The sequence below is a fragment of the Carcharodon carcharias genome, chromosome 10 (genome assembly GCF_017639515.1).
Source record: "Carcharodon carcharias isolate sCarCar2 chromosome 10, sCarCar2.pri, whole genome shotgun sequence".
Classification (NCBI taxonomy): domain Eukaryota; kingdom Metazoa; phylum Chordata; class Chondrichthyes; order Lamniformes; family Lamnidae; genus Carcharodon; species Carcharodon carcharias.
Window position 1 is genome coordinate 158,069,553 of NC_054476.1, and position 72,089 is coordinate 158,141,641.

Below are 72,089 nucleotides of genomic sequence, written 5' to 3' on the forward strand. Positions count from 1 at the left end.
TCTGCCCTCCACACCTTGAATGAGAAGTATCTACATCAGTCCAGGACTTCACCAGGATATAAAAAGAGGTCTCTATCTTGCTGGAGACATGAGTCCAGGATTAAAGACTTAATCTAATTCTGTTTTACCTCCCGGTGTTGCCATTCACAGCTCTCACATCCTCAAAGCTGTAACCCTTGAGGGATTGGAAACGAAATGTCACCGTTGTCATCATCCACTCCTACGATTACTATTCTGTGCATGCAAAGCATTATAACAGCAGTCTGCCATTATACTGCCAAGAGCTTTATATGCTTACAATAGGCTCGGAGCTTAATTGCCAATTCGATCTGCAAACAAAGATAGGGGAGGACAAGTGGGATCTCTCACTGCCTGGGCAATATGGACTTTATTTGTGCTGTTGGAAATGTACCAATTTTACCATAAGAACCAACAATATGAAGAAAACGGTTATTCATTTCTATGTCGCCTAAATCACACTTTTATAATTCAAATCAGCAGAGCAAAACCAAAAGGTTTAGTAAGCTGAGCTATTGGCATTGTAAGAGCTGGACGCGCTGTTCCATATAACTGTCAAAAGAGGAAAAGGTCACTGAAACCAGCCTGACACAACTGGATTAGTCATGAGCCAATCCAATCTCTCGAATCTGCACGTACTTGACCTACTATGCAAATTGGTGCATTCAGGCTAGTCAGGAAATCAGAGAATTGTGACTGTTAGAATTAGATGTGCTCAAACACAAAACCGATTTAAATGAATACATCGGGCTGTGAATCCAATTGTTGTTCCTTTCTTAAAACTAGCTAATTAAATAACTGATCTTCTCTGGGATTATGACATGAAGTTATCAGACTCCTTCAAAAAAACATGATGTTAGGGTGCACACAGATGGACACACACACACATACACACACACAAAAACCAACAATTTAAACATCAACTCACCAAAATTTTGAATTCTTTTTATTCATTCACGGGATGTGGGGGTCGCTGGCCGGGCCCAGCATTTATTGCCCATCCCTAATTGCCCCTTGAGAAGGTGGTGATGAGCTGCCTCCTTGAACCGCAGCGGTCCCTGTGGTGTAGGTACACCCACAGTGCTGTTAGGGAGGGAGTTCCAGGATTTTGACCCAGCGACACTGAAGGAATTAATTTAATTCCACACAGTTTGTCAGTTTCTGAATGGGAGGTTCTTCCTGAAGAACATTCCACTCTTTTCTTCCCACTCCCTTTCTAGCTTATGCTCTCCTTCCCCCTACCTTAGCAATTTTTTTTCCCTTTGTAAAGTGCCTCTAGTTTTCACTGTTAAAGGCACTATATAAATTTGAGAGGTCTGTTGAAACAGTAGTTCAGGGATGCATTTTCTAGTTTTTTCACACAAGAAAAGTAGCAAACTAAATATACTATTTACATGAACATATTTTAACGTTTTATTATCCGGTTATTCATGAATATGCTGAGTGACTGTCTATAAAACAGACCATAAAATGGCTTCCAGCCATACAATACAACAATGGTACTTTCTTGGAATTATACCTAATGGATTTACTGTTGTGCCAATAAATGGAACTCAGTGTACATATAAACATAAGCAATATTTAACAAGAGTGCTGATTCTTAGTTCTTTGTGAATATCTCTTAGGGAGGCGGGGGTTGGGGGGTGGTTGTGGGGTGGGGAGGTAGGGGTTGGGGGGGCGGTTGTGGGGGTGGGGAGGTGGGGCTTGGGAGGGGCAGTTGTGGGGGGCTGGTTGTGGGGGTGGGAAGGTGGGGGTTGGCGGGGATGTGCAGTGGAACTAACATCCTTCCCTTGTTTCATGAGCTTTTTTATGGGCCAAATATACCACAGTGGATTGGTAGCCCACTAAAGTCTGCTCCCGACTGGAATCACAGTTTGTAAAAATGATCATGTTCAGCCATACTACCTCACCCTTCGCCTGAGGTGCACTGACCCTTAGGTTAAGGTCGCTACCGGTCATCTGTTTCTAAGGAGAGAGCAGCTGATGGACCTCTGGGGCTAAAGCAACTTTCATCTTCTTCTTAGGATGTTGAAGCAAGGGACAGAAAGGCTGCAAAATCATGTAACTATCCACCTTTTAACAAAAGGGGTGGATATGGGACCATTTCTAGAATTATTTTTTTATTCACTCACAGGATGTGGGCTTCGCTGGCTAGGTCAGAATTTATTGCCCATCCCTAGTTGCCCTTGAGAAGGTGATGATGAGCTACTTTCTTGAACCGCTGGAGTCCATGTGGTGTAGGTACACCCACAGTGCTGTTAGGGAGGGAGTTCCAGGATTTTGGCCCAATGACAGTGAAGGAACGGCGATATATTTCCAAGTCAGGATGGTGAGTGACTTGGAGGGGAACTTGCAGAGGTGGTGGTGTTCCCATCGATCTGCTGCCCTTGCCCTTCTCGATGGTAGTGGTCACGTGTTTGGAAGGTGCTGTCAAAGGAGCCTTGGGTCAGAAGTTTACACCCTGTGGGCAGGTGCGCGCCCAACCCAATCGGGCATAAAATAGCACACGATGACATCAGGTGAGCATCCTGACATCATTGCGCACTTGCACGATATTTCAGTCCGCGGGCACCATTAATTAAGAGACCACTTAAGGCCATTAAGAAGCCAAATGACACCGATTTTTCATTCCCCGTGCTCTTCACCTGGGCAAAACAGGCAGGCAGCCTGTACTCATTGGAGTTTAGAAGAATGAGAGTGCGGCCTTATTGAAACACAAGATTCTTTGGGGGCTGGACAGGGTAGATGCTGAGATGGCGCTTCCCCTTGTTGCTGAGTCTAGGGTCAGAGGGCATAATCTCAGTGTAAGGGGTCACCCATTTAAGACAGAGATGAGGAGGAATTTCTTCTCTCAGAGGGTTGTTAATCTGTGGAATTCTTTATCGCAATAATCAGTAAGGGAATCAAGGGTTATGGGGAAAAGGCAGGAAAGTGGAGCTGAGTATTATCAGATCAGCCATGATCTCAGTAAATGGAGGAGCAGACTCGATGGGCCAAATGGACTACTTCTGCTCCTATTTCTTATGGTCTTATGGCCAGCCGACATTTTCAAAAACCTCATCCACGGGTGGAATAAAAGTATTGCCAGTGGCAGTAGCGGGGAGTTTGGTACTTAGTTTGCTATTGGTGACTTATTGGTACTTGACAGCTTCATTTCTTTTCGGGTCTTCATTCTTAGCATTCCCAGGCTTCATTTCAGGTCTCCTTGGTGTCTCCAAGGCCCCCTGAGGATTCAGACCGTGTGGACCCTTCCAGGTACCGGACAATCTTCCGTTACACTGGTAATGGGGATTGTGGTTCTCTGCTGGTGGTACCTCCTCTGAGGAGGAAGAGAGGGGCTGAAAGGAGAGGAGACCAGGTGTCCCAATGCAGATTCCCGGGGAGTGACCTGTGGGAGGAGAGATGCAGGCACAAGGCCAGCAAGAAGTCCAAGGTGGAAGGGGCAGCAGAAGACGCCACTATCCTGCTGCCAGGGTTTACAGGTGGTGATGCAGCTACCTCAATATGTCTGAGGTGCAGTGCCGAAAGAGGCTCCGCCTCTCAATGGGAGACAATGACCTCCATTTGTCAGATGATCGGGCCTGAGATCAGCTCTTGACTGTGTGGGTGGACATCCCATGCCAGTGGCTCTGAATGTCACAGTGACCCTCAACTTCTAAGCATTCCAGATCTTTCCAGGGCTCAGTGGGGGATCTGTGTGGAGTCTCCCAATCAGCTGTCCACAGTTGTGTCAGAGAAGCTCTGTTCAGGAGGGTACTGACCTTTATTCTTTACCATACCGATGAGTCCAGCCAGGCTGAGCGAGCCAGAGGCTTTGCGGCCATTGCTGGCTTCCCCCGTGTCCAGGGTGCTATAGACTGTACACATGTGGCCATCAAGGCACCAGCAGGTGAGCCCGGTGCCTTCGTCAACAGGAAGGGCTTCCACTCCATGAACGTGCAGATAGTGTGTGATCACAGGATGCTGATTCTACAAGTCTGTGCAAGGTACCCAGGCAGCTTCCACGATGTCTACATCCTTAGGCACTCCCAGGTGCCGGGGCTCTTCAGTACTCCAGCACGGCTGAATGGATGGCTGCTGGGTGACAAGGACTATCCATTGAAGAGGTGGCTCATGACGCCTCCCTGCCACCCAAGAACAGAGGCAGAGAAGAGTTACAATACGGGCCAAGCCTCCACAAGGGCAATGATAGAGAGAACCATAGGTCTTCTCAAGATGCGCTTCCAATGCCTGGACCATTCAGCGGATGCACTACAATACCTCCCGGAGTGGGTGTCACTGATTGTGGTTGCAGGGGGGACCCACTGGAGGAAGAGGATCTTGACACAGCTCCACTGGCCACAGAGGATGAGTCCAGCAATGAGTCCAAAGATGAGCACGATGAGAAGAGCGCTGAGGGCATGAAGCCAGACCTTGGTAATCTCTAGAGAGGCAAGGACACCAGGGATACCTTGATCCAACGCTCCTTCAGCAAGGTTACCAAAGCTCAGCGTCGACCACACACCTGGGCTGCTGCCTCCATACTGGTTGTCTGAAATGACCACATCATTTGAACCCAAAGCCCACTCAATGCCTGTGTAACAAAGTTCAGAGCCACTTAAGTCCAGCATTACATTCTGTGTACCCTGCACCAACAAAATAAAAAGGTGGAACATACTCAGGCCTTTAGGCCAAAAACAACATTTTTCTCATTTTTGGCAATCCAAAATATCTACATAAACTTCTCTGGTCTCCATTCCCAGACCAGTAAAGATAAACCAAACATAAATGAACAGACAATCACCTGTGAACTGACTCTCATGCTCATGCTGCCTTTAACTTATGTCTCCAAGTTCTACATCTTGGTTCCTCTCCCCATCGCTGGCACCGGTATTGGAGACAGCCTGCTCACTCTGCTGTCCTGTTGGCCTTGATGACCTTGTCAGTTGCCCTCTGGCCCATGAAGCCTGTGCTGGCCCTGCCTGGGAGGGAGTGGCCAGTTTCCCAGCTGGTATCTCCCCAGTCATCACAGACTCATCGGATGCCATGGTCACTGGCAGAGGGGTGGAGGAGCTGCTGCCGTCAACCAGAGAGCCCTGAGAGGAACCCGCAGAGATGACAGGCAGCTCATGTGCCAATGTGAGGCCACTCTGGACCAAGCTGCTCACCATTGATGGATGGGCACCTAGCTGGGATACTGGGTGCCTCATCCATCTCCCACACTGGCACTGACCACCTGAAGTCATTGCCTGTGTGAGGACTTGCAGGTCTGAGCACAACCCCAGGAACCCCTCATTCTGTCCCTGGACCTGCCTCTCCATGAGAGTCGCCACTCTCTCAATGGAGGAGGCAGCACACTCGGCCAGGGCGGTCAACACAGTTCTCATGCTCCGCATGGACTCCTTCACAATGGAGACCATGGCTCACAGATCCACATGGATCTCTGCCAGATCCTCCCACACATCCCACTGGGCATCCAGCATCTGCTGCCTAATGGACGACTCCAAAGGCTCATCATCAGCCTTGAACTGAGCATCGTCCTGGTCTCCAGCAGCCCTCTGACTGCCAGCGCCCTGGGCACTCTCTGCCTCTGCCTGCTCCTCAAGCAAGTGCAAAGTGTCATCACCAATGTGCACCAACTTTCTAGCCACTGATCTAATGCCCGTAGAGGTGCTGGTATCTGTGCTGGTGCCTGGTTCAGAGAGTGGATGTGACGCAGGTGCAAATGAAGCCCGGTGGTCCTCCAGCGTCAGGGGTGGCCCCTCGGGCAAATCTAAAAGGGAGAACAAGGACATGTCATTAATTTAACTCACCACACTGTCACTGTGCATGCCGGGCACCCTGGTGAGACAATGGAGATCTGCATCATGGTGCCATCGTCTTCCAATGATCAATAGGTTCGGGGCTCCCTTCAATGCAGGGACTACACTAGAAAGGTTGCACCGTCCGAAACTCTCCCCTCTCTGCTCTGTGCTCTTACCTTTACCTGGCACCCCCGGTTGCATGGGGACTGTGCCGGCTCTCAAACTCGAGGTGTCCTGCTTGAACCTGCTGAGGAGCAGGAGGTTGGGCAGGGCCTCCACCAGTACCTGCCCTCTCTGCCTGGTTATAGCTTGCCTTTTCCTGAAAGGACAGAAGAGCATTGATTAGCCCACTCTCTACCTGCAGCGCCATTACAGCCTGACTAACCCCAGCTGAGGGACACCTTTCAGGGCACATCTGAGTTGTGGCCCTCAAGCCACAAGGCACTCAGCCCAAGTAGCCAGGACTCACTCCCTTGGCCAGCTCCGGTGTGATTGACAGTTGGCGCTCAGACTCTAACACCCCTGAGGTCTACAGGGGAACGGCCACACCTTAACAATTCTGCACACTGACCCACGCCAACACGGGACTCATCCTTTCTGAGCGTAACAGGTCATTGACGCACTTCCGGCACCGCACCCAGGAACACCGCACCACATCATGGCTGCTGACCATTGCTGCCACCTCCTCCCATGCCCCCTTGGTGAGGTGCGGTGACCTCCTCCTCCCATCTCTGGGGACAAGGGTGTCCCTCCTGACAGCCGCCTCCTCCAGGAGGACAGCGAGGCACTCATCCAATAAGCGGGGGGGCTGAGTGCCCACCCAACCTGCCCTCCCGCCTGGGGTCTCCTGCTACACTCGACTCCATCACTTTGCTAACGCAGAACAGACTTTCTTGCATGGCTGCCTTTCTGGGGCTGCCTGGGCTGTTTTTAACCCAGCCGCTGGGTCACCATTGGACCTGGTGGCCGACAGGCACCCACTCCCACTCTGCCCTTCCCAACCAGCGTTCAGCTGCATTTCACACTGCGCGGCTATTAATGGACCCACCAGCGTGAAATCGCAGTCAGGACCGTTTCTCAGCTGCTCCCGGGCCCAACAACTTCAAAATCTTGCCCTTGGTGAGTACCTGCAGTGCATCTTGTAGATGGTACACACTGCTAACTCCATGCGTCGGTGGTGGAGGGAGTGAGTGTTTATGGATGGGGTGCCAATCAAGTGGGCTGCTTTGTCCTGGATGGTGTCAAACTTCTTGAGTGTTGTGGGACCTGCACTTATCCAGCCAAGTGGGGAGTATTCCATCACACCCCTGACTTGTGCCTTGTAGATGGTGGATATCTGGGGAGTCAGGTGGTGAGTTACTCGCCACAGGATTCCTAGCCTCTGACCTGCTCTTGTAGCCACAGTATTTATATGGCTAGTTCAGTTCAGTTTCTGGTCAATGGTAACCCCCAGGATGTTGATAGTGGGGATTTACTGATGGTGGTGCCATTGAATGTCATGGGGTGATGGTTAGATTCTCCCCTTGTTGGAGATGGTCATTGCCTGGCGCATGTGTGGCATGAATGTTATTTCCCACTTGTCAGCCTTATGCTGTTTGGCATGCAAGTAGTCCTGTGTTAAAGCTCATTTTTAGGTATGCCTGGTGTTGCTCCTGACATGCCTCCTGCACTCTTCATTGAACCAGGGTTGATCCCCTGGTTTGATGGTAGTGGTAGAGTGGGGGATATGCTGGGCCATGAGGTTACAGATTGTGTTCAAGTACAGTTCTGCTACTGCCAATGGCCCACAGTGCCTCATGGATGCCCATTCTCGAGTTGCTAGAGCTGTTCAGAATCTATCCCATTTAGCATGGTGGTAGTGCTGCACAACATGATGGAGGGTATCCTCAATGTGCAGGCAGGACTTTGTCTCCACAACGTCTGTGTGGTGGTCACTCCTACCGATACTGTCATGGACAGATGCACCTGTGGCAGGCAGGTTGGTGAGGATGAGGTCAAGTATGTTTTTCCCGCTTGGTTCCCTCACCACCTGCCGCAGACCCAGTCTAGCAGCTATGTCCTTTAGGACTCAGCCAGCTTGGTCAGAAGTGGTGCTACCGAGCCACTCTTGGTCATGGACATTGAAGTCCCCCACCCAGAGTACATTCTGCACCCTTCCCAGCCAGGGCTGATGCCCTGGCATGAATGGTGGGGATAGGTACCATTGCTCCCTCCCCGGAGACGAGAATCTCCCCCACACCACCCCCCACCCCCACCCCTCCCACCAGCAGCCTGGATCTAATTGCGGTAAGATCACTCTGCACCGCATCTTCTCTGTGTCTCTGCTGCAAATTAAGATTCTGTGAAAGATTCTGAATTGCCCCAGTTTTATCTCGCTCCCCTTTTACCTGCTGCCTATTGGCGCTTGTGCAGTTTCTCATAACGTGAAACCAATGCCCTCGTGCAACTTTCCAAACCAAACCAGTGACAAGTCAAAACCCCTATTTGGAAGGAAGGGGCAGATGTATTCGTGTGTTCTCTAATTTGTTGCTGAATCACTGGAGTGACTGAGATTTTCACATCAAATCCTTGATCACAGAAGTGTAAGGAAATTGCCCGGCCCCCAGGAAGGTTACATTCAGGGGATTAGAAGCTCTGAGCAGCAAGATCATTTAGGGAAAAACGGATTGCTCGGTTTGGATAATTATTATTGGAGGGACATCCGCAAGCTTTCATTTGAACCAACTTTCTCATTATCTCATAAACTGGGCGCCTCTTTAAAAAAATCAGTCTTTTACCGCTGGCCACTTCCTGCCACATTAATTATGGGAAACACGCCGGATCACTGACAGGTGAGCGAGCGGCCTCAGATTCATCCGCCCTGTCGTGAACTCACCACTTCCTTACTCCGGGCTCCATATTTAAGTGGCACCCGTGCACAGTTTTCGTGTTGGAAAACGTGAGTCTCAAAGGGAAGAAGCACGTTGCTCCAAAATTCAGTGACACCTCACTGGGACGCCTGCTGGGCGTAGTCCAAACCTGCTGCAATGTCCTCTACCACCGCTAACACCCCCCCCCCGCCCCCACCCCGCCCCCACCCCTCTGGTGGGCAGAGGACGTCCACCAACCTCACCACTCCAGCTTGGCAAACAGTGTCAGGGGTGGTCAGTGCCAATGTCGCACACAAGAGGTCAGCCATCCCAGTGCAGAAAGAGGGTCGATAATTCAATGATCTCATCGGTGCTGCCAGGGTAAGGCAACCATTTCATCAATCTCAACTCACACAGCAGCCCATCACACCCATTCACTGGCATCTCACTCACTGCCAGCTCAAGGGACATCACCACCCATTTGCACACACACCCTCACATCTCCATCTGGCCTCATCTCCTCTGGAGCTCGCCTCCTCATCCCATCCATAGCTCCACTCGGCACTCACACATGCCTGGCATCCTTATCATCTGTCCTGGCATGTGTCCTGCTCACACTTTCCATCTGTCTTTATGCAGGATAAGCTCGCACACAATTGCAGGGAAAGGTCCCACACCAGGGGTGGAATGCTGGAATTCAAGGGCCTCACTGCTTTCGAGGAGAGAGCCATCGAGCTAATTGGAGTAGACTTTGACCATGCCTTCCTCGATGGTGAGGTCAGTGGTGCACACCTACATGAGGATCTTGCACCACCTGATCCCTCAGACAACCATATTGCTTTAGAGTCGCCTGCTATGCACTAAATATCTCTACTTTCTTTCATAGGCTCCTCTGCCAAGTGCCCGAGACCCTCAACCAGCCAAGCCCTTAGCTTGAGACTTGATGACACCCTGGATGAGAAAGCTGAGGATTGTACCTTTGAAGACTCATCACAGCGCTCACCCACACCCTCCACCAGCGTAGAGACACACTTTGGTGAGACCTGCTTCTAGACCAGCCTCGGTGAGCGCAGCGCACAACCTGGTCCACAGCAGGTGGAGGCAGGGACATCCGAGGTCACCGACGCTTGGACACTTACTGGAGGCCGGGAATCTGTGGTAGCCTGAGTCTGATGACAGGTCTCCGGACTCGGCCTTAAATCAGCTGTAGGAGCCACAGCGACAGTCACGGGAGCATCAGGAAGGGATGTCAGCTGCATTCCTGAGATTGCAACGGGATGATGGAGGAGCCCGTCTGCCTTCAGTCTGAGGTGAGAGCGCGGCATGCCAACGCACCGAGGTCAACACTGGTAAGATGGCGGCTGCCATGGAGACCTTATCCAGGAGATCGCTCCTGCACTGGTGCGGGAGCAGCACTCCATCACTCCATTGGTGGCATCCATCAGTGGCTATGCGAAGGGGGGGCGGTGGGGCACCTTGATCTCACTCTAGCTCTCCCTTCTCCTCAAGGAGTCAACCAGGGGCCCTCGGTCACCCATAAGGAGGAGAACCAACAGCTGGACACCCTGGGGCCATCCATCCAAGAGACTCCGGGACTGTCTGGCTGATCCCAATCCCCTCTTCCTGTGACCCTGTCACCTCCAGCTCCACAGGCTGAGGAGGGTGCACTTGCCCCACGGCAGGACATCCAAAGCAGGCTGGGACCCTCCAGGTCTCGGCCTTCTAGAAGACGTCTGCCAAGGTCATCACAGACAAGAGGGCGTAGCAGTCTGCAGGCTGCCTCCACCTCTGCTGTGGATGTTGGGGATACACCCAGATGTGGAAGTGGGGTTAGGAAAGTTAATAAAAATTTAGGAGCACAGCAGTGGCATGGGTACTCACAACATGTATATATGTTCACAAATGTAAATAAAATCGCAAACATTTCACATCTCCTCTTGTGTGTGCTTACTTTTTCTGATGAGCTATGTGTTGCTGTCAATCAGGTGTGATCCTATGGCCCCGCCCCCCCACAGCGCAGATGTTGCTATCATGAGCCTCTCACCTGTGTTGTGAGCTTCCATATCACAATATTGTGTGGCCCTTTTCAAATCATTCTCGACATCAGCGATGCCTTGACCTTAATGCTAAGTGAGTTTGTGGAAGGAACCTCGTTCTCGTGCTTTGCAGGGGTCGTGTCATGTTTATTCTTGACCGTGTAAGATTGAGGCAGAGGGGATCTCCTATTCCGTTCGCGTTCTTGAAAGGTGAAGGTGTAGTGTACAAGGAGGGATGTCTTAACATGGAGACGGGTCATAAATTGTGCAACTCCACGTGCTGTCTGTCTTCAGGCAGAGTCTCCGTGCGATGAGCCCATACTCGGAGTTCATGTGCACTCCTGTCGTCCGACTGTGTTTCTGACTCTCCGAGGGTACCTCTGCTAAGCTCACCAATAAGCGGGAGATCATTGAAACCTCCAGGTGCCAAAGCTCTGCCCCTCTCAGCCACATTGTTGCCCTAGCGCTCAAATCTACAACGGTGAGCGTTTCTCAACCTGTAACTAGCTGTGTTGCGGCCACAAGGTTCTGGTCACCATGTTGGGACACAGCGCTGTGCGTCCCATCACCTGAACACTCGCCAAGATGTGTGATGCTAATGGCAAATGGTGATTTCAGGCAGTCAGGAGAGCCGTTGAACAGGCTCTGGAAGCGCACGTTATAACTTTAGACAATGTTGAGGGGAGCATTGAGTTAGGAATGAGGATGTACTGAAGCTGTAGACTGCTCTTAATTAGCGACGACTCGTCACCTTGAGGGCCTTCTGCTGTCTGAGCATTTTGGAGTTCACAAGGGACGGGGCTGGTCATGAGGACGTCATGTGTGCCTTAAAGAGGAGGCATTTTAAGAGGTTGACATGTAAGTGGTTGAACGTCATCATCTTCAGGTGTTCCAATTCAGGTGAATTGTAAGGTGAGGGTAAAAGCGGGCCAGCAACCCTAAGTGAGAGTGCCGAATGTTAATGTGGTAGAGAGGAAGGTGACACGGAGGGTTGAGCCATCTCAGAATAGGTGCACACCTGCAGAACATCCTCAGCTGCTTTGGTCCAAGTGTCACCTATCAGGTTCACCATCGAGGTTACACAGAATGCGTTGTCCCGTTGATGGAGGTGGGTCTCCTTGAGGAGTTTTGTCAGATTGAAGGCAAACAGCCACAAGCCCACTGAAGATAGTGGGACAGCTCCTGGCTCTTGTAGGCTGCCACTGCGACTGGAATGCTGGAGAGACGCTTGAAGAAGCAGCACTTTCTGATGCCTGATCCCAGAACTCCCTCCTCCAGTTGGCATCTCACCTCAGCAAAGACACACACTCCCGAGGCTTTATCATTCTTCAAAGGATCGGGACAGTGTGAACCTGAGGTGTAACTATTCACTCTTAGATTGAAGTGTGTGATTGAAATGAGAGGAATAGCAACGCTGGTGTAAATGTGGGCCCACGATGGAGGGCACTTGTCCAAGAGGGTACTGACTACAACTCATTATCCTCCTCATGGGGCCTCTTCCCCCGCAGCTTTGGCTTCCTCGAACTCAATGCCTTTATCCCCTTCAATGCCCTCTGGCAAGTCCTCCCTCTTCACAGCGCCAGGTTGTGCAGCGCCACAATGCCACAATGCCACAATGATCCACGAGACCCCAGGGGAGTGTACTGGAGAGCTCCGCAAGATCTGTCCAGGCATCGGAATTGCGTCTTTAAGATCCCTATGGTGTGCTCCACCAGTGCTCGGGCAGAGGCATGAGCTTTGTTGTACCTTCTCTCTGCAGGACTCTGTGGCCACCGCACAGACGTCATAAGCCACATTCTTTGTGGGTTCCCTTTGTCACCAAAGAGCCAGACCTGGACCCTGGGTGGTCCCTCAAAGATGTCTGGGATCTGCCAGCGACTTGATGTATGAGTCGTGGATTCTCCCTGGATACCTGGCACAAACCTACATGTTAACTTTCTCGTGGCCACGGACCAGCCTGTACATTGAGCGAGTGGTAGCCTTCCCTGTTTATGTATTGGAGTGCTAGCAGCCACACCAATGCAGTGGATGGCACCCTGCACCTGTGGGGATCCTGAAATCTCCAAAAAGCCCAGTGCTCTGGTTCACTTGATCTCTGTCAAAGTTGACGTAATTCTGGGCCCAGTAAAAAAGGCGTCTGTGACCTCATGTACTCATTTGTGCGTGGATGCTTCAGAGATCCGGCAGAGGTCCCTGGTGGAGCCCCGGGGGGGTAGAAGTTGAGCACGGGCCATTACTTTGAGAACCACCGGCAAGGGATGTCCTCCTAGTGCCCACGGCGCCAATCCCTGCAGAATGTGGCAAATGTGAGCCACCAGATCCCTGGACATGTGGAGGCGCCGGCCACACTGTCTGTCATTCATCTGCAGAGAAGACATGCGGGTTCTGTACACCTTCTGTCTTGCGAGCCGCCTACACATGACATTTTTGTGAGCCTCATCCTCTGCATCCAGAGGGGGGACCTGCTGGGCCCTTAGTCTTGAGGGTTTTGCTCCTCCCTTTGCTGAGCCAGGCACCCCTGCTGGCATCTTCCTCTTCTTCTCTCCTGCCTGTGTGTGATTATGTCGGCAGCAGTGAATCCACCTTCCATCTTCCTGCTGGTCCTCCTCTCTGCAGTGTCAGTGAGAGACAGGCAGGAGTCAGCATGGGTCTCCAATGGTCCTCCTTCTGTCAAGAGCCCGTCAGTGAACATGGGTTCAAGGGCTTTGTTCCAGTGCCGGCAAATACTCGCCCCTGAAATGCTGGCCAGCGTTGGGGTGTGATTCAAGGTGCTTCTCCACCCACCTTTACATGACCGACTGCTATGACCTTGCTTCAGCCAGGCACGTGGGTGTGTGCTACTCTCAGCCCAGGGGCTAGGCTCCTCATTCACTCTTTGGAACAAACATGAGGGTAAATGTTTAGTCAGGAAATTAGATTATTTGAGGGACGGCTTCTCTTCTGTGAACCTACCAGCGCCACAATTCTAACACGCATCTGGAGCTTGCCCAATTGCTCGAGAGTTCGCTATTGCTCTGGGGAATTTCCACACTGTGAACAAGGGAGATCGATTATGCAGCCTGGTAGGATTAGCCTCACATGAATGTGCAACATTGCTTTACTTTCCTGATCCCCTGCATTGTCATTGAAAAGCTCCTAACATGTCTCAGCTGTGCCTCTCTCCCCTTTTGGGAATGCACAGTTCATCTGGGTGCCCCTTCAATCAGCTCTCCCCCCGCCCAGTGCATGCAGCTGCCCTCCGATCTGCTCTCAGAGCCCTCACCAGCAGAGTTTCTCCTCGTTTAAATTTAGCACTGCGCCATCGCTGCAGGTCGGAAGATGGTGGCGCTGACCTCTCACTGCCCGATCAGCTTGGACCCTCCCTGTGTGGGTGCAGAAACTCATCCCATTGTCCTGGAGGTGCTCAACGTTCGGGTTTCCCTCCATCCAAGACCTCTCAACCCTCCCCCCTGGATTCCTTGATCCCACCGTGATTGTGGTGGATATCTATTTGTTAGCCCCCGGAAATTTTGAGGTGGCCGTGCTCATGGTCCATGGGGATCTCGCCCCTCCCCATCTTGAGGCCGCCTGCACAGTTAAGCAGGTGCCCCTCCCCCCATACCTTCGGATAACCCCCCCACAATGCCTTTTCCCCTCCAAATGTAGGCTGCAGATGCCCCCGCGGACTGAGTGTGCCACCTGCGGCCTAGTGTGATGCCAGAAACCACTTGGGCCGAGGTGGGCGATGCTACGACACTGCCCTGTGTGTGCACAACGTGCTGAGCACGACTGAGACTGGCCTGACGTGCCCTCCCCCTCCCTGGACTCAGCAATGTAAACTGAAGTGCTTCTTCACCCAGCGCTCCTCCCATCATGGCCCCAAGTGGCTCATGTCGTTCTGTAATATACTCTCTGCCCATCCAGGACACTGATCCCCTGCACACCCTTCCCCCGGTCATGTGGCTGAGTGCAGCCTCTCCACTCTTGCGCCCTCTGTGGAGACCCTACCTGCAGCCCCTTCCCATCAGGCCAGTTGCCCCCCCCACCGCCTTCACACAACCCCCGCCTCTCCTCCCCACCCCGGCTTCCCTAGTGCAACCCTAGCCCTGCGGCCCATTAGAAGCGCCCCCCTCCCCACCTTACCGCTGCTCTGGTAGGTAGAGACTTGCCTCTGACCCCCCAAACCCCCCTCTGAAAGCGATGTGGTGCTGCCTGTGAAGTCAGGCGCTGTTGACTGTGAGGACAGGGTGACGCAGGGTAGGCAAATGGTCCTCGAAGTCGTGGGCAAAGTGCAGCTCGCCAGGCGCATGTCGCTTATGTGCCATCGTCAAACTCGTCATTCTAATTGTTCGCTCTCATGATCCAGCGTGGGGGGGATGATTCCAGCGCCTCGAGGAGTCCGTGTTCCACGACTATGTAGAACGTGCGAGGTTTTTTAACTATTTAAAGGGGCTGCTCCTCAGGTTTTGGCTGCACCTCAGCCCCCCCCGCCCACCCCGTGCTCCTGACCTATGGTCAGCCGATGTGCAGCGGGGCGGGTAGGGAGGCCTGTAGACCTGTTCCTGGGTCTGGCGGCGTTGGTCATCAAGAGATCAGGCTGAGGGGTCATCTGGCCTGACCGCCTGCCCCTTTTCTGCATCTATGTCCACGCCTGGATGTCCCTAGAGAGGGAGCTCAGAGCGTCCACTGGTGTGTTTGAGGCCTCCCACGGCCAGTGGGTACTGCAGGGTTCAGGGTGCTTCATCAGTCCCAATAATGCCATTTTGATTGAGGTAGATAAGTTCCCTTTAATGTTTTGTCCTTTTATTGCAGTGCCCCTTTAAAGGGCTATCACTTTAATTTAATCTGTTAATTGTTTCTTCCTTTAATTAATTTGTGTAAATCAAAAGAGTATATGATGCTACCTAAAAAGACGTGACTGGATACTGTTCACGCCCAACAATTAGAGTCTGTGCACAGCAAGAACCCATATAGGCCTCTTGGTATTTGAGAAAAGAATGATAACAGATTTCAAATGATTTACCAGGCAGAGTTAAATACCTTACTCACATTTACAAAGGTGTTGGATACTAGGCTGGGTGAATTAAGATAGCTAGAGAAATGAACTTTAATGATGTTTCCTAACCTTGTTGGTGCCTGTATTAAAACAGTGCAGAGAGGAATTTGTGTGTTCCCCGGAGCAGAGTGCAGATTGTAATTTATGCTCCAGAAGAAGACAAGTACTGAGATTGAGCACAGGCAGAGGAGGACAAATAAGAAAGACTTGCGGCACATTATCAGTGCACTTCAAATAGAATGACTGTGTGCAGGGTAAGATCCCACAGAATGTATTGAAATGAACAAAAAAGATTAATCATCTTTTAGCAGTAGCGCTGAGGGGTGAATGTTGACTAGGATACCTTTCTGCTCTTCTTCAGATGGTGCGATAGGTTCTCTAACATTCACCAACAGAAAGACTCAGATAGACATAAGCTTAGCTCCTCTGACAAAACAGCACCCCCTCAGCGCTGGACAGGGACATCAACCCAGAGTATGTAATCCTGCAGTGAGGTTTGAACCTTAAACACAAGCAAAAGGGTTAGCAGCTGAGCCAAACTGTTTCTTGAAATCCCCCCTGCCACCCTTTATACACCAGTATGGCATTTTCATGTCTGGCAACAGCCTTATTATGTGCACAGTTTAGTAGCGAGAACGTGCAACCAAATGAAATTGTGCAATGGCCTAAGCGTGTTTTCTCTTGGAGCATTTGCTGTTGGGCTGCAAATAAACCCAGGTCAACACCTGAACAATGGGAATTAGTCCAATCTTTTACCTGGTCTGTTGGCGAATCACTGCCAACAGGCAGTTTTCAAGCTTCAAGAACAGTCCATTTGTTAATGGGTTGTTGAATATAACCTAGCTACTCCCTTTACAAGTCTCAGCATCACACACCGCTTGCAGGTAACCTGCGTATAGGGGGGTTCTCCTAGATTGCTCTGGGTCAGAGCAGCCAGTTGGCGATGTGCCGATGAGGCCTAGTTTTGGATGAGCCTCCAGCATCCCCACTGCTGGCTCCACCTACTCCCAGCACACCCACTTATTCCAGGCCCAAAAATGGGCCGAAATGAATTTCCACCCCCATAACTTTCTGTGGGGGGGGGTGGGAATCATCAGATTTCCATTTGCCTCGTGAGATATTCACCTCAATTAACGAGGTTACTGTGTTAAGCTTTCATCAGCGAGAAAGTGAGCCTCAGAATTCCAGCTACGATTCTCTGATCGGCCTAGTTTTGACCATCGGGAAAATGGCAATCCTGCCTTCATTCTAAAAAGGCCACAGGCAATCCAGGGGGAAAAGTAACATCTTTTCCTCAACAACATTTTTCCCCCAACCAACATTAGTGTTAACAAAAGCAAATTATCTGTTGTCGTCCAAGTGGGTTTTTTTTTTTGCTGTGGGGCCTTGCTGGGTGCAAATTGGCTACCGCAGTTTTGTTTTGCACTGTAATACTAACTGTCCTTCAAAGTAAGTACTCGCTTGTTCTTTGGTTGTCCTGAGCTTGTGAATGGCACGATATAAGTTCCAAGTTATTTTACCGTTGGGCTTTGACAGGACAGTTTTCCATGGCGAGGTTCACTCCGCACAGTGTTTGCAGGTCCTTCGGTGACCAATTTATCACTTTTCACATTTCCTGTTAATCCCCCAGCCTAGTGTCCGGGCAGATTTTGGCCCATGCTGTTGTCAGACTAAGGAGCAGCCTTGCAGATGGGAAATGTGCTCTTCATTTAAATAAACTGTGACATTGTGCAAATTGCTTTCTTATCCCCAATGTCCAGGGCCGTTACCCTCAGGGCAGTCTCCTACCATCGTGGTTTTATGCAGGCACATTCAAGACCTGTCTAGCAAGGAATATTAATACAGCAGGCGATGAGTTTCACAGTAAAAATGAATGGCAGATATTAGATTAACGCTGTCCACATTTCTCCCCCTGCAGTACTTCCTTCACATTGCCATAAATATTCCTTAAACACGGTTAATGGGTTAAAGGTTTAAATGGTCAACTCCCTACTAATTTGCCAAAATTTCCATTGTATTAATCAGTACAAGTGCAGTGGAAGTGAGAACAGACCCTGGCTTTCACCAACGGTGGGATAAGGTTGGTATGATCTCGGAACAAGGCTGAATGTGAACGAATGTTTCACTGTCTATGATAAAAACAAAATACTGCAGATGCCTGGAAATCTGAAACAAAAACAGAAAATGCTGAAAAAACTCAGCAGGCCTGACAGCATCTGTGGAGAGAGAGACAGAGTTAACGTTTCCAGTCCAATATGGCTCTTCTTCAGAGCTAAAGAAGCTTTAGAAGAAAACTCACACAGACTCGAAACGTTAACTCTGTTTCTCTCTCCACAGATGCTGTCAGGCCTGCTGAGTTTTTCCAGCATTTTCTGTTTTTATTTCATTGTCCATTACTGGATCAGTAATTTATTTCCACTCTTCCTGTACACTTCCTGAAGCAGTGTGGCATTTTGAAACAATCTTCATGTGATCTTTGAAGCCCCTGAGTTACATGGCTTAGGGCTATTTTTACTTTATGCTCCCCACCCCCAGGCATCATTTCATAGCTTCTCCTTGCTGTTTCAGTGTTGCTCTCTCTCTCTCTCTCTTTCTGTGTCTGTGCTCAATCTCAGTACATATCTTCTTCCAGACCATAAATTACAATCTGCACTCTGCTCCGGGGAACAGTCAAATTCCTCTCTCCGCTGTTTTAATAGAGGCGCCAACTGATGGACTAGAACAAGTTTAGGAAAGGCCATTAAAGTTCATTTCTCTGGTATCTTAATTCACCCAGTCTGGTATCCAACGACTTTGTGAAAGTGAACAAGGTACTTAACCCTGCCTGGTAAGTTTAGATGGTTTCAGTTCCCACTGAATCTACACTACAGTCCACATCAAGACAACTTTCTTAATTAGCTCTAAACTCATGGTAACCCATTCATAGCCGGGTATGTTAGTGGTGATGCCGTGTTCAGTGTGGAGGATATCCTTCCTTCAGTGGTGGTCAGTGAAGCAGCCTATCTGCTGTGCTAACATGTTAGCCTAAGAATAAATCAGCTCTCAGATTTAAACTCTGACTTCATGGGAGAGTCAACAAGCAAAGGCTGCGTTTCCCGTTCGGGTCATTCACAGTCGACACCCATCCACAGCTGCACTTGAGCCCCGGCGGGATTGGCTTGCCGGCCCAGTTGGGTGTGCCCGCTGCCACGAGGTGCCCAATAATCGCAGCTCTCTGCCACGCTTGTGACGGAGGTGCCCAGCAGCCTTCTGCCCGGTGGGAAGGGAAAGTTTGGGGGAGGTACTTGCCAAGCCTCTGTTCGAGGTGCTGGCTTTTCCGCCCTTTGGCAGGCACATGGAGGAGGGGTCTGGATGATGCTAGCCTGCTCTGTTCTCCAGCAGCTCCTGGAGTTTGGGCAGCCGTTCGCTTGCCCTGCCTTACTAGCCTGGAGAGCGGCCAATGGTGGAGGAGGTGACCATCCCAGGGTAAGACATCTCAATCAGCGGCAGCTCCTGTGCTGTTGCAAACTGCCTTTCAGCCTTAATACCGGACAGAGTCTCTATTGGGCGAATAGAAGCTAAAAAAATCAAGTCTTCTATACTAACAGTGTGCCACAGCTTGTAGTGTGGTGTCACATACACTGCATTTCAGGTTCAGGAACCTGCAGACTCCACATTATGGGACACATTTAGTCTCTCCATTTTTCTTAGGGAAAATGACCAGTTATTGATTTTATAATTTCATATTAATGTGCTGTGACCGATAACCAGATGCAAACTTTCCTGGCATTTTTCTCTTGCAACTGGCCGAACTATAATTATTGAGCAAATAATGAATCTACTGCTCTGTAGGTCCCCTGATCAAGTGAATGGTGATGTTGTGATGAAGGGAGATCTGAGAAGGTATTATTTACAGTTTGAGGCCTTCAGTCTCAGCAGGTTTGAGGAAGCACTTATTGCAGCCTTTCCAATAAACCCTTTCCTCCTCTGTAGTACTCCTTTGTTTAAATAATGGTCATCACACTTATGGATGGGCCTTGTCTCTTCCATGATCTGTACGTTGTGATAGCATTCTTGTGTCTAGCCAGCATCTCACACCTCAAAGTGCCACAAATGTACGATCAGCTCAAATGTCATATTCATTAAATAGCAATAAACCGCCACTGTGTAACACCCAGCGAAGGGGGAAGAGCCAGAGAAATGCAGTCACTGGGTTTTCCGACCTTTGATCAGAACCAGTTGGCGATTTTCAAATTGCTGCCAACCTAGATATATCTTCACTCAGCAACAGCAAGTCGCCTTTAACTTGATCTCAGGATGTGCCTGTTTAGTGATAATTTTACTGTCAGGCCGTAACGGTACAGGTTGCTTTGTACCGAGTTCCCCCTTAACGGTCGACCACTTTCCCCTTTAAGACTTTTAAGAAAAGTCATAATCATAAGGTACTGCCTGTTGTTACTAACTAAATACATTGTGCATTGTGTGAGGTGTCATTCACTATTATAAAACATGCTTCTGATTGGTCAGAAGTATATCTTGCTGAATGTTATTGGAATCCTCATTCTATGAAGATTTATGAGACTGTGACTTTCAGTTGGTTACTGCTGACCTGACTGATGTGTTGGGTGAGAGTCCACATCGGATATTATGGATTTTTTCATGCATCTCAGCCACCAGATCAGAACATTGGTGGGAGTCCAAAACGAAATGTTGTAATCCAGTAGAATCTGCTGTATCCATCTTTCTGCTGTTGTGTTTTATTTTTACTTCGAATAAAGCGCATTGTCTGTTCCCCGAAGACTATGGGGAGATACAAGGAGGCACGGTATCATTTCTACAGTTCACTGTGTTCTCTGTCTGATCCCTGGGCACTGCCACACTACCAGATATTCCAGTGGAAAGGTCAAACTCACTGAAGTCAGTGAGGCTGTGAAATAAAAACAGAAAGTTCTTGAAACGCTCGGCAGGTCAGACAAAATCTGTGGAAGGAGGAAACAAACATTAACATTTCAGGTCTTACATAACATCCTTCACCAGAAAAGATGGGATTTTCAAGTCCACTAAGAAGGTTTTCGTTTATTTTTGTGAAAAAAAACAATGTCCTGGAAGTTCCCAACGTAGTTTACGCTCTGCTTCTTGGGCTGGATCTTACTGTGCACAAGGGAGCTGACACAGTTCACAGCACATAACAGTGACCGCATTTTAAAGGGTTCCAGTTTCTTTGGATGTTTTTGGGGGATGATTCTGAGAGATGTCATACAAAGAAAGACTTGCATTTATATAGCTCCTTTCACAACCTCAGCACCTCGCAAAGAGATTCATAGACAACGGAGTACTTTTAAAGAGTATTCACCAGTAACGTAGGAAGGGTGATGGCCAATTTGTGCACAGCAAGCTCCCACAAACATCAACTTGATAATGAACAATCTGTTTGTGTGGCGAAGCTGGAGGAGTAAATATTGGTCAGGGCACTGGGTAAGTCCCATTGGGATCTTTCACATCAACTGGAGAAAACTTTCAGGTTGAGATTTTACTTTTAATTTTACTTTCCCCAGAAAGTACTGAAGATCAGAGGGACCTTGGTAGCATATCCACAGATCCCTGACGGTAGCAGGACAGTTAGATAAGGTGGTTAAGAAGGCATATGGGATACTTGCCTTTATTAGCTGAGGCATAGAATACAAGAACGGGGAAGTTATGCTGGATCTATATAAAACGCTGGTTAGGTCACAACTGGAGTACTGCGTGCAGTTCTGGTCACCACATTTTGGAAGGCTGAGATTGCACTGGAGAGGGTGCAGAGGAGATTTACCAGGATGACGCCTGGACTGGAGGGTCTGAGCTAGGAGGAAAGATTGGATAGGCTGGGGCTGTTTTCCTTGGAGCAGCGAAGGTTGAGAGGGGACCTGACAAAGGTGTATAAGATCATGAGGGGCATAGATAGGGTGGATAGGAAGTACTTTTTCCATTAGTAGAGGGGTCAATAGCCAGGGGGCATCAATTTAAGATAAGAGGTAGAAGGCTATGAGGGGAGTGGAGGAGAATTTTTTCACCCAGATGGTGTTGGGAGTTTGGAACTCACTGCCTGAAAGGGTGGTTGAGTCAGGAACTCACATAACATTTAGGACGTATTTAGATATTCACTTGCATTGCCATAGCCTCCAGGGCTATGGGCCAAGTGCTGGAAAATGGGATTAGTGTAGTCAGATCTTTGTTGACTGGCGTACACACAATGGGCTGAATGGCCTCTATGCTGTAAACATCTACGAGTCTATGAGAACAGACCAAGTCATAGTTTAACATGTCAGCCAAAGACAGCACCCCCAACAGTGCAGCACTCCCTCATACTGCACTGGAGTGCCTGTTAATTTTTGTGCTCAAGTCACGGACAAGGCTAGTCAGAAATTCTTCTTTCAAACACCATGCTGGTATCCGTAGGTCCCAGTGGTGTATTTCCCAGCATTAGAAAAAAAGTTAGCTTCAAACTGAGGGAGCAGCAGGAGTTAGACCCGAGGTAAATATTGTGCCACATGTTGTTGATTCTGAAAGGTATCATCACATGACCAGCCCACCTACAACCACCTCACCCACACTCCCATTGGTCACCCAATGCCTCCCCTCCCCACACTAATTAAAATGCAAACAAACTGCTCATTATCTGATGGACAGTCAAGAGTCTTCCAAACTATTTGTTTCCTCACCTCCAATATTTTTATCATGTGAAAATGTTTAACATGAAAAAAATAAAAGACCCCAATAATTATTCTCTGGAAGCAACGTCTCAGAGACTCCAAGTCAATCCTGGTGGGAGTAACTTGGCAACCCTACTTCTGACCGAGTGCTAAATTGGCCTGGATCAGCAATAAGGTGGAACACTAGATTTAAATGTTGGTCTTTCCTTTCTCTTTAAGATACTTTGCAATCTTCAGGGCATTCCCTGAATTTTCCATTTTATTTTACGGGTTGGCTAGTACCCAGCTGCAGAGGGCTTAAACCTTGGCAGAGTCCCAGAAAGACAGGTCTTGCATACTCTGCCAAGACATCGATAGAAATGATCATATTTCTGTGCATATACTCAAGTGGTGACTATGTACATAATGCATGCATGTTCTTACTTTCAATAATAAACATCATACATTGTTGCTTCGCATCTATTCTATTTTCTATATTCTATTCAAAAGTTGGAAGAATGAGGTATCAATAGCCTCAGCCTGGAGCTGCAGGAGACAGGATTGGTTTATTGTTGATGTAGAGTTGAGCTACAGCACAGAGTGCAGCATCAATGGATCCAGTGCAAAAAGACAAATCAAAGTAGACAAATGGACAATAGTTTATACAAAAAAACACTTTTATTGATTTTTTTAAAGTTGTATGCTGTTGATAGAGCTCTTCCTACATTGCAATTCTCATTAAAGAAAACAAATAAGCAGTTCTTCAGATAAATTTGATTTCATTTACAGTGTTCTGGCACTGCCTGGATTACTTTTGCTCAGCTTTGCAGACACGCTCAAGCTTAGACCTTTCGATACATCATTTAGACAATGTGCTCAAAAAAAAAGACAAACATTTCTACAAGTCCCAAATTGGTCTGAATGATCTACAGCTGCCCAGAAATACAGTTCAAAGTTCCTCACAGGTCAAAATGGAGGAGAAAGTGCACATTATAATATGATGAGACCTGGCCCACCAACATAAACTGTGCTGGCACGAGGGAGAGTACAGATCTGGAATCTGTAAACCCCTATGATAAACATACACCACTGAAAATATCTAAGCACTCATTGGGGGTAAGCCGAAGACAAATAGTCTTTCGTAACTGCAACAGACCCACAAATTAAACCGGTCTTTCATGAGTCCCTGTTGCTACAGAACGAGGGTTCAATTCTCTCAGAATCACAGCATGTAAAAGTAGCAGTGCCGTTTTATATTTCACTGACTGTACTGAAGATCTTACGTCATACCGCTGAACAGATAAGCATATCTCTGCTGGTTTTAAACTCACCTCTCAGGTAGGTCTCATAAAAGGTAGTAACACAACGATGCAACAGTAATGCAGCAGTGCAAATAGGATCATTACATCTACAATTTACTTCTTGTTCAAAGTGAACTTCAGCTATAATCTTGCCAAGTTCATAGCAGCAGCTTACAGATGGGAGGAGGAGAGATTCTGAGGCTATGTTTTGAAGTCTGTACAATTGTTCACAATTCAAGCAAGAACTCGCCATTCTATAGTCTAACATCTCATCCACTTCAATATCAGACGTCTTAATATCTGCCTGCATGTCCACTGAAAGGACTGTGATAAAAACATTAAGAGATAAAATAAGTAGAATTAAATTTTAGAAATACATCTATGTTTAAAAATAAATACAAAGAAATCAATTCCACTATTAAAGCTGTATAAAGCCCAGCAACTTTTAATGAATTTACAGTATTCTGAATCACTGGTTTATCTGAGGGCCTTGAAGGGAAACGGAACAACTGATGTTCAATCCATTTATGATGGATTTAGCAGTGTCTACGTGTTAATATTTTCCATCAGATTTATGATCCTCTGGGAGACTTTAAATCCTTTTTTTTTACAAGAGTAGTAGCAGATTAGTCCCTCAAATTGTGTTAAATGCCCCAAAAAGGAGTGAGGTTCCTGGTTTCCTTTTCATAAATGTCAGGGATGACTCCAATGGGAGATTGCACCATTTTAACACTGTTCTTGCCAAACAGTTTCCGCTCATATTCTATCAGTTGCCTCCAGAAGCCCACGTTGGGCCGGATGATGGGGCGGTGAGATTTGACCCAATTGTGAGCTTCCAGGAGCGAGATCTTGTGGAACTTCATCAGGTAGGCAATGCAGAGGGAGGCTGACCTGCTCACACCGGCAACGCAATGCACCAAAGCCGAGCCGTGCTTTTTACTGACGCTGTGGATTTTGTCGGCAATGCTGTCAAAATACAGAGAGATGGGGGCGTGCGGCAGGTCTGCGACAGGCACTTTGACGTACTCAACCTCAGGCCAGTTGGCATTGGGGATCTCCATGGTCGCATTGATGATGCAGGTGATGCCCTTGGACAGGACCAGGTTGCGGTTGGTGGCTGCGTTGCCACTGCTGAGGTAGAGGCACGGGGTGATTTGAGCGATCCCACCCAGGACTCCCCCAGTTACCAGCCGGGGTTTGGAAGAGGGGCCGGGTGGGGTCCGGTGGAAGAAACTTTGGCTCCGGGAACTCATCGAAATGTTTCCTCAACGAGGGGGTGTAACAGAATATTACAGGAGGGCCCAAAACTTCTCCACAGGAATTAAGCTCTCAGCCCCACGGCTGTCCTTCTGCTCATGTTATTGATCCTGAAAAACAGTTTGCCAGAACGTTATTACATTAAATCATTTGTACAGCCCAGCATCCCCAACACACCCAAAACCAAGCAAACAATGGTTGTTTCTATTCACCAATATAACATTTCCCTTTAGAAACAGCTGAAGAGCTAACATTCTCTAGGCACAGTTGTTAGACAGGTTCAAGAATCCTTCTAGAAACCACTTTCCTTCCCCCACCAACCCTCCCCAAACCCTCAAAACAATCCTAATGAGAGAGCAAGCTGTCCAAGCGCCAAGGCTTTGGGAAGAACTGCCCTAGGATCAAGAGGTGAAGGCTGAATTTGACCAAATAAAACAACCGAGATTTCCTTTTCATTCAAGGCTGCCTTATAAGTAATGACTTTGATTATACTTATTAAAACAAGTGCAAATTTAAGTGCAACAGAGTCAAAAAGTAATACATTTCCTTCTATTGACAGTACCACAGGCTCGGGGTCAGCTGAGTTAATCTTACATGCTTAAGTATGGTGAAGGTCAGAGTCGTGGGGGAAGCACCTCATTCCTTGGTTATTATGGTCAAGTAGAAAAAGGGAAAGGAACAGCAGCACAGTGCAAACCTCAGTGCTGTTCCACTCAGATAGGATAGGAATAAGGGCACTGAAGGGCAGACAAGTATTAAGGCCTTGCCATCTTCTCCCTCACAGACTAAAAAGGGGTCAATGAACAAAACGCTCAATTCCCTCCAAAATCGATTACCTTTGTCCCCCGAGGTCTAGGCAGCCTTAGCATGCCCTGCCAGTTCTCATTTGTAACAGCTCAGCAGACTCCTAGTGAGGAATTCACCCCAGAATAGGCCAGGGTCTAAATCAGTCTTGCCCCCCTGACCTGCCCTCTCCCTGCAGGAATTCCACACACGGATCAAAAATCCCAGGCAAAATATTCCATATTCCAACCTCCATCCCAGTTCCACTGGAGAATGTATATCTGGGAATTACAGATGAGAAGGGGGTCTATAAGGGTTCCTAGGAGTTCCTCAGATCTCTGGGGCTGATTAGTGGTCTTGAAAGTTGCACGCTCTTTTTCCCTGCAGTTATTGTCTTCACAAAGCATCACATTAAAATGATTTGTGCTCCAAACATCAGTAGTATTATTTGTGGTTGTTTACCAAGCTGCTAAAAATCTGTAAACTGAAACAAAAGTCCTTAGTCTATAGTGATAGAGACGCACAAATAAAGAGGCTGGCATGAGATAGAGTAGGTATGTACAAAACAGAAGAAGTGGCAGTGAGGAGAGAGAGAGAGAGAGAGAGAGAGAGAGAGAGACACAGACAGACAGACAGAAAGTAGGGATAGTGATGAAGAGAGAAAGGAAGAGAAAGACAAGGAGTCAGAAATAATAAAAAGGAGAGAGAAATAAAAAGAAAAATGATAAAAAAAAGAGAAACCTCGCAGCAGAGTCCATAAAATTTTATCCACATTCCTTACTCACCCACGTATTTTTTTTTTTAAATTCTTTCATGGGATGTGGGCGTCGCTGGCTAGGCCAGCATTTATTGCCCGTCCCTAATTATCTTGGAGAAGGTGGTGGTGAGCCGCCATCTCGAACCGCTGATGCCGTGTGGTGTAGACACGTAAACGCTAAGGAAATAATTCTGCAATAATCCGTCCATTAATTTAACTCGCTTATTAAAAAGAAATTCCATCAACAAGGCTGAAGTCTAATCACGATGCTAATTCAAAAAGAAGGCTTTCATAACATTAGCTACAGGTCAGAAAACAGACTAACACGACAGGCGCTTAGCAACAGGCCACACTGGACTCTGGCCTAGTTCATTATTCAAAATCAAATTGGATTTTGATTATTTGGAACTGTGTGTACTCTTGATCAGAACAATTTTTATTAAGATAACGGACCTACAAGGGGCATGCAGAAGAGAACAGTGTACATCAAGGTTGGTCTCATCTATTTTTAGGGTGACACAGTGGGGTAGAAATTAAGTGTGCATTGTGCCTGCTTTACAGGTGTAAAACTGTCACAATGTACATCAAATGAGCAGCAGGACATCCTGTGCCAAATTTGTGTAGGCGTTGGTCACACTGCTGAATTTGTAGGACTCCTAAACATGTAAGTTAGGAGCCTACCGCCTGCTGAAGGACCTCGTAAGTAAATCTATTGGCGATATGAAGGGGCAGGCTTCAAGCCTGTACTATGTCAGCCACCCCATAACCGTTAATGTAAGGCAAGTGAAAATTTTAAAAAAATAATCTGTTCCTGTAGAGACAGGAGGAATGCGACATGCTTCACTGACTCCACAGGAATCAACCCTCTTCTTGCCAAACCACCCCCCCCCCATCAAACCCTGCACCAACCTCCAAACCCCCATCCCTCCATTACTAAGACTTACCTGAGGGCCTCTGTTGGCAAGTGCCCCAACATCGCTCTTTTTCACTCGGACAATCTGCCACAGTGGAGTTGGAGCCAGTGCCAGGAGCGCATGTTAAATACGGTGACTGTAGGCCCAAGGATCCATCAATCCTCAGGCCTCTTGGTTCAGGCACATGAGCCAAGACCAGAAAACAGGCCCAAGCCAAAACCTACTCACTGCATTTAATAAATGGCACTCTTTTCTCTCAGTCCCATCACTAAGGGAAGCGACAAAGTATTACAAATATTATAAAGTATTTATAGCACGGGAGTAGTCCATTTGGTACAACAGGTCCACTTGGTGTTAATGCTCCACACCAGCCTCCTTCACCTTTCTTCATCTAAATCCATCAATATATCATTCTATGGCTTTCTCCCTCATTTCCTAACCAGTATATCTTTAAATTCGACCATAGTTGCTAGTTGCTTTCTGCGGTAGCGGTTTCCCACTTTCTAACCACCCAAGCTGTTAAGAGTTAGGCCCCTGAAGCATCATTTGGGGCTTGTACCTTCTACAGAACAGAAGAAATTACTGACAATGAGGAGCATCAGCTCAGTGATCTGTACAAGAAATCTCACTAGGATGGCTGCTGATTGCTTCAGTTAATGCTGAGAGTGGGAGGAAGTATTCAAAGATATTGGCTACCCACAAAGCAGTGCAGAAACGGGGAGATTGTACAGAAACAGCTCGTGTGGTTACCATAGTGACAGCACCTTTGCAAAGCCAATTCTGAGCAATGAAGTTGACCCACTAGCTCAGCAGAATCAGAGAACCTTTGGCACAGAAAGAGCCCATTCAACCCATTGTTCTTAATTCATGCTGAGCTATCTACTCTATTTCCTTTTCCTTTACTCTGTATATTTCTTCAATTATATAATTGTTTCCATCTTAATTGTATTTCAGGGGAAATTAGATAAATCATTGAGGAAGAAAGGAATAGGTCGTGTTGATAGGGTGAGATGAAGTAAGGTGAGTCATATGGAAAATAATCTCCAACGTACATCAGATGGGCTATGATCGATTAGCTTTTTAAAAAAATCATTCTTGGGATGTGGACATCGTTGGCTAGGCCAGCATTAATTATCCATCCCTAATTGCCCACGAGAAGATACTGGTGAGCTGCCTTCTTGAACCACTGCAGTCCATCTGGTGTAGGTACACCCACAGTGCTGTGAGGGAAGCAGTTCCAAGATTTTGACCCAGCGACAATAAAGACGATATATTTGCAAGTCAGGATGGTGAGTGGCTTAAGGAGGGGAACTTCCAGTTGGTGGTGTTCCCATGAGTCTGCTGCCCTTGTCCTTCTAAATGATAGTGCACGTAAGTTTGGAAGGTGCTGTCTAAGGAGGCTTGGTGAGCTCCTGCAGTGCTTCTTGTAGATGGTACACACTGCTGCTACTGTGTATTGGTGGTGGAGGGAGTGAATGTTTGTGGATGGGGAATCAATCAAGCAGGTTGATTGTCTTGGATGATGTCGAGCTTCTCAAGTGTTGTTGGAGCTGCACTCATCCAGGCAAGTGGGGAGTATTCCATCACAGTCCTGACTTGTGCCTTGTAGATGATGCACAGGCTTTGGGATGTCAGGAGGTGAGTTACTCATCGCAAGATTCCTAGCCTCTGACCTGCTCTTGATACTATAGTATTTATATGGCCAGTCCAGTTCAGTTTCTGATCAATGGTAACCCCCAGAATGTTGATAGTGGGGGATTCAGCAATGGTAATGCCATTGAATGTCAAGGATTGATGGTTAGGTTATTTGTTAGTGATGGTCATTGTCTGGCACTTGTAAGGTGTGACTGTTACTTGCCACTTGGCAGCCCAAGCCTGGATATTGTCCAGGTCTTGCTGCATTTGTACATGGACTGCTTCAGTGACTCTAAGGAGTCGTGAATGGTGAACATTGTGCAATCATCAGCGAACATTCCCACTTCTGACATTATGACGGAAGGAAAGTCATTGATGAAGCAACTAAAGATGGTTGGGCCTAGGACACTACCCTGAAGAACTCCTGTAGTGATGTCCTGGAACTGAGATGACTGACCTCCAACAACCACAACATTTGTACTAGGTATGACTCCGACCAGTGGAGGGTTCCCCCCTGATTCCAATTGACTCAAGTTTTGCTAGGGGTCCTTGAAGCCACACTCAGTCACATGCTGCCTTGATGTCAAAGGCAGTCATTCTCACCTCACCTCGGGTGTTCAGCTCTTTGTCCATGTTTGAACTGAGGCTGTAATGAGGTCAGGAGCTGAGTGGTCCTGGCGGAACCCAAACAGGGAGTCAGTGAGCAGGTTATTTCTAAGCAAGTGTCCCTTGATAGCACTGTTGATGATCCCTTCCATTACTTTACTGATGACCGAAAGTAGACTGATGGAGGCGGCAATTGGCTGGGTTGGATTTGTCCTGCTTTTTGCACATAGGACATACTTGGGCAATTTTCTACCTTGCTGGGTAGATGCCAGTGTTGTAGCTGTACTGGAACAGCTTGGCTGAGGGTGCAGCAAGTTCTGGAGCACAAGTCTTCAGTACAATTGCCGGAACATTGTCAGAGCCCATAGCCTTTGCAGTCTCCAGTGCCTTCAGCCATTTCTTGATATCATGTGGAGTGATTCTAATTGGCTGAAGACTGGCATCTGTGATGCTGGGGACCTCCGGGGGAGGCCGAGATGGATCATCCACTCGGCACTTCTGGCTGAAGATTGTTGCGAATGCTTCAGCTTTATCTTTTGCATTGATGTGCTGGGCTCCTCCATCATTGAGGATGGGGATATTTGTGGAACTGCCTCCTCCAGTGAGTTGTTTAGTTGTCCACCACCATTCATGACTGGATGTGGCAGGACTGCAGAGTTTAGATCTGATCCGTTGGTTGTGGAATTGCAAAGCTCTGACTATCACTTGCTGCTTAGCACCACTTGTGTGACAAACAGCTTGGGTTGTAGCTTCACCAGGTTGACACCTCATTTTTAGATTATGCCTTCCTCAGCTCATGGCATGTCCCATGCCCTCCTGCACTCTTCACTGAACCAGGGTTGACCCCCTGGCTTGATGGTAATGGTAGAGTGGGGGATATGCTGGGCCATGAGGTTACAGATTGTGTTCGAGTACAATCCTGCTGCTGCTGATGGCCCACAGTGCCTCATGGATGCCCAGTCTTGAGTTGCTAGATCTGTTCAAAATCTGTCCCATTTAGCACGGTTGTAGAGCCACACAACATGATGGAGGGTATCCTCAGTGTGAAGATGGGACTGTGTCTCCACAACAACTGTGCACTGCTCACTCCTACCGATACTGTCATGGATAGATGCATTTGCAGCAGGCAGGTTGGTGAGGATAAGGTCAAGTATGTTTTTCTCTCTTGTTGGTTCCCACACCACCTGCCGCTCCAGTCTAGCAGCTATTTCCTTTAGGACATTGAAGTCCCCCACCCAGAGTACATTCTGCGTCCTTCCTCCAAGTGGTGTTCAACATGGAGGAGCACTGATTCATCAGCTGAGGGAGGGCAGTACATAGTAATCAGCAGGAGGTTTCCTTGCCCATGTTTGTCCTGATGCCATGAGACTTCATGGGGTCCGGAGTCGATGTTGAGGACTCCCAGGGCAACTCCCCCTAACTGTATAACCACTGTGCCACCATCTCTGCTGGCTCTGTCACCCAGGGATGGTGGTGGTGGTGTCTGGGGCATTATCTGTAAATGTATGATTCTGTGAGGATGACTATGTCAGGCTGTTGCTTGACTAGTCTGTGAGACAGCTCTCCCAATTTTGGCACAAGCCCCCAGATGTTAGTAAGGAGGGATTTACTGGGGTTGACAGAGCAGAATTTGCAGTTATTTTTTCTAGTGCCTAGGCTAATGCTGGGTGGTTTCATTCCTTTTAGACTTTTGCAATAACTTGTAGTTAGTGCATTTTATGCTCTTTGATAAGCCTTTCCATGCAAATAAATTCTGATCTCCCTCTTTACAAACTGAAGCACTTCCCTCAAATCCTCAATAAATCTAAAAAGTACAAGCTGAGTTATCCAAACACTGCCGAGAGCAGCGAAAAGCCAGACATTCACAGCCTCTGATGACACTGGTCTCAAAGGGAATGTCCCCAACTTGCAAACAGTGCTAGAACTGCTCCAATAAACCTTGGTTGAAAAGATCTTGAACAATCCACGTGTGTATCCCATGGTTACAAAGACATACAACAAGGAAGATTAAAACTTTTCAACACGCTATTAAATGTAAGTTAAATACATATGAAAAAGTGCTGGACATGAGAATTACATAAAATACACAAATTACAGAAATACACAAGAGACCCAGCAGCCTCCACAGCCTGGTTAATGTTTCAGCATTCTATTGGAGTGTCAACACCAAAAACATAATTAACCTATTTTTTTTTTTGCTTTTTGCAGATAATGGATGCACTTTTCAGTATAATATCAGGCTCTTCCTGGATCAGCATGGTGAGAATCTCAGCTAACTTTGAAATGTTTGACCAGCATAACTGGCGATTAAGGAGGAACCTGCCTTTATCCAGCAACCTCCATGACATCTTGGGGCGTTCAAAAATGCTTTCCGGCCAAAGTAATTTTTTTTTTTTGAAGTGGTTGTCACTGTTGTAACATAGGAAGGTGTTAAAGGTATTGATTTATGTGCACAATGTGTTTTTAACATTTGTAATCCATCCCAACATTTAAAGATACATGGGTAAGCGGAGACACCTTCAGCGCAATTCCTAATTACTGGACGAATGCTGTGCTAAGGACAGAGGTCAGAATTATTTTATGATTCGGAATGAAAGACAGAAGCTCTGAGGGTGACAACGGCAGACCACAAACATTGTTTATCCATGTTTATTACAAATTAATAATGTATTTTGAGAGATTAAATATTGATAAACCTGTTCTAGTTCCAGCTTTGTTCAAAGAGAACATGGGTTTTTCACAGCAAGGCTATGAATTCAGCAGTAGGGCGATTTTGACTTTGTTCAAAGAGTCATTCAGTTGATACTTAGTATTGGCCAAAATAAGATGTCATTGAAGACTGAGGACAGACTGTTGTGTCGTGCCAGCACAGACTGTTTTCACAAGGGTGCTGCTGAGGAGAGTATATTATCCAGGTCACTAAGTTCCTTGTCGTGGAATCAGTTTTTGCTTTCGCGGGGAAATGCTCACCGACACAGTTGGTTCAAATTTCACTACCATTTGCGAATTATTGAGAAGCAGATGCATAACTGCGTTAAACAGCTGCCATTTTACAGGGGGATTTACAGGACAGCTTTTAAACTGGTTTTGGATCAAGAATAGACGAAAATGATAAAAAAACGTCTCTCACCCTGTATACAATTGCTATATGTAGGGAGAAGATATCGTGGGATACTTTTAGCAAAAAACCAAGGCTCTTTATGGTATGTTAATTAGACCAGAATATTTATGATGCAATGGAATATAGAGCCATGCATTGACATTGTGGGTCCTTAATGTTGCAGTGTTTTTAACCTATTCTGTACTCCTGTAAGATGGTTCAACAGTAGAAGTGGGAGGCTGTTGAATTTCCACTGAGGGTATTGGAGCCGACCGTGCTGGGAAACCTCGGACATCGCTGGCCACCGATGACCTCGCTGTGGACTGCTGGGACTCGTGTTAGTTTGGGCATTCTGGCAGAGTTGGCTGTCTGGTACCAGCGAGGGCACTGACTGAGGGTCTGGTGGTGCAGCGGCCATGCTGTCATCCTGAGAAAGAGGCAGCAGGTGCCTCTTCCATGGAGCCACTGTCACTCTTATGAGAGCAAGCCTCACCCACTCCTACTGATCTGCACAAGAGTAGAGCACAGGTGAGTTGGGAGGCTCCTGATGCCCTATCCAGTCTCTCCTTCAGGGTTTACAAGCCAGAGGAGATGTTGGAGCTCACAGCCAAGATGACAGCTGGCTAAGATTCCATCAAAGTTGCCAGCAGAGACTCCATCGCTGTGGAGGCTCCTGTGGCGTCTCCTAGAGCTGACCACGCCCTCCGTGTTTGACTACGTGTTCTCAGACGCTGCACACATACTTCCTGGCAGGCAGCCCTGTACACTTAGACGGTCCATGTGATTTGCCAGAAACTCCTTTAGTATGGTGGGGCCCTCAAATTATTCACCTCTACCCTGCAGTATCTCCAGCAAGCTCCTTCTTGAGCCATCCTATTCTCCTGCCCATGCTGCAACACACTTGCGTTAAGGTGCAGCTCCAGCTGAAGACCCCTGTCCTAGCCTGCCCCTACCCTCTGAACTACAGATGGTGCCAATCTCTGCACTGGTGCCTGCAAATGCAAAATTCGAGTGACGGCTCTCCCTGTGCAGTGCTGCCCTCTGTCACCTTCTTCTGCTCCTTGAGGGCTGGGTGGAGCTCCTGGTGTTCAAATGGGGTTTATGGGGGCAAGAGTTAACATTTTGTGGCACGGGTGAGAAAAGACAGATGGTTGGCTTTGGAATGCAGCAGTGATTTGTCACACATCATCTCCAATTATTCCACTCTTTTTATATTTCACGGATGTAACCCTATTGAATATTATGTTTTTTCCAAGTTCTTTACACGGTACCTTTGTTTGTCCCTACCGCCATTTTAACTGTTCTGATCTTCCATTTTGGAGGCAGCTCATTTCCCTTTCACTTATTTCTCTTCGATATTAAATTCACACTCATCAGGTGCTCCCATAAGTCATTATGACATCACTTCCCCCCCCACCCCCCCAACATTTCTTTCAGATGGGTCAAATTCTATAAAAACATTATTTAGGCTGACAGGACTCAGGTAAAGGTGGTTAATTCTGCTCGTCTCTTTTGATCTTAAATTTTAAATAAGATAAATAAAACCTATGTTGTTATCTTCTCTTTTCCAACTCCCCCACTCAAATTTCACAGATCTGCTTTCCAGTTATAATCTGAATCCTGGATTAAACTAATCAATTCTTAAACAATAAATAATAATGAAGCTGCTGGTTAATTAATAGCTTAATGAATTACTGACTAGGTTTATTGAGTGATCGGTCTTCTGATCCCAAATACTTATTAACCATTTAACAGCAGCTTGAATATTTTTTAAAAATATTTAATTTCTCAGTGAAGATACATTGAGAAATGACAAACTCCACAGGGGAAGTGATCCATTCAGGGCTAACTAAAAGGAGTTGAGGATAGTGTTAGATTAAGAAAAGGGGCTTAAAATGTCGCCAAGAGAAAGCTCAAGGACTGGGAGAAGTTTAGAAACCAGCAAAGGATGATCAAAAAAAAGGGAGAAAATTGATCAGGATTCATAATCCTTCGAGTGACCCCTAATTCTGGACTCCCCAGCCAAGAGAAACATCCTCCCAAAATCTACCCTGTCAAATTCCTGAAGAACGCTATAGATCTCAATGAGGTCGCCCTTATTCTTCTCAACTCTAGGGAATATAGGCCTAACCAACTCAATCTCTCTTTTGCACCGTCACCATGGACTTGACAGCTTTTCCTGCCCCCTCCCCCCCCATCCCCCCAAAAAAAACATTATTCGCTCAGAACTTGACACAATATTCTAAACTGTAAACTAAAGAGCAGCGTGTATAGGCTCAGCATTAACCCTTTGGTGATTGAACATCGTCAGCATTGAGACTACTAAAATCCTCTTTCAACTTCATCCTTGGCTATTCTTTCATAATTTGTGAGGAAGGTATGTTCCCATTCTTTCTTCCCATGTGTATGCTATGCACTGGTATAAATATCCTCACGTGTGCAGGATTCATGACTTCCGGTGAACCTACGATATTCTACTCAACAGTCGAGTGAGCTTTGAACAAAACGCGTGGAGCGGAGAGGGTGTTATGCAAAGCTTTTGGTTTAAACAGATGTCACAATGTGAAAATAAGTTTCAAAGGAATATTTATTTCTCCCCATCTTTCTCTTAGCTTACTTTCCTCCACAAAGCACTGATTCGTTGGCGGCCAGACTTCAGATGCTCTCAATTATCGGTTCTCTCGGGCAGCCAGACTTTCCGGCTTTGCCGGGATAATCCCAGATTTTCATCAAACGTCCCAGAGTCCCAACAATTTCCTAAAAATTGATCAAATGCCCCCATTTACAGTTTTTCCCTTTTTTGGGGGCAACCTTTTAAACTATGTCGACGAGGGACAAGATGGCAGAAAAATACCAATAGAGCTGGAATGCAAACCAAGCACAGCAGGGCTGGGAGGCACAGCCTGGGATGATTGACAGTTGATCCCAAGGAGATACCACACCCCCAGCCCAGGTTTTCCCTCCACAAGCTCACACAAGATCTGCCCGGGCTACTCTCCCGGAGGCGGAGTCGGCATCGTCTCTTGGCAACCATGAGCTCGCTGATGGTGGAGGATGTGCAGCTCCAGGGGGCCAGGGAGAAAGAGCTCTGTGCCACACTGGAGCGGAGCACAATCACACAGACTCTCATATCCCCTTATTGCGTAACTCTATGTTACCAGGTGCTCAACGTGTCCGAGTTTCAACCTATGAAAAATCTGGTCATTGGCTATTTCTCAGTGGAGCCCACTACTGCCTTCTCACAACTTCCGCTCACAGGCTATATGCCCTGTCCATCATCAGGAATTAATGGCTATGGGATTAGAAGTGCGAACTCCGACCGATTTCCCCTCCCTAGCCCAGGTATGTAGCATCCTGGCTGGGATCAGATAACTCAGATACAGGCCAGGGATCCTCCTGTCACCTTTTGAACAACAATACATGAGCTGGGGAGTCTGAATTGTCTTTCAGAAGAGATGTTACATGGCGGCCCTGTCTACCCTCTCAGGTAGGGAGATAAAGATAAAAAAATCCCGCGGCACTAATTTGTAAAAGAGCAGGGGAGTTACCCTGGGTGTCCTGGCCAATCTTTATCCCTCAATTAGCATTAAGTTCTGGTTATTTAACACAGTGCTGCTTGTGGGAGCTTGCTGTGCACAAACTGTTTGCCGCTCCATGTTTGCTTCCATCTGCAGCTTAGGCTCTCACCCATCTCTCAATGACAGGCTGGATAAAGCACGAAGCAAAATCAAAAATATGCATTTATATAGCAGTGCTTTTTATGATCACCGAACATCTCAAAGTGCTTTCCAGACAGTGAAGTATTTTTTCTGAAGCGTAGTCAACTGTTGTGATGTAGAAAATGCGACAGCCAATAGGGGTTCAGCAAACTCCCACGAACAGCAACTTGATAATGAGCAGATAATCTGATGAGATAAATATTGGGCCAGGACACTGATGATAGTTTTCCTGTTCTTCTTCAAAGTAGTGCCGTGGGATCTTTTACATTCAACTGAGTAAGCAGATGCGGGTCTAAGTTTAAAAATCTCATCCAAAAGATGGCACTGCCAATAGTGCAGCACTCCCTCAGTGGTACTGGAATCCTGAACCTTGTGATTCAGAAACAAGAGAGAGTGCTATACCAACTGAGCCATGATTGACACACTTGCGTTTCTAGAGCATCTTTCATAACCTCAGGATGTCCCAAAGCATTTTAGCACCATGAAGTGCAGTGCAACAACTGTTGTAATGTAGTAAATATGGCAGCCAATTTGCACATGGAGCTCCCAACGTAACAATCTCCATGGCGACCGGTAACTTTTAAAAAGAAATTCGAACTTAATTATTAGCAGAAAGGATGTCACGACAAGATTTCACATTTTAAGACTTATACTGTAACAAAAGGCTAAAGGCACTATTGATTAAACACTATTTTTGGAGACAATTATACTTTCAACCACAACATTCCCTTTTTTCTTATAGCACAACAAAAAACACATATGCTTTACACTGTCAAGTAAACATTCAATTCTCCCAGAGCCTGTCCAAGGTGATTCTTAGCTCCCGAGGGTATATTTCTGTTCTCTTCCTTTCTTAACCTGGAAACTTTTAATCTCAGAACTGTCTTTTGCAGTGAGGATTCTTTCCCTAGGGGATTCTTCGTCTACCACAAGCTAAGTGAATCTTCCCGCCTCATTGTAACTCCTCGTGAATTTGGTCCTTTTAATCCGAGCGCAAATTCCCACCTGCATGGTGAACCACATTGCATTGCTGCCTACAGTTCATCTCCCTCTCCCAGATCCTGGCAGACTAATCTCATCAGGTGAGTTTTCAGGGATGCCTTAGACCCTTCCCCTCTCAAAGCCAAAGCCAATCTCCATGGCAGTATGAATCATAAGGGCCTTGTGTCCAGATCGAAATGTTGATTAGTTATCTTTAAGACTCCAACTCTCTTTTATCTTGGAAGTAAATGGACAGTTTAAAGCACAACTGTTCACAGCCTGACTTTAACATTTTTCTGAAACATTGGAGACTCTCAGTCTACCCACTGTTAGCACACGGGCTACTGCCATTGTCTCCAAGTGTGAACATCTTACACGTTATTTCCAGCCAAAAATTCTGGGCCTTCCTTTAATCTCTAAACAATTAAACCACCCGGACTTGCTGACAGACTTCAGAACAGGTCACATGACCCCATTTATTTTACCTTAAAGGCACAGTCCCAAAACATAAGATGATGAACCACATAATTGTAACACCTTATCTTAAGGGCTTATCCTAAGAAACATTGAATAGGTTGGGCCTATACCCATTGGAGTTTAGAAGAATGAGAGATGGTTTTATTGAAGCAAATAAGATCCTGAGGGGGCTTGATAGGTTGGATAGAGGGGATGTTTCCTCTCATGGGGGAAGACTAGAACCAGAGGACACAGTTTAAGAATAAAAAGTCTCCCTTTTAAGATTGAGATGAGGAGAATTCTTTTACTCTGAGGAAAAGTGTTGGGAATTCTCTTGTGGAAACTGAGTCACTGAATTTAGTCAAGGTTGAGTTAGATAGATCTTTAATAGACAAGGGAGTCAAGGGTTATGGGGGTCAGACTGGAAAGTGGAGTGGAGGCCACAATCGGATCAACCATGATCTTATTGTACAGCAGAGCAGGCTCAAAGGGCTGAATGGCCTACTCTTGCTCCTAAGTCCTATGTTCCTATGATACCACTGCAATAATAACCAGATTACATTTTTAAAAAAAACTATTACTGATTGAGGGATAAATATTGGCCAGGGCACTAAAGATAACTTCCCCCACTCTTTTTCAAAATAGTGCCTTGGGATCTTTTTATGACCTGCCTGCGAGGGCAGACAGGGCCTCAGCTTAATGTCGCATCGAAAAGTCGGCGACTCCGACAGCACAGATACTGGAGTGAGTGTCAACTTGATGTTTGTGCTGCAGTCTCTATAGTGGGATTATGAATCCATAATGTTCTAACTCAGAGGAGACGGTGCTACCAGCTGAGCCACTGTTGACACACTGACTAATGCGTCTCTAGCTGTCAAACCCACAGGCAGTGTGCTTCGAGGCAGAATCATCTGGGTTGTGGGTGCCCTCAAACAATTACTAAAACAAAATTAGAACATTCCGCCCCAGAGGGACACGGATGCATTTTCAGCTCATTAAAATGACAGCACACGGCTTGCAAAAATCCATGCTGCTGGACAGAAGGTAATTTTATTTAGCTTCCACTGTGAAAAACTTCTTTCTGTTCAATTTGCTGATCTAATTAGAACAGGTATTTAATTATTGGGAGATGAAAGGGTTGTGGAAATTTGGAACTCTGCTAATCACTCCTTTCCACGTGATTTAATAGAGATGCTTAGCAAGATACATAGATTCAATAGGATAGGTAGAGAGAAACAATTTCCTCTAGTGAAGTAAGCCAGAATAAGAGGCCATAATCATCATATTTTTATTCATTTGTGAGATCTGAGAATTGTTGGCAAGGCCAGCATTTATTGCCTATCCCTAATTGCCCTTTGACCCAGCAAGTGAAGGAATGGCGATATATTTCCAAGTCAGGATGGTGTGTGGCTTGGAGGGGAACTTGCAGGTGGTGGTGTTCCTATCTATCTGCTGCCCTTGTCTTTCTAGGTGGTGTAGGTCCATGGATTGGGAGGTGGTGTTGGAGTAGCCTTGGTGAGTTGTTGCAGTGCATTGTGTGTATGGTACACACTGCAGCCAGGGTGTGCCAGTGTTGGAGGGAGTGAAGATTTAAGGTAATGGATGCGGCGCCAACCACATGGGCTGCATTTTCTTAGATGGTATCCAGCTTCTTGAGTGTTGTTGGAGCTGTACTCATCTGGACAAGTGGACAATGTTCTATTACACTCCTGACTTGTGCCTTGTCATTATTGAAAAGATTTTGGAGAGTCAGGAGGTGAGTTACTCACTGCAAAGTATCCAACCTCTTGGCCCGCTCTTGTAGCCACAGTAATTGTATGGTTTCTGATCAATGGTGACCCCAGGATGTTGATGATGGGGAATTTGATGATGGTAATGCTATTGAATATCGAGGGGAGATGGCTGGAGTTTCTCTTGGAGATGATTATTGCCTAGCACTTGTGTGACACAAATGTTACTTGTCACTTATAAATCCAAACCCAAAATTTTGTCCAGGACTTGTTGCAGGCAGGCATGGAGTGCTTCTGTATCTGAAGAGTTGCAAATGGAACTGAACATCATGCAATCATCAGTGAACATCTCCACTTCTGACCTTATGATGGAAGGAAGGCCATTGGTGAAGCAGCTAAAATTGGTTGGGCCTAGGACACTACCCTGAGGAACTCCTGCAACAATGTCCTGGGGCTGAGATTATTGGCTTGCAACAACCATAACCATCTTCATTTTTTGCTAGGTATGAGGTATGACTCCAGACAGTGGAGCACTCTCCCCCACCGCCTTCATGCCACCAATTTTTACACTGGCTCCTTGATGCCACACTCAAGGGCAGTAACTCTCACCACATGCCAAAAATCAGGTCTTTTGTGCATGCTTGGATCAAGGCTGTAATGAGCTCAGAAGCCACATAGTCCTGGTGGAACCCAAGCTGAGCAACGGTGGGCTGGTTATTACTGAGCAACTGCGGTTTGACAACATCTACTATCAAGTCGCTAATGACGGAGAGCAGACTGTCGGGACAGTAATCGGCCTGATTGGGTTTGTTCTGCTTTTTATGCTTGGCTGGAGGCAGAGCTAGCTTTGCTGCATGAGGCTTCAGCACCACAGCTGTGTTATTGGTGGGCTCATAACTTTTGCTGCGTCCGGTGTGCTCTAGATATTGTGTAAAGTGAATTGAATTGGAGGAAGACCGATACCTGTGATAGTCAGGGACTTCTGGCTAATGACTGCAAATTCTTCAGTCTTGTTCTTTACACACATGTGTCCTTGCCAATCAATAAAAAAAAATAGCTTGCTTGACTATTGAGGAGATATAACACTTTTAAAAATACTTCTCCAATATGCTTTTTAAAAGTGAGGATACAGGGTACCCAAATTCAACCAGTTCAGTACCTTTCAAAATGTGATTTATGTTAATAGAAATTATAAATGGATGGGACTAGGTTAACTGATGCTAGCACACATGTGACGGGCTGAATGGTTCCCTTCTAACCCATGTGTCATAGATGCTGCTAACTGGTCATCTTTTGTATATAGTTTAGAGTTTTCAGGGATAAATCACCCAAGAAACATGGTGGGGGGGAGGGAGAAAAAAAAACAAATAAAGTTAATCTTCATTGACAACAGGAACTTGCCACAAGTTCACCAGTTTGATCGGGGCCTTTTATAAAATAATTGCTTCCAGTATAATTACCTTGTGGTTCTTTGTTTTCATTTACCTTGAAAGAAATATGATAATGGGCCTAAAATTAATTAGCATTACAGAGCTGCAACAAATGTCTTCTGCAAAGTCCTAATTTCTTGTACAACGACTTACAAAGGAGGTCAAAGTTCCAGAAGATTGGGTGGTGGGGGGGGGGGCACCCAAATTTTATTGTTCAGTACACAAGAAGCGAGAGGGTTTTAATCTGCAAGTGTTGCTATGTGGCGATACTGTTTGTCACTGAAACACTACAAATCAGATACCCAAAAACTTGCAACTGCACACATGCGTCAGACTGAAGACCCACCGTGTAAAGAGCAGGGCGAGCTCAGCTGGACGCCTCTTGCTGAGGCAACTAGATTCAAGAGGAAACACCAGCCGGGGGTCATGGATGGGATGGGGCAGCTTTGCTCGGAGTTTAGGCACTGGAGTCAGTCAAGCAGTGGCAGTGCACTCAAGCTCCCTACCCTCTAATATCTTGTTTGTCCAGTTACTTGTCTAACTCCCTCATAAATCTTCAGATTGATTTAGGGCAGCCATTTGTGGTGCAGTGCTCCTAATAACTCTTTGCACTCAAAGAAATTATTTTAACCTCCCCCAATTAGTTTCCAGTAATAATCCTGAGCTTACGCTCCCATGTCATCCATTCAGGAAGCAATGGAAATAATCATTACAATTAACCCCTCTCATGTCATTCATAGATTAATGGCACATGTGAATTATTTAAGTCAGGTTAAATGATCCCAATGGTGGCCTGTTCAGGTGGAGGGCTGATGCTGTCAGGTCATCGCTCAAATCCAGTTAAAATATCTGTGCAAAGTATTTCAGACTAATGTCAAACATCTAAGGAACTCAGCTTGTGATACACAAGTTTCCTCACAATTTATGAAGCCCTGGAATTACATGAGGGAAGGGGGCAGGGAACACAGTGCCCTCCACATTCATAGAACCATAGAAAAGTTACAGCGCAGAAGCAGGCCATTCGGCCCATCTTGTCCATGCCAGCCCGAGGACACCCAGGTGCTCTTTCTAATCCCACCTTCCTGCACCTGGCCCATAGCCCTGCAGTTTACAGCACTTTAGGTGCAGATCCAGGTACATTTTAAAAGAGTTTAAAGTTTCTGCCTCTACCACCAACTTGGGCAGCGAATTCCAGACACCCACTACCCTCTGCGTAAAAAAGTTCTTCCTCATGTCCCCCCTACACCTTCTGCCACTTATCTCGAATCTATGTCCCCTGGTTCTAGAATTCTCCATCAAGGGAAACAATTTTATCCTGTCCATAGATGAAAACAATACAGGGGCCAACCTACCTTCACACAGTCCTGCAACAGAGTGTTCATTGCTGTTGTAAGTTTAAAAAAGGTCCCATCAGTACGATTACGCATGCTGCTAATTTTGCCACAAGAATACACATGAATCATAATCGTCCCTCGAGTGGGAATGCAAAGAGCTATGCCAACTGTGATATAATGGCATCCATCATTGAAGCAGCTTCCACTTGTGCTTTACAGTGTGGAACCCTTCGCAATGTCCTTCCCACTAAAAAGACAAATCAAAAAGAAACATGATGCTCGCATTGACAGAGAAGTGAAAATGAATTGGGAGTATTGCGGGCCAACGCTGATTGTTCATTCCTGTTCCTTTTCACTTGGTGAATGTTAAAGACTCAGGAGGAAGGTCCAGTGTATTGGATAATGAGCTCATGTCATGAAAATGAAATGACTTACAGTTTTACAAGTATATTCATTAATATTAAATGCTTGAGCTTTATCAAATAAATATTTTATATTTCTTTAGGAATGGATTGTGTAGAAAGGCCCTGCTTTATAATAACCGCCCTGTCCTCTCCCCTCCCCTGGTGGGTAGCTGGTACGCTGTTTGTTGGCCATTGACTATTTCATCTGACTTTAGCTTTCCTCTCCAAAAATAAAACAAAAGCCCCTTTAAAACAGAATTTAGTTAAAATGAAGTTAGAGCCCTCCTCCACACTGTCAAAAGCTGGAAGTGCACTTTCTAAATATTTGTGTTATTTTCTGTTGCACTGAGGAGATTACACCAAGCGTTGATGGATTCCGCTTCCTGCAATACGGTGGGGGAAAAGGAAGACTTGCATTTATACAGCGCTTTTCGGGACTTCTCAAAGCGCTTTACAGCCAATTAAGAACTTTTCAAGTGTAGCCACCGTCGATGCCTGTGACTTCTGGAAGCTGACTGTTTGGAGGGACATTGGAAGAGACGAGCAGAAACAGAAAGCTCAGCTGGCTGAAATGAGGGGCGAGAGAAAACAGAGGCCTGCGAATCCTGGACTCAGCCCACTGTGTTCCTCAGTAACAAATGTGGCAGAGACCATCATGCCAAAACTGGGCTCCTGATGCTTAACTGAAGAGTTGACTACAACAGTGTAAACCATTGCCTTATGAGACAGAAGACGGTCAACAACTACAGTGACATAATGTAGGAAATATGGTGTTCAATTTGCACACAGCAAACTCCTGCAAACAGCACTGTGATAATGACTAAATAATCTGTTTTAGTGTTGTTGATTGAGGAAGAAATATTAGCCAAGACACCAGGGATAACTCCCCCCCCTTCTTTGAATTACATCCACCCAAGATGGCAGAGAGCGCTTTGGTTTAACACCTCTTCCAAATTTGGCTCCTCCAACAGTGCAGTACTCCCTCAGTACTGCACTGGGGTGTCTTCTTTGTACTCAAGCCCTGGGGTGAGACTTCAACCTTGTGACTAAAAGACAAGAGCGTCACCAACTGAACCACGTTTGACACACATCCAGAATTGCAGGGCCAATATGAATTTGACCTCAGTTAAACTTTCCAGATTTCTTCCTTCCACTCCTGAAGTCATTCAGCTCATCCGCTGGGGTTCAGATTCACTTGGTCACGTTCTAGCAGCTTTGCTCAAGTGACCAAGGTGTACACTCCATTCCTGGATCTGAGTGTATAATCTGGGCTAACATTCAGTGCTGAACTGAGGGAGTGTTGCATAAGAAAATAAGAATTAGGAGCAGGAGTAGGCCATTTGACACCTCAAGCAGATTCAATAAGATCATGGCTGCATTTTCAGAGACATTATTTTTTGGAGGCATTTCACTGAAGCGCCATGTATCTGCTGGAGTGTCTATGGAACTATTCTTGAAGAGCTAAGGAGGTCCCCCAATGACCTGGCCAATATTTATTATTCAACCTAACCCGATCAAGTGACCATTTTTGTTACTGTTGAGATACCAGTTCATCTACCGAGCCTGCCCTCTGCTACCTCAGTACCTTAAGCATTAAGATTAGGCACCCGCACATGCTCTGGCCACCAGTCACGAACCAGAAAAATCTCAAGACCAATCAGGGATTAAAAAAAAAACGGGGAAATTCTTCTCCGATCTGTGATCAAACTAGTCCAGGATACCTCTGGAATTAATTTTACTCAGGAGGCATCAAGACTCTAGCACCAATTTCAAATGAATCTCATCTTCTTACACTTGTGAAGAATGGAGAAGCATAACACACTGACCCTTGTGTGGGCTGGATTTATCTGACCCCTTTAAAATGTTTGGCACCTCTCTGATTGCACACTGGATTAGTGGGCTTGTGAGATTCCATCACGTGTCATTTTAACACGATTAATCACCAACACTTCAAAAAAAACAAATGAGTTTGGCACTTCATTAAAACGGAAAAGAATTACATGCTGTATATTAAAATCAGAGGAAATTAAATCCCCCCCGGGGAATAAATATTCCCCAGATGCTAACCCAGGACAAGTAAGCCCCATACAGCCTCTCAGGAAACTAAGACAAAGGGTCCTGTCATGTTGTATGTTTTATGCAACATGTACTGGCAAATCTTATGTGTGGCAATTGAATTCAACTTGAACTGCAATGTTGTGAATTCAACCTGCTCTATGTATTCACCTCATTTCACGCCCCTGTCACAAAATGGCTTTGATCAAAGCCCAATAGAATACCCAGGATAAATCTGAGAGTTTGGGGTTCAACTGTTGCTTTTAACATCTGCCTTATTCATTTCCGATGGTTGAATCCAATCCAAATGGGGGTAAAGTGGAGGGCAATATTTTATTGCCAAAAACTCAGCCTAATTTGAATCCTCCAAAATGATGCATCAGTTGTAGAATAGTTCCAAATTAAACCAGAGATCCAAATTACTCTGCAGTTATCTCTCCCTCTCTCTCTCTCTACAAGTGCTGGAGACAGGCTGACTTTGTGAGCTGCTTCTTCAGCACTTGAGATGACGCATTTTCCCTAGGCCACATGCCACCATTTTGTGATAACCTCTCTCCTACAATAGTGAATTCCAGAGCCAGAAATAGAAACTAGAGCCAGGACTCTTTTTAGAAACAGCTCTCAATATAAGTGTGGCATCAGTTATAATCCAGCGGATACAAAAGGACAGGAATAATCCGAACCCAGTGAATTAGTAGATGTCCATGAGAGCAGCGAGTGTATTGTCACACTGATGTATGGAGGCGTACTCTGTTGAAGTATGATGTTAAGGACCGTAAGGGACCTCTGTAGTTGATCTGATCCCTGTTGTAACTGCACTTGAGATAATTCTACCATGACAGCAAAGCAAAAATATCTTTATTTCCCAGCACTTCTAATCCCACTTTACTGGATTAGAAACACATGCTGTGAAAAGGTTTTGGGCACAAACTATACATTTTTCTGGTTCATAATCCGGTTTTATTATAATGAGAAACATTCGTTATAGTTGCAGCATTATGTGACTGGACATGAATGAATGGCATCTAACATATTGTGCTCAATTTGTTCACCATGCTGAGTAGCTGAAATCGGGTGTCCACAATGTAACTAACACCATCCTCCTACTATTCACCACAGGCCCTGACAGTGAAGCCTTAGCAACAGAGATTACATATATCTCCCGAAGCAGTTAACATCTGAATCCCTGCTGGAGTAGCACAAAGTCTCTGCTTTGGTTGAGTCTCAAAGCCATAACGTGCTCCAGCCAGAGCTGCAAATGTATTTACTTTTAAAATACCGTGTATTTAAAAAAAAGTTAAGGTCAGTCCTAGAGATGCATCTTCTTTGGTGATACTGTGCGGGCTGCCTGTTACATTCCATACTCAGCTCAACTGCAGTTAACAGAATTGAATATTGGGCGGGTATTATCGTGGGTGCCAGATGCGATGCAGCAAAACAAATTTCTAACCCATAGTAGAAAGTTAATCCATAATATAATGTCAGTGATTAAAACTGCCTGCCATACAATCAAACGCAATGAATTCATCAAAATTCAACCAAAAACCTAACACAGAGAAATCCTTTCGCAAAACTAAAGATCTGGCACATTTCTGTTCAATTTTACACCGAATTTTAATGAGAGTGTGAATTTTTCTGCAAGATATAAATGGGCGATTAGGACCCAGAAAACCGAAAAGTACTATACAGGCACACGCACACAGTGAAACTGCCGGGTGAAAACTCGTCAACTGAAGGCATTGGAAGAAGATGTGATCTCCGAGAATATGTTGAAAAGGAAAACATAGCAACAAACCCACTGAGTGTAATGCAATTCTCTTAATGTAATCAGGTAGCATAATTAATTAAACTCCCTTTAGAAAGACATAACTATACAGAAACAATAATGCATGCAAGGAGATTTGAATAGGCTGCACTGATACAACAGGTTAAATAATCTCTCTCTATGCCGTTAATTCCTATAATTCTAAAACCTAAAAGGATTAGAAAATAACAAACAGCATTTTACATAAAATATCAAGAATGGGTGTGGTTATCATGATACACTGGATAATAGTGGCTTAAAACCGGTATTGTCTGGCTTATGTTTCCATTCAATTTACCTCACAATGCTTGGGGTCAAGCCCAGCACAGTAAAATGGTGAGGGGGAAAAACAGTTTTGCTTAAAACATTTTAAAAGGTTGCTTTTATATCTGGAATGAGGAAATGGTAGCATATTTTATTCCAAAACAACAAACTCCCTTGAACAATTGGTGCCACTTGGAACTGATTTTGGACAGCCTTAATTTTGGCACCAGTTTAATTATGGTGGAGGAAAATAGGCACCACAGATGGACCACCTCAGGATTATCACTTAAAATGTTGCTCACTTAGGCGGAGAATTCTAGTCAAGTACCTCATCTAAGTGATGTGTGAATAAATGGGCCTTGTTCTTGTGCAAATTTTTTTGAAGATCATTTACCAATACGCAGAGGTCTGCACAATGTGCAGCAGTAATCGTTCATTAAATTATACATCCAGGGTATATTGTATGCCTTGCGTATCGTATGCGCTTCCTGTGAAGACACATTTACTTCCTGTCACCATTTTAGACATTACATTTGAGATACCATTCTCAGCATTGCACATTAGTGCCCCATGGCTGGGTATTTGCTAATAGTTAAAATAAGACCTGGAAATAGCGCTCCAAAAGATTCATTACAACTTGACCCTAACAGGCACTTAGCCTTGGTTAAAAGCAAAAAAAACTGCGGATGCTGGAAATCCAAAACAAAAACAAAAATAGCTGGAAAAACTCAGCAGGTCTGGCAGCATCTGCGGAGAGGAACACAGTTAACGTTTCGGACTCTGCTGACTTAGCCTTGGTCTGCAGGTTAGCTGGAGCAAGGTGAAAGCGCAATCACTAGGACACAATATTATTTCGGCTACGTTATAGTAGTTCCAATCCAAGATAACAGACTCAATGGCCTAATTCGCTTACTTAGGTCTCATGATTTCCACCAACAGAGACTGTCTTTCCTGAGCGCACTGTAGTTGTGAGCTCCACAATTAACTCTCAGTCCTACACATGAAGATCGAACACAAGTCACAACCTCAGAAGTATGACTCTTAAAGAATTAGTGATAACCATGTTTAAATATGGCTTGGAATATGCACCAAGTAATCAGTGGGAAAATTAATGGATTTGATTTTGGAGCGTTTTGCACATTAAAAGGTTAAGCTTCAGGACAAAATGTTAAATCACACTGTATCCATTCCAGCTAATCGATCGTTATCACCCCTTCTTGTATAACCACTTCATGCACCATCTGGGTTTGACTCTGCCAGAGCATTCATTAAATAAGCTACAACCCACCTAGAACAGGCCACAAGACAGGCCCAGACTTAAGAGATCACAACAGAAAAGCGCACCTTGGCAACAGGGGCCTCAAAACAGAATGACGAACTAGAGTACAAAACAGAGAAAGTTATGCTGAAATTATAAGCACTGTGGTCAGGTGGACTTTGTTTGCTTTGTCCCCATTTCTGATCTTTAAGACACAAAACATCCTGTCTTAGGCAGAAATCAGGCAGAAAAATAAGTGTATTCAAAAACAGAAAAAGCAGGAAAAACCTCAGCAGGTCCGGCAGCCTCTGTGGAGAGAGAAACAGGGTTATGTTTTGAGCCCAACATGACTCTTCTTCAGACCTGGAGAGAGGTAAGAAACGTGACAAGTTTTATGCTTCTGAAAAAAAGTGTGTGGTTGGCGGGTGAGGTGGAGAAAAAGAGGTGGGCAGGTAAAGCAAGATAGGTCAGGGCAGGAGAGATTATAAGGCAAAGAGGTCGTGGGACACAAGACAAAGGAAGAAGGTAATGACAGTAATAAAGTACAAAGCAGGTGTTAATAGCAGTATAAATAAAGGCCCACCTGGGGTTTTTCCTGATCACCCGCTTTTCAGGTGAGAAAATAGGTAATTGACAGTCTCCCCATCGTCCTTAGGTGGACACATTTAATTTTCTCTCAATCTTCGCAAGAATTTTTTCAATAGCCACAGATAGAACTATAGAAGTTTTCACCATGAAAAGGCCAATCAGCCCATCATGTCAGTTGGCTCTTAGTGAGAGCAATCCAAGAATAAACCCACTGCCCGGCTGTCTCTCCACTTTTATTAATGAAGGGTATTAAGGGTACGAATCCAAGTGGGTCAGTGAGTTAAGATACAGGTTAGCAATGATCTGATTGAATGGAGGAGCAGGCTTGAGGGGCTGAATGGTCTCCTCTTGTTCTTATGCTTTGTGGTAAGAACAAGATTCCCTTGCGTGTGCCTAACAGGAATTAAATATCAAACAAAAACATCAGAGCAACATTTCTCAAAAGTGAAAAGAGCCAATTGTCCAATCAAAGCTCACAGGTATGGTAGCATAGTGGTTATGTTAACAAGATCATGATAGCTGAGAATTTAAATTACAGATTGAATAAATCTGGAATTTTTTAAAAAGGCTTGCATCAGCATTGGTGACAATATAACCATCATCGATAGTTGGCAAAAACCCATTTGGTTCACTAACATCCTTTAAAAGGAGGAGATTTGCCATACTTACTCAGTCAGGCCTATATGTGACTCCAGACCCACAGCAAAGCGGTTGATGCTTAACTCCTCCTGAAATGGCCTCCCAAACGACAACAGAAAACAGGAACATAAATGGCCAAAACACCCAGAATTGACCTGAGCACTGGACACAACAAAGGTTCCATTTCACCTACAGCTGGGGACTTGTCAAAATTGGGAGAGCTGTCCCACAGACTAGCCAAACAATGACCTCTCATAGACATACTCACAGAATCATAAGTTTTATCCAATGTTCCTGACTCCTCCATCATCATCTCGGGATAAGTCCTGTCCCACCAACATGACGAGCCCACAAGAGCTTGCAGCACAGTGATATACAGTCAGGAGGGAGTCTACAATATTGTTGTCCGGCCCCAGAAGTCTGATGGTATCAGGTCAAACTTGGGCAAGGAACCTTCCTGCTGATTACAACCTACTGCTCGCCCTCAGCTGATGAATCAATAATCCTCCCATATTGAACGCCATTGGAAGAAGCACTGGGAGTAACAAGGGAACAGAATGTGCTCTGGGTTGAGGACCTCAATATCCACTACCAAAAGGGGCTCAGCTGCATCACTACTGACCGAGCTCGCTGAGTCTTGAAGGACATGGCCTCCAAACCAGGCCTGCAGGAGGTGAGGGAACCAACGAGTGAGGGAAACCCACTTGACCTCATCCTCAGCAATCTATTTCTCACCGATGTATCTGTCCTTGACAGTATTGGTAGGAGTGGCCATCCCACAGTCCTTTTGGAAGCAAAGTCCCGTATTCACACTGAGGACACCCTCCTACCTGTTATGTGGCACTGTGACTGTTTAATGGGATGGATGTAGACAGATCTAGCAGCTCAAGCCTGGGCATGCATGAGGTGCTGTGGGCATCAGCAGTAACAGAAGTGTATTCCACTACAATCTGAAAGCCCATGGTCTGACTCATTCAATCATTACAATCAAGCCAGGGGACTAACCCGGTTCAATGAGGACTGTGGAGGTACATGCCAGGAGCAGCACCAAACATCCATAAAAATGTGTGGCAACCTGATAAAGTTACAACATAGAATGCACGTTAAACAGCAGAAGCAGCATGCTAGAGCCAGAACCAAACAATCCTATAACCAGCAGCTCAGAACAGTCCTGTCACATCCAGTTGTGAATGGTGGTGGGCAATTAAACAACTAACTGGAGGAGGAGGCTCCTTGAACATCCCCATCCTGAATTATGGTGGGGCCATCATTTAAGTTCAAAATACAAGGCTGAAATATTTGCAATCCTCTTCAGTGGATGATCCATCTCAGTCTCTTCCCGAGGTCCCCAGCATCACAGATGCCAGTCTTCAGCCAGTTTTACTGATATCAGATGGAGTGAATCAATGTCTGAACACAACTGCTACAGCATTTCGGCCCTGACAACATCCAGGCTGAGTTGCTGAAGATTTGTGTTCCAGAATTAGCCAAGCTGTTCCAGTACAACTACAGCACTGGCATCTACCAAACAAAGTGGAAAATTGCCCAGCTAAGTCCCGCCCACAAAAAGCAGGATAAATTCAATCCAGCCAATTACTGTTCCCATCAGTCTATTCTGAACTAGCAGCAAAGTAATGGAAGATGTCGTTGTCAGCGCTTTCAAGTGGCACTCGCTCAACAATAGCCTGTTCATCAATGCTCAGCTAGGGTAATACCAGGGCCACTCGGCTCCAGTCCTCATTACAGCCTTAAGACAAACATAGACAAAAGAGCTGAATTCCAGAGGTGAGAGCGACTGCCCTTGACACATAGGTAGCATTTGACCAAGTGTGGCATCAAGGAACCCTAGCAAAACTAAGTTGATGGGAATTGGGGAAAGCTTCTCCATCATCTACAAAACACAAGTCAGGAATGTGATGTAATACTTCCAATTCAAGAATACAACAATACAAGAGACAGGAGCAGGAGTAGACCATATGGCCCTTCGTTCTCTGCTATTCAGTGCAATCATGGTTGAACTTAAATTCAACAGCACTTTCCCACCTGCTCTCCATATCCCTGGATTCCCTAAGATATGAAAAATGTGTCAATCCCAGCCTTAAATATGGTTAACAATGGAGCATCCACAACCCTCTGGGGTACAGAATTCCAAAGATTCATAAACCTTGGAGTGAAGAAATTTCTCCTCAGCGCAGTCCTAAATGCATTCCATTGGAGGTGGTTCAGAGGAGGTTTACTAGATTGATACCTGGAATGAGTGGGGTGTCTCATGAGGAAAGTTTGGACAGACTGGGCTTATTGCCACTGGAGTTTATAAGGGTGAGGGGTGATTTGATTCAAGTATACAAGATCCTGAATGGCTTTGACAAGGTGGACATCGAAAGGATGTTTCCTCTTGTAGGTGAGAGCAGAACGAGAGGGCACTGTTTTACAATTAGGGATCGTCCTTTTAGGACAGGAGGTGAGAGAAAAAAAAATTTCTCTCAGAGGGTTGTGGAACTCTCTGCCTAGGAAGGTGATGAAAGCGGGGTCATTGAATATTTTTAAGACGGAGGTAGATAGATTCTTGTTAGGCATGGGAATCAAAGGTTATCGGGGGCACATGGGAATGGGGAAATTGAAACACAAGAAGATCAATTATGATCTTATTGAATAGCAGAGCAGGCTCAAGGGGCTGAATGGTCTGCTCCTGTTTCTATTTCTTATGTAACACCTTATCCTGAGACTGTGTCCCAGCCAGCGGAAACAACTCAGTGTCTACTCTGTCAAACACCTTCAGAATTTTGTGCGCTTCAATGAGATTACTTCTCATTTTTCTGAACTTCAGAGAATATAAGCCGAATTTACTCAGCCTCTCATTATTGGACAACCCTCAGCCCAGGGACCAATCTAGTGAAAGTTCGCTGTACTGCCTGCAATGCCTTTCTTAAATATGGAGACTAAAACAGCACACAGTACTCCAGGTATGGTTGCACAAAGCTCTGTACAATAGCAGCATTTGGTTACAGGTAGACTAAATCTACTGGTTCCCGTTTATCGATCCTACTAGTTACATGCTCAAAAGAGCTCTAATAAATTTGTCAAACACAATTTCACTTTCATAATCCATGGTGATTTTGTCTGATCATGCTATGATTTTCTCAGTGTATTGTTAAGGTTTCCTTAATAATAGATTCCAGCACATTCCTGATGTCAGGCTAACTGGCCTGTGGTTTCCTATTTTCTCCCTCCCTCCTTTCTTGAATAATGTTGTAACATTTGCTAATTTCCAATCTGCTGGGACAATTCCAGCATCTAGGGAATTTTGGAAGATCATATCCAGAGCATCCACTATCTTTGTAGCAATCTCTTTTAGATCCCTAGGATGTAGGCCATCAGTTCCTGCGGATTTGTCAGATTTTAGTCTCCTGAGTTTCTCCAATACTTGTGCTCAACTGATATTAATTTCCACACTCTTTTTAACACCTAGGTTATCTTCTATTTCTAATATGCAACTTGCATCTTCTACTGTGAAAATGGACACTAAGTATTTGTACAACGTCTCTGTCATTTTCCCATTCCCCATAATAATTTCTCCTGTCTCTGTTTCTAACGGACCAGTGCTTATTTTGGCTACTCTCTTCCTTTTTAAATACTCGTAAAAGCTCTTAATCTGCTTTACGTTTCTGGCTAGTTTGCTCTCACATTCTATTTTTCCCCTTATCATGAACATTTTGGTGGCCCTTTGCTGGCTTTTAAAACATTCTCAATTTTCAGACTTGCTACTATTCTTTGCAACCTCAAACTCTTCTTTTAATCTAATACCATCCTTAATTTCTTTCTTGCTGAGTTTGTTTTTCAGTGGGTTGAACATTTTGAATCGTTTCTTTAAATGTTTCCCATGGTTTATCTACAGTTACACTTTTCAGTCTATTTAGCGAATTTTCCCTTCAAACATAAACAAAGCAAATTACCTAGGTATAAGGTTCTTGCTCGTGATTGGAGTATGTCACCTTCAAACGAAACATGGAATGCAATTGTATTATGATCACTATTTCCCAGTGGACTTTTCTCCTTTATACTTTTATGGAATATGGGTGTCACTGGCAGGCATTTGTTGCCCATCCCTAGTTTCCCTTGAACTAAGTGGTTGTTAGGGCAGTTTAAATGTCAACCACATTGCTGTGGGTCAGGAGACACATGTAGGCCAGACCAGGTAAGGATGACAGATTTCCTTCCCTAAAAGGATAGAGTGAACCAGATGGGTTTTTGCAACAACTGATGATGGTTGTCATGGTCACTATCACAGACTAGTGTCAATTCCAGATTTTTTTTTTTTATTAATTGAATTCAAATTCCACCGGCTGCCATGTTGGGATTTGAACCCTTGTCCCCAGAGCATTAGCCTAGGCCTCTGGATTACTCAGAGACATAAGCATTATGCCACAGTTTCCCACCCTCTCCATCTTTTACCATGAGATTACTAATTAAACCTGCCTCACTACAGATCTAAAATAGCTTTATCTCTAGTTGGTCCCACAACATGCTGCTCCAAGAAACTGCCACGAAAACATTCTATAAACTTATCTTCTACACCACCCTTGCTAATTTCACTGGTCCCATCTATATGAAGATTAAAATCCTCCACAGTTGTTACATTGCCTTTGTTACAAGCTCCACTCATTTCTTGTTGAATGCTCTGTCCAACGGTGTAACTACTGTTGGGAATGGGGGGAAGCTATAAACTACTACTACCAGTATTTTCTTGCTAACCCTAATCACTCATATACTGATTCCACTTCCTGATTTTCTGAGCCAAGCTCATTAATGTCCTTACGTTTACCTTTACCATCAAGCCTCCTCCTCCTTTGCCATCTGTACGTCTTTTTGAAATATTCACTTCCTAACCTTGGTCACCATGTAACCATGTCTCTGTAATGGCGACTAGATCTACTTACCTGGATAAGTATAGCTCCAAGACTTAAGAAGCTCAACATCATCCAAGGCAAAGCAGCCCATTTACTGGCACCCCATCCCCCACCTAAAGCATTCACTCCTTCCACCACCAGCACACAGTGGCAGCAGTGTGCACCAACTACAAGATATACTAAAACAAAAACAGAATTACCTGGAAAAACTCAGCAGGTCTGGCAGCATCGGCGGAGAAGAAAAGAGTTGACGTTTCGAGTCCTCATGACCCTTCGACTCAAGTTCTGTCGAAGGGTCATGAGGACTCGAAACGTCAACTCTTTTCTTCTCCGCCGATGCTGCCAGACCTGCTGAGTTTTTCCAGGTAATTCTGTTTTTGTTTTGGATTTCCAGCATCCGCAGTTTTTTTGTTTTTATACAAGATATACTGCAGCAACTCACCAATGCTTCTTTAACAGCACCTAGGAGGACATGGGCAGCAGACACATGGGAACCTCACAACCTGCACATTCCACTCCAAGTCACTCACTACCCTTACTTGGAAACCTGTCTCAGTTCCTTCATCGTCGCTCAGTTAAATCCTGGAACTCATTCCCAAGATGCTGTGAGAGGGGATCTTCCACACACAGACTGCAACAGTTCAAGAAGGTGGCTCACCACCATCTTCTCGAGCAGCTCTAGGGATGGGCAATAAATGCTGGCCTTGATACTGATGCTCACATCACATAAATACATAAGAAAAAAATCTTAAGATCCAACTGTATTTTGAACATAGTTTGAGATTTTGTCCCTAGTATTTACTTTAATCAGCCAAGAGGAATTTTTATTTGGTGCATTGTTGGGGCCATCGAGATAAACCAGTGCAGGGAAATGCTACACTCCCCCGACTCTGGCACCTTCATCACATGCTCCCAGATCAAGACAGCATTTCACCCTTGCCCAGCCGGGGCCCTCCATTTTGGGTTGCAGCGAGCAAGCTGGGCACAGCTTGTAGGTGTGAGTTACCACCTACGCACCTGCTCTGTCCCCAATAGTGACGCTGCTCACTATTACATCCAGGGGTTGGGAACCCATTCCCCAAATTCTAACAATAATACAGAAACAGTACTCTGAACAGGGGAGCGTGCTGGAGCGTCCAAGACCCACAACATACCAGTTGATCATGATGATGCATACAAATGTTCAATCAACTGCAGCTCATGGGTTTTAACTGAACACATCAAATAGGCTGCCAAACCCCTCAAGGAGCTTTACACCCGGGAGCCACACAAACATCAAATAAAGCATTACCCAATACAAGAGTCAGTGTTTGTACAATTTAAGGCGGTGGTGGGGGGTGGGGGGGGGGGGGGGGGTAGTTGGTTCAATTTCTGTCAGGACTAATTAACCTACACAAAAAATACCAGGCTAGAGGTTTGCACTGCAGCACACACACACACCATAGCGCTCCAACTTCATTATTATGGTTATTATTATTATTATTATTCAGTACAGTTTTCGCGTTAATGATTTGCAAATGGAGCAGGGCATAAAACAGTTCGCACTGACGCGATAAACTCAGACCAAACAAAACCCGTTTGGTTGCTGCATTGTGTCCTGCCCAACCAGGTCACCGTGGTAACACTTCCTTAAAATAAATCGCACCAGGAACGAGCGTCTCACCCACTGCTGATCGGTTAAAAACCTTATCGATCAGCTTTAAAATGTGCAAATGATGCACACCTGTCAGCGCTGGGATTTCAATGGAACTTGTCACCAAAGGGCGCTGCTCTTCCTTTAGTCTTTATTTTTGTTGCTCATTTTCATGCACAAAAACGTACGAGAAAACGGCGAGAGGCTCAGAAGCCGACCAGCCTCCAATGATACTCACACCGGCTCGGAGCTGCCGAGCGATGGATTTGCAAAGGAGGGATGCCCGCTTCCTCCTCCCTCCCTCCTACCCTCACTCCTTCCCTCACTCACTCACCTCCAGCACTGCGAGTATTGAGTGGATTCCGAATACTGTGTAAAGCGATTGCTTCGAGTGTCGCAGTCACAAAACACACACACACACACACACACACACAAACATAACCACACTGCATTTCAAAAGATTTTACTTTTAAATCCAATTTCCACCCCCCCCCCCACCCCCCACCACCTCCTCCAATCTGGACCAGGCACAGCTGACCAACTTACTCAACAACTCACAAAATACCGGAGCGGAGCTTAAAATGTCCATTTTATAAAGCAAACGCACCGCGATCCCTGTTTACTGGACATGAAGGTTCAGTGTAGTTTCCGCTCCCAATGTGCAACATCTGCTTGAGGACGTGGATTAGTGTTTCTTTAAGAGACTGAGATTTAACACTCGGACTGAGGTCCACCACCACCATCCCCGCCACCCTCCTCCTTTCCCTCCTCTCTTGACTTTACCTTGCTTTGCTTTGCCATTCTACACCGCCTTGGACTTGAGCCTTGAAGATTGGCCAGCGCCGGAGCCCTGTGCGCTGCTGGTGCACTCAAGCGCTTTATTTAAGAGCTGGGCTGTTTCCCTCCTCTCTCCTCCCCGCAGCCTCCGGGATTATACTCACTGTCGACACCACAAACCTGACTGGAGAGAGAGAGAGAGAAAAAACACACACACACACACACACACACACAAAACAGCACCACCTCCCAGGCTCTTAAAGCAACGTCACCAGGCTCCAGATTCACTGAGTTGTCCAACAAGAAAGGAGATGTTTAGGGAGCTGTAATTAGATTACACAATTTAAAGGGACAGTACACTGTCATTTTAAAATTCTTATACTAAAAGCTTTATATATATATATATATAAAACAATCCGCGTTTGATTTTGTAGCACTTTCAAAATTTATAGCACCAGGATTCTGTGGGGTTCTTTTTCAATTTGAAAAGCCCTATTTCTCCTCACAACATTTAAGAAGTATTTCGATGAGCACTTGAAAGGCCATAGCACACAGGGCAATGGGCCGAGTGCTGGAAAATGGGATTAGAATAGATAGGCGCTTGATGGCCGGCACGGACACGATGGGCCGAAGTGCCTGTTTCTGTGCTGGATGACTCTAACCCTATGACTCTAATTCAATATGACGCTAAGATGCTACTCCATAAATAGTTCCCAAATATAGAAGCCCCAATCACATCAGAAAACACGCAAATCGGTGGCATTAAATATGGCCAGGGAAAGTAAACTTACTTCTTTCAGTTCCAGTTACCCTCCGCACTCATTCGTATAGGCCTATTATCATAGAGGTTTACAGCACAGAAAAAGGCCCTTCGGTCCATTGAGTCTGTGCCAGTCAAACAAGTCCCTAACTATTCTAATCCCATTTTCCATCACTAGGCCCATAACCATGGCATCGCAGGTGCACATCCAAATACTTCTTAAATGTTATGAGGGTTTCTGTCTCTACCACCCTTTCAGGCAGTGAGTTCCAGATTCTCACCACCCACTAGGTGAAAAAATTCTTCCTGACATCCCCACTAAACTTCCTGCACCTTACTTTAAATCTATATTGATCCCTCCACCAAGGGGAAAAGTTCCTTCCTCTCTACCCTATCTATGCCCCTCATAATTTTATACACCTCAATCATGTCCCCCCTCAATCTCATCTGCTGCAGGGAAAATAGCCCCAGTCTATCCAATCTCTCCTCATAACTAAAACTCTCCAGCTCAGGCAACATCCTGGTAAATCTCCTCTGCACTCTCTCTAGTACAGTCACATCCTTCCTATAATGCGGATTCCAGAACTGCACGCAATACTCTAGCTGTGGCCTAACCAGTGTTTTATACAGTTCCACCATAACCTCCCTACTCTTATATTCTATGCCTTGGCTAATAAAGGCAAGTATCCCATATGCCTTCTTAACCACCTTATCTATCTGTCCCGCTACCTTAAGGGACCGGTGGACATGCACATCAAGGTCCCTCTGATCCTTGGTACTTCTCAGGGTCCTACCATTCATCGTGTATTCCCATGCCTTGTTTGTCCTGCCCAAGTGCATCACCTCACACTTATCCAGATTAAATTCCATTTGTTACTGATCAGCCCATCTGACCAGCCTGTCTATATCCTCCTGTAATCTAAGGCTATCCTCCTCACTATTTACGACCCCACCAATTTTCATGTCATCCGCGAACTTACTGATCAACCTTCCTACATTCAAGTCTAAATCGTTTAAATATACCACAAACAGCAAGGGACCCAACACCAATCCCCACTGGAGACAGGCATCCAGTCACAAAAACACCCCTCGACCATCACCCTCAGCTTCCTGCCATTCAGCCAATTCTGGATCCAATTTGCCAAATTGCCTTGGATCCCATGGGCTCTTACCTTCGTTATCAGTCTCCCATGCGGGACCTTATCAAAAGCCTTGCTGAAGTCCAAGTAGACTACGTCAAATGCATTGCCCTCATCTACACACCTGGTCACCTCTTTGAAAAATTCAATCAAGTTGGTCAGACATGACCTCCCCTTAACAAAACCATGTTGACTGTCCTTGATTAATCTCTGCCTCTCCAAGTGTAGATAAATTCTGTCCCTCAGAGTTGCTTCCAACAGTTTCCCCACCACTGAGGTTAGACTGACTGACCTGTAGTTCCCTGGTTTATCCCTTCCTCCTTTCTTGAATACCACATTGGCTGTCCTCCAGTCCTCTGGCACCTCTTCTGTGGCCAGAGAGGTATTGAAAGTTATTACCAGGTTGTCCAAAGGAACAAGAGTTGTTTTCAGACACTCATGTGAGGTAAGGACCTGTTCAGAATCATGAGTTGAATGTTGGCTTCTCCGGTTCATCATGTACAGATAGACTGTGAGTATGCTTCGAGGTTTTCAACTTGCTCTTGAGATTTCCCATTCCTGGACAATTCCTGATTGCAACACCACTGCAAACATTTCTGATAGTCCCAGGCTATTGTCAAACTACTTTGAGCTCTGGAAAGCCCTTGTGCCAAAGACCAGCCTTTCAAATGAAATCAATCACAACAGTATAATGTGCTGTGGTTAGCAATATTTTGACAAGCCTGACTCAGAGCCTGTAAGGATGGCCGCAGGGAATGCATTGATGAGGTGGATTTTCAGGATAGAACTAAACTACTTGTTTAGAGACAGTTAATTGGATATCACATGGTCTGTCTATACTATAGAAAACTCCTTGGACCGCAAAAGGCTGGTGAATACCCACATCAAGCTGTGCCCTAATGTTGCCATTGTTGTCTGTGATACATATTCAGGTGGTTCTGTTTCCATCAATTTCCTTGAAAGCACAAGTCTTTCCTTTTTCTTGGGATGTGAGCATCACTGGAAGGCCAGCATTTGTTGCCCATCCCAAACTGCCATTGAAATGAGTGGCTTGATCAGCCATTTTGGAGGGACAGTTAAGAGCCCCATTGCTGGATATCTGGAGTCATATATAGGCCAGAAAGATGGCTGATTTCCTTCCCTAAAGTGAACCAAATGGGTTTTTGTGACAATCATTAATCACTGTCACCATCACTAAGATGAGCATTTAATTCCAGATTATATTTATTGAACTCAAATTCCACTAGCTGCTAGCGGTGGGATTTGAACCCCTGAGAATTTGCCAAGGCCTCTGGATTACTAGTGCAATGACATTACCATTACACCACCATCTCCCCCATCACTGGTTGAGCTCAGAACCAGTGGGGTAGATACAAAGGAAGGGCACATGCATCTTTTATTTTCTGAAATCTTTTTGAAATCATTTCCAATCCCAAGTATTATGATGTTTGGATGTATCTAGCCTTGTAGTGATGTGTTGGGTGGGGTGGGGGAGGGGGAGGGTCGATATTCATCCCAGACCTATTGGAGTTGTCTACCTTCTCAGTTTCCAGGATGTTCCTTCCCATTTATTTTGTGAACTCCCACAAGCTTTGGGGGACCATTGGAATTTTGTATTCAAACCAATAGGACAGATAAACCTTAGGAATGATGTTCATTGAAGACATTCTATTCATATTATATTCATGGATTATTTTCTATATGCATATTGAAATATGGATAGTCTTCTGTTGGAGGTAAGAAGCCTGCACCTTATGTGAAATAGTCAATGGTTGCTTGGGGTGAAGGATATACTTCAGAAACCTCTTCAAATGAGAATTGGTGCTCTAAATAAAACTTATCCACCACCAACTGGAACAGATTCAATCTGTTGCTAGGAAAATCTAGCAATTATGAAATATCTTATGTTGGTATAGATGGAGAAAGTAAAACAGGCACTAAATTACAAAATAAAATGACTATAACCATACACTGATGATACCATCGAGGTGGAACCACAATTTAATGGGCAGGGAATCCTGCTGCGTACAAATTCCTGGGCTGATGTTAAATTGCCAGGTGATGCACTACAATCTCCTTCTGAACAGTTCTTTAGACAGCAGGTTGAAAACAGTCTGTCATTCTTCCGTTACTGAAATTCTAGCCTCAACATCGACGTCTCTGGAAATCACTGCTCACAGGCTGATGGAAGACAAGAAGATCAATTATTTGAAAAGTAAATTGGAGGGGCACTCGGCCACACTGTCTGTCACTCATCTGCAGAGAAGACATGCGGGTTCTGTACACCTTCTGTCTTGCGAGCCGCCTACACATGACATTTTTGTGAGCCTCATCCTCTGCATCCAGAGGGGGGACCTGCTGGGCCCTTAGTCTTGAGGGTTTTGCTCCTCCCTTTGCTGAGCCAGGCACCTCTGCTGGCATCTTCCCCTTCTTCTCTCCTGCCTGTGTGTGATTATGTTGGCAGCAATGAATCCACCTTCCATCTTCTTGCTGGTCCTCCTCTCTGCAGTGTCAGTGAGAGACAGGCAGGAGTCAGCATGGGTCTCCAAGGGAAAAAAAAAGCAAAATACTGCGGATGCTGGAAATCTGAAACAAAAACAGAAACTGCTGGAAAAACGCAGTAGGTCTCACAGCATCTGTGGAGAGAAAGACAGAATTAACGTTTCAAGTCCGTATGACTCTACTTCAGAGCCACATGGACTCAAAATGAAAACTCTGTCTTTGTCTCCACAGATGCTGCGTTTTTCCAGCATTTCCTGTTTTTGTTTCCAATTTTCTGGGGATCTCTTCTCCAACCTTATATTCTCTATTGCACCCTTTGCTCCTTCACCTTTGTGCCCAACCCTTGTATCTCTCCACCTCACCATTCACCGCAGGAGCTGCAGCCTCCTCAGCATTATTGTCTGGAACTGCCTCATGGATACCCTTGAATCTTCAATTCGCTTTTCAAAAGCTTCTCCAGGCCCATTTCTTTTCATGCTCCTGACCCCTCTCTTCCCATGACTTGGTGTCCATTTCCTTATCTATCCCTACTGATTGATTTTTTTTTGTTTTATACATAAGAGTTATTATGAGCGCAAATCTTTGTTGTTTTCTGTTCTTCCCTCCCACTGGTTGATGCCTGACATTTCTGAAGGACGGGATAAATCCTGTCGAATGAAAAGAGTGGTCATACTTTATCGGACGAAATCATTCCCTTTACAATGAAGCAGCAAGGGAGGCTCTTCTCTATAAAAATATATACTTTATACCTGTTCCCAAAAACCTCGCTCTAAATAATTGGCTAACCTTTTTTGCTTTTGTTTTTAATTTGCATTTTCTGGTGATGTATTTTGATTCTTTTCTTTGTTTGCCTAGCCTCTTGAGTTTGGGGTGGCGCAGATACTGTTGCTATAGTAACAGTTTAATCCTGTGTGATGAGAAACCCTTTTAAGGTGGGCATTTGAAGGATTAAACCAAATTGGTTGCCATAGCTAGGTGGCAGTTCCATTCAAATGTAAACTATGTACGTCCCCCAGCTCCTTCGCCTGAAACCCAAGTCTTTGCTGTCTGGTTTGAGCCAGTGTTGTGGCTGTGATTGAACAGTGGCTGCGTAATACGAATGAAGATTCCATTTTCTTGTCTCGTGTCCACAGTGGCTGCGTGATCACAATACTGTATGAATGTGAAACTACAGAGAAGATTAAGAATTCCATACCCAACAGGCCCATTTTTGCATGAGAGTAAACAAAAATATCATTCAGTAGTAACGGCAAGCTCATCGTTACAATAAAATGGAAGTTACATTTTAGCTCAAACTGGGGCTGAATTAGTTGCATCCTTTGGGGGATAAAAAATGAAATCCAGTGATTGTAATAATATGGGTTTTGACTATTTATGAGTAACTAGCATCTGGCAAAAATAGAAACCCCAGCACGCCTGGGTTGTTGCTGATAGGTATGTCAGATATTTTTCCTTGTATTTGGCAATGGTTGTTTAAAATGTAAGGGCTTGTTGCACTATTTCGAGGGGCAATCAAGAGTCAACCATGCCTCATGGCCAGATTAGCTTCCTTTTCCTGGTGGCTTTTATTGTGGCTCAGTTGGTAGTACACTTACCTCCAAGTCATAAGGTTTTAGGTTCAAGTCCCACTCCAAGACTGACACTCCCAATGCAGTATTGAGGGAGTGCTGCACTGTCAGAGAAGCTGCCTTTCAATTCAGATGGTAAACTGAGGTACTGTCTGCCTGTTTGCGTGGATGTAAAAGACCCTGTGGCATTCTTTCAAAGAAGATCAGTGGAGTTATTGTTCTGGCCGATATTAATTTCTCAATCGACATCATGATAACAGGTTATCAGCTCACATCCCATGGCTGTTTGTCAGAGCTTGCTGTGTGCAAATTGGCTGCTGTGTTTGCTATGTTACAACAATGACTAAACTGCAAAAGTATTTCATTGGCTGTCAAGCACTTTGAGATGTCCGGTGGTGGTGAACAGTGCTTTATAAATGAAAGCCTTTTTCTAATCAGCTTTGGAGTTTTCAAGGCAGGTTTCTTTCTTCCTGGTGGTAATCCATAAATTACAAGGTTTATACAGTTTAATTTCATGATTTATGCTGATGGGATTTGAGTTTATGGATTATGGGCTGCTATTCAATTACCATCTCCAACAAGAGAGAATCTATCTGTCTCCCCCCTTGACATTCAATGGTATTACTATTGCTAAACCCCACACCATCAACACACTGGGGGATTACCTTTGACCAGAAACTGAACTGGACCAGCCATATAAATACTGTGGCTAAAAGAGCAGATCAGAGGCTGAGGATTCCATGGTGAATAACTCACCTCCTAACTTGCCAAAGCTTGTCCACCATCTACAAGGCACAAGTCAGGAGTGTGATGGAATACTCTCAATTTGCCTGGATGAGTGCAGCTCCCACAACACTCAAGAAGCTCGACACCGTCCAGGACAAAACACCTCGCTTGACAGGCGTCCCATCCACCACCGGCAAGTTTCCCTCCAAGCCACCCGGACAGTCGCCGATGTTCCTTCACTGTCATTAGTTCAAAACCTGGAGCTCCCTCCTTAACAGCACTGTGGGTGTACCTACACCAGATGGACTAGGGCAATTCAAGGAGGCGGCTCACCACCATCTTCTCAAGTGCAATTAAGGGTGGGCAACTATAGCTGGCGTAGCCAGTGACACTCACATTACATCAAAGAATTAAAAAAATTCCTACTGTACTGTATCTTGTTATAAGCACAATGTAAAGGAAGGAATCTTGGACAGAATTTATTTCAACATCCCTGCTCTGTATGTTAATGTCTCACTGACCTCCCAACCAATTTAATGGAAATGACAAATGATAGTTAATTGAACTCATGTTGCTGACAAGGGACAGATTGCAGTATGGTCGGAATATAACAAATAAAACTCAGATAATTGCTTGAGTTGGGAATGTCGAGTGGGTTAAAATTATTTTTCATTCAGTTGTATAGATTTCCATGATTGAAGTTCGTCAATCCATCCATTTTCACACCACTTCTCCTGGTGAGGGTCAGGGTGGCAGTAGGCAGAGCAGGGCCGACCAGGCTTCCCTTTCCTCAGCCACACATTCCAGCTCCTCCTGGGGGATTCCCAGGCATTCCCAGGCCAGCCGAGAGATGTAATCCCTCCAGCGTGTCCTGGGTCGGCCTCCTAGTCTCCGCCCACTGGGCCGTGCCTGGTACAGCTCCAGCAGGAACCTACCAGGGGGGCATCTGATATCCGATGCCCGAACCACCTCAACTGGCCCCTCTCGATCCAGAGGGGCAGCGACTCTGTTCTGAGGCTCTCCCAGATTTACGAATTCCTCACCCTGTCCTGGAGAGGACCCCCAGCCACCCCGCGGAGAAACCTCATTTCTGCCGCTTGTGCCCGCAATCTTATCCTTTCGGTCATTACCCACAGTTCACGACCATAGGTGAGGATGGGGATGTAGATCGACCGGTAAACTGAGAGCTTCGTCCTAAAACTCAGCTTCCGCTTCACCGTCAGGGACTGGTAGAGGGCCCGCAGAACTGCGGCCGCCGCACCGACCCACTGGACAGTCTCACGCTGCCCCCTGCCATCACTCATGAAGAAGATCTGAGATACTTGAACTCCTCCACTAAGGGAAGCTGTTCCCCCCTCACCTGGAGAGAGCAGCTCACTCTTTTGTGGGAGAGAACCATGACCTCAGATTTGGAAGTGCTGATCCGCATCCCAGCCGCGTCACGCTCGGTAGCGAAACATTCGAGTACTCACTGGAAATCACATTCGGATGAGGAAAGAGGTACGTCATCTGCAAACAGCAGAGACGCCACCCTCAAGCCCCCAGACTGGATACTCTCTGTACCTCGGCTGTGCCTTGATACCCTGTCCATGAAAATCATGAACAGGAGTGGAGACAAGATGCACCCTTGGCGAAGTCCAACGCCCACTTTGAACGAATTTCACATAACACTGAGAATGTGCACACAACTCTCACTCTGCAAATAGGAGGACCTGATAGCACGCAGGAGTGGCACCGCCACCTCATATTCCCACAGCACCTCCCACAAAATATCCTGAGGAACGCGGTCATATGCCTTCTCCAGGTCTACAAAATGGAGGTAAACCGGATTAGCAAACTCCCACAAACCCTCAAGTATCTGTGAGAGGGCAAAGAGCTGGTCCGCGACTCCACGGCCAGGGTGGAGTCCACATTGTTCCTCTCAAGCCTGAGGTTCGACTAATGGACAAAGTCTCCTCTCCAGCACTCTAGGCTTTCCTGAGGAGGCTGGGCAGTGTGATGCCTCTATAATTGGGACACACCCTCTGCCCCCGCCCCCACTTTCTTAAGGATGAGGATCACCACCCCAGTTTGCCAATCCAGCAGCACTGTCCCCGCCTTCCATGCAACATTGAGAAGAAGCATGTTAACCACGACACCCCAACATCGTTCAGCCTCTTCAACATCTCTGGACAAATCCCGTCCACCCCTGCTGCCTTATCCTTGACCACTGCGGCAACCACAGCAGCAGCGATAGATCCGCTCTCACCGGAAGGTTCAGGCACTGCCTCCTGTGAGGAGGGCGAGTCCACCAGGTTGAGGAGTTTCTCGAAGTGTTCCCTCCACCTCTCGGCGATCTCCCCAGTCGTGGTCAGCATTACCCCACCCTTGCACAGCTTGGGTGACCCCCCCTAAAGCACCGAATGGTTTGCCAGAACAACTTTGATGCCATCCAATAGTCAATCTCCATGGCCTCTCCAAATTCCTCCCATGCCCAAGCTTTCGCTTCAGTGATCGCCCTTCTGACCTGCCGATACCTCTCAACCAAATCAGGAGACCTATCTGCGAGCCTTGCCGGGAAGGCCTCCTTCTTCGATTTGACAGCCTCCCTCACCACTGGTGTCACCGGTGGGTCCTAGGGTTGCCGCCATGACCGGCACCAACTGCCTTCAAGCCACAACGATTGAGGTCTTGACCATAGTCCATTCGGACTCAATGCCCATTACCTCATCCAGGATACAAGAGAAATTCTTCCGGAGGTGGGATTTGAAATCATTTTGCACAGAAATGTCCTCCTGACACTCCCAGGCCTCCCTCACAGCATGTCTGGGCCTCCCATGAGTGTCTGAGCCACCTCCCACGCGCCGAATCCAACTCACCACCAGGCGGCGATCAGTTGACAGTCTTTCCCCTCTCTTCACCTGAGTGTCCAGAACATACGGCTTTAGGCCCAATGGCACAACTATAAAGCCATCCTGGCATCACATCCGGCCCCCACCCTTCCCCTTGCGGGTGGTGGGCCCACAAGGCAACTCCACAAAGCCATTTCGGGCTCAGCCCGGCCGGGTTCCGTGGGTCACCCGGCCGCCAAGCGCTTGCTGGCGAACACAACCTTTGACCCAAGGTGCTCTGGTACCAGGTACACTTATGAGCATCCTTGTGTTCGAACATGGCGTTTGTTATGGACAACCCATGACTAGCATAGAAGTCCAACAACTCACCGCTCGGGTTCAGATCGGGGAGGCCGTTCCTCCCGATCACCCCTCTCCAGGTACCCCCATCGTTCCTCACGTGAACGTTCAAGTCCTCCAGTAAGACGACAGAGTCGGTAGGTGGCACCCTATCGCGCGCCAATCCCACGGTCTCTCTGAAGGCTGAGTGCTCCAAGCTGCTGTCTGGTGCATAAGCCCAAATGACAGTCAAAGCTTTCCTCTATGAGACCCGAAGCCTCATTGAGGTGACCCTCTCGTCCACTGGGACAAACTCCAACTGTGTGGCACCCAGCTGGGGGCTTGTGAGGGTCCCCACACCCACCTGGGGCTTCTTCCAGGGGGAGGGGGGCCACTCTGGATTAGGAGAGAGACCACCCTCGATTGAGAATTTGGTTCCAGAGCCAATGCTATGTGTAGAGGTGAGACCAACTATACCTAGTCAGTACCCTTCCGCCCCCTCCACCAGCTCTGGCTCCTTCCCCACCAGCGAGGTGACAGCACACATCCCAAGAGCCAGTTTCCATTGCCATGGTCTAGTCTGTCTCAATCTGTCCTGCTCTCGCTCACTGCCAGCCCAGCATCGCGCCCGATCTCCCGCCCTTTGCCTTGCAGGTGGTGGGTCCACAAGGTGGCTCCATGAAACCATTTCGGGCTCAGCCCGGCTGGGTTCCACGTGTAGCCCGGCCACCAGGCGCTTGCAGGTGAACCCCACCCCTAGGCCTGGCTCCAGGAGGGTGGGTCCCGGTTTCCCTGTTCCGGGCAAGGTTCTCTGTGTTGTTTCTAAAACTATCAAGGGGGTGTCCCTGGTAGATTGTTCTTTGTCTGGAACCTCACCTTGGACCTTGTTGGCCGAGGGAGACGCTACCAGGAGTTGGAGCCTCCAGACAAAGGTTCATTGGACCACACAAGCCCTCCCTCCGCCATGACAAGGTTATGATCCTCGGAGGGGACATTGATTGAAGTATAACATTGAAATGGGGTATATAGCTTTGTAAGTTAACTCGTTTCTGCTTTTTATAGAAATTCTGATTTTGTGATGGGAGTGCAATATGTTTGTATCCTCTCCTGTCACCTTGAGGGCTTTAATTTGAATTTATGTTCAGAGTGAAGGGACGAAGTTTCCTCTCATTCATACGGTCATAATTAAAATGATTTTGGATTTTCAGTTCAGTCCCAAGTGACTGTGAGTCCATAAACGCAAAACTACACATAACGTGACACAAACTGACATTAGATTAGCACTCACTCAAGTGCGACACTGTAATCAGAAATAAGGCGGGTGAGATTTACCCCCTGCTGCCATGCTGGCACATGTGAAGGTGGGAGGGAGGGCAGCATAGGTAAAATAGGTAAATAAAGCAGGTGGCCAGCCCAGCACCTTCCAACCCACTCCCAACCTGTCCCTGATATTAAGGGATCAGGTAAAGTGTCAGGCAACCCACCGTCACTTAGACCTATTGAAGTCCTTAAATGGTCACTTAAGGACCTCATTCCGCTCCCGCTGCAATAATACATGCGGCAGAGGAAGCTGAAGGGAGGCAGCTCCCTTCCCTCCCCTCCCCCCCACCTCACTAGGTCATGAAAATGTAGCTGACCAAAATGCCCGGGCTTATTTAGTTCATCTCAGGACCCCGTGTAGTGCTAGATGTGGCCACCGCTGCGCTCTGGCACTGCTGAGCCGACAGAGCTGCCAGCCAATCACAGAATGGTAGGATTGTTAACTGCGCAGAAGGATGCCATTCGGCCCATCGTGTCTGCACTCACAGTCAGATTGGCTGACAGCGGTCGAGGGCGGAACTTCCTGCTGTCCCTGAGGGGCAGAAGTCCCACTCGTACCTCATTAAGGCTGCCACCAGTGTAGAGTCAGGGCGGGGCAGCCAGGTTTAAAGCCAGAGTGGGTGCCGGCTGACTTGTTGACCACAGGAGGTGCAAGGAATACATCCTCCGGTAAAATTCACCCCAAGGTTATCACATTTGTGCAGTGGAAGATGCACCTTTGAGATCATAATTCAAATAAAAAAAAACGACCTGATATTTAAATGGTGCCTTTCACAAACTGCAGATGTCCCAAAATGCTTTGCAGCCCAAGCATGTTTGAAATGTATTCACTGTTATAACACAGTAGAACATGGCAGTCAATTTGTGCACAGCAGGGCCCCACAATAGCCAAAGGATAATGGCCAGCTAACCTAACATTAGTAATGTCAGTTAAGGGCTAAATATTGACCACAGGCATTAGGGGAGAACTGTCCTGGGATCTTTTGCTTCCACCTGAGAGGGCAGATGGGGCCTCAGTTTAATGTCCATTCAAAGCACACGCTCCCTTGATACTGCACTGAGGTGTCAGGTTATGTTCTCAAAACGTCTGGAGTGAGACATGAACACCCAGCTCTCTGACGCTGAGGTGGGAGTGCTACCACTGAACCACAGATGCCAATCTAACCCATATTAGGTTGGAAAGCACTTCTCTTTCTTACCGCTGACTTCCCTTTCACCTTAACACCTAATTCTGTTCCCTTCCCCTTATGCCGTCACATCGCAGAATGAAGTCAGGAGGAGAGGAGCTGATTACAGGATAGTAAGCATGCCTGAGTGAGAGGGTTGACATGGGAGAAATAAATCTGTGAGAGAGAGAGATGAGGTGAAAGAGAAAGAGTTGCCTACTGGCATTAAAAATAGCCAATACCTTCTGATAACTGCCGTGCTTTGGCTTGTACCAGCATTGCTATGTGCATGAATGATAGTGAAAGCTGATAATTGTGCTCTTGTTTCCCACTCATATGCCTGTGGGATGAACATTTGCATTCTGCCTGTGGATGACTGATCTCTGGCATGCTGTGAGAATGGCTTGTATGATCTTTATTGCCTTACTTTGCAAATAAAGCTTCCTTTGCTCAGAGAGCAAGGAGTAGTTGGGATGGATAGCATAGAAGCATTTAAGGGGAAGCTAGAGAAGCAGGTGAAGGGGAAAGGAGTATAAGAATTTTGAAAGGCTGAGACGAAGTAAAATAGGAGGAGTTTCATGTGGAGCATAAACAGGCTGAATGGCCTGTTTCTGTGCTGCAAATACCATGTGATGCTATGTAAAAATAAGCTTGTTATCCCATGATAGGGACTTTGACCCCTGCTAGCCCTTTCTCTCCCCATTGTTAAAGTAGCAGACTAGTAATATTCCAAAATATGCAACAATCTCCAGTGTGATGTTCTCACTCGCTATTCTCCTGCATTTATTCTATCATTTCACTTCCATTGAACTTGAAATTTGATGAAAGTTGCTTTCCTATTATCTTCCAAGCCCTCGTGCTTTCTGTTTTCACTGTCTCTGTACATTTTATTTTCTCTTTTTAAATCTTTATCCCCCTGATGTTCTGTAAGAGCTACACATGATTAATTAGTCATTCGTGCTGCTAGACTGGGATATCATTAATTCACACTTTTATATGCAGCACAGTTGTGTACATTTAGGAGATCTTCCCTGGCATTTCTCATGACTCATTTGCCACACAATTGTGATATTTAGTTATGAACCTGGCCTGCCCCTTTAAGACCAATGTTTGAGTTCTACTTGTGATAATCTAGGCTTTTGTAGATAAGTGTAATTGTAGTTGAGATCAATTAGAAGTACATTGTTTATAAACATCAGGTGTCCCGGACTTTAAAAAAGTGTTTTGCCTATGTAACAAATTGTTACCCTTTGAAGTGTGGCACCTGGGGAACAGGTCACTTGGTGGGGTGTAAAACGATACCCAACCCAATCCAGCCTCATTCCCATCAGGCGGATTAGGTTATACAATGGTTATCCATCTGCTACACGATGGGCATGTGCTAGGCTTTTATATATACAGCAACAAAACTCATGTGCTGCACGTTATAGCATGGGCTTTCTATAAAGCCCATGAAGCATTAGAAAACATAAGACATACTGAACTATTCCTCTGGTAGATGTAGGTATGCGTCCCTTGCCTGCAAAATATAATAATTTGATGAGTGGGTTATTCAAGGGTCAATTAAGGAGGTGCATATATTCTGGCTCCATTATGCTGGGTTTCTACAGAGTTTGTTTATTGATTGTAAGTGGTGCCTTGGGTACTTTATATTCAAGTTTGGCACAGAAACTTGCATTAAACAACTTGTTTAATCCATAGTGTGATGGATAAAAACTGAACACGTACAAAGTTGTTATGACATTGCTAGTAGATCTTGAGTATTGCTGAGAAAAGACAATTTTTGTTGAAACTTTTCATCTTGAACTCATCAGGACAATTAGCAAGAATACCAAATGTAAAGGGAACAACAATTTATACTATATGAGAAGAGAGTGATAATTGGTTGGCAAGTGCAGTCTAATTGGTAGAGGCGTTGCCATGGAGAATGCACCAATACATTTGATATTCTTGCAAATTGTCCTGATGAGTGCAAGACAAAAAGCTTTGACAAAAAAGTCTCTTTTTCAGCAACACTCACTTTCTCTACTACCAAACAACTATTTGGCTAGTAGCTCTCTTGAACCATTACTAATGGTGAGGATTTGCTTGTTCAAAACCATAGGGGTGTTTGTGCCATATATGGGTAACACTGGGCTAACGGGTTTATGTTGACAGAAAATGTATGCAAGGGTCTTTACCGTTGCTTTAAGGATTGAATTCTGCAACTTTGTCCATTCTTTTGTTTGAAAACTAAATAAGTAGCTTCATAATTTATATATATATATCCCTTTAGCTCAGTACTTCATTTTTATTTCTAAATAATTTTCAAAGTCCAGAATACAATGATTATGGTGGGCAAGATGCACCAATTGGAGGGAGATTAAAAGCATACTATTTTCTTTAGTGTTGTTATTCTCTCCACCTAGTAGGAAGCCCAATCAATCTTACTCATCATCTGCCATTTTCGCAAATGTAGCTCGCTTACAACCTGGTACTAGCAATACATTTTCAGCAGCGTAGGTTTGGTTGATTAAGTTGAAACTCATAATTCTTTGGTCACTGTTACCCAGGTGTTGCCCTATCAGAAATCTCTCTACCTCCTTTATCAGACCAAAGAAGCCTTACTCCTCTTAACATTTGCTCTATATTGAATAACTTGTATATGTACCATGGCTGTGGGGGTACTTTTTGAGAACAGGAAAAACTGTGATGAGATTTGTAAGGGTTCAGGAATATTATATGAAAGAAACGCTTGAATTTATACAGCATCTTATCCCATCTTTCTCAAATCACTTCCATGTAATGAATTAGTTTGTAGTGTAGTCACTGGGTTATGGAGGCAATTATGGAAAAACTTGGTGCATAGCAAGATCTCATAAACACCAGAGAGAAGAATAACCTGTCTGCTTTTAATGGTTTTCTTCAAATATGACATCCTCAATGCCCACCCCAGATAACTCTGCACTTGTTCAGTATAGTACTAACTGGATTATGTGCTGAAGTCCTGGAGCAGACCTTGAATTAACTAACTCCTGATCTAAAAGCAAGATTCTTACTAAGCCAATCTAGAACAT

General features: G+C 45.8%; 1 protein-coding gene across 1 annotated transcript; it reads right to left on the minus strand.

Moving 5' to 3' along the window:
* Nucleotides 1–23,037: 23,037 nt before the first annotated feature.
* On the minus strand, nt 23,038–56,878 carry dusp14 (dual specificity phosphatase 14). Its single transcript, XM_041198456.1, has 2 exons — nt 56,710–56,878; nt 23,038–25,039 (listed from the first exon to the last, which is right to left on the minus strand). Exon 2 carries the CDS (start codon nt 24,923–24,925, stop codon nt 24,317–24,319), a length of 609 nt encoding a protein of 202 aa, XP_041054390.1. The 5' UTR covers nt 24,926–25,039; nt 56,710–56,878; the 3' UTR covers nt 23,038–24,316.
* Between the last annotated feature and the right edge of the window lie 15,211 nt (nt 56,879–72,089).

Excerpts from the sequence above, each read along its gene's own strand:
- dusp14 (XM_041198456.1), bottom strand. The coding sequence starts at position 24,925 with ATGAGTTCCCGGAGCCAAAGTTTCTTCCACCGGACCCCACCCGGCCCC.